Raw genomic sequence first — 69,946 nt, forward strand, 5'->3', positions numbered from 1 at the left:
CCCTGCCTCTTGATGTTCAACCTAATTGGTCATCTGAGCAACTGTTAATTGCTGCTGAAAAGAAAGTAAGAGATTTTAACCCTCTGGGGTCTAAGGTGTTTTTGGGGTCCTTGAGATGTTCTGACATGCCCTGACATTTTTGCTTTTTTCAGTTGCTTATAAACATATTAATGGCAAAAAAAAATTACACACTATTTAGCACAAACAGGGCTACCATGAAATGTGAGCAACAAGAATGTACATGTCTGCATTTTTGAGAGAATAATGTTTATGCGTGGTTATTGAAAAAACTAAAAACTAAAGTTTCTGAAATAAGGCCATAAAACACATTCTAAATATGTGCCAATAAGACTTTTGTCTAAAAGATGTCATCGCCTAGTGTTTTTTCTTCAAAATGAAGTGAAAATCACCCTGCCTTATCATTCACATAACACAATACATTGATTTGAATTTTGCAAAGCACTTTCTGTTTGGAAAGGCCATATGCGGAGTGGGCGTCAACGGTCATGTATATGTAGTGGTTCACACCTGAGGAGACAATGGGGCCCGCATACTTAATTAGCCATTCATTCAGGTGAGTCACTGAGCCACAAGAATGCAAGAGCAACAGTTGGAAGCATCTCAATTCTTTTTTATTTTTCCTCATATTGTGCTTGCAATTTGGCCTATAATATCTAAGGAAAACATGTCTAGTAATTGTGCAGTTAATTCTCATACTGTATTTTCAGTTTTGGAATATTTATGCTCTCCCCAAATTTGTCAATAATAAAACACAATAAAAGTTATTTAAAGAAAAGGCTTATATTTACCTTTTAATAGTTTGTTTACATCTACCTTGTAAATATATTTTTTTATTAAAAAGGTTACAATTACAACAACAATTCAAGTGTAATCTTTCTTTGTAAAAACTTAAGTATACATTTTATCATACATATTTCAAAGTTAAGGATTTGATTGATTATTTGATAACTTTATTTTTGACAAAACATATTATATTTAACATAAGCAAATATTGGCAAACAAAAGCTTATTTGAGGTGGCAGATATTTTACATTAAAAATGTATAATCTATCCAAAACTAATCAACGAAATGTTGTCTTTCATATGTCTGTAACATAGGTCTTTCATTTTTATTATAAGAAATATAAATGTTAATTTGCAGTTTAAATCCAGGAAATTTGTTAATGAAAAAATTATTAAAAGTAAGATACAATTGATACAAAACGAAATTCGTTTTAAAGAAAGGATTTGTACTTTCTGTTTTGAGGTCTCTGTGAAAGTTTAAAAGTCTTTTAGTGATTTTTTTTGAGCGCTCGCGTCCATAATGGAGAACTGTCACGTAATATTGTTTTTTCCTCATAAATGCGAACACGAAAAATAAAAGACAAAAGACTTTTGAGTAAAACTTACTCCGAAATTGTGTTCTCGGCGGAATTCGCTCTTCAAAATGCTGCCGTTCGTCGTCTGAGTTACAATCTTTCTCTGAGGAAAAGGTGCATTCTTCCTCGCCGTCCAGAATCATCTGAAGGGAGTCTTTATTACCGGAGAAGCGTGTCATACTCAAAACGCGATGAACTATCAGTAAGTCTGATGAAGAAACTTTTTATGGCATTGATCAGGGGGCGGGTGCGCTGCATACTAGATCATCTAACGATTTACATGTGAATCGCGCCGGGGGCGGGGCGGCCGCAGCTGATTATAGAGATAATGAGGCAGAAGGAAAAACGGTACCTCTCCTTGCTTTCAAACGGATTACATGAGTTGAAAACATTTGTTTTTTATATAAATTACTTCATTTAAAAGAGGAGATTTCAAGCTTCATAAAGACATATCTCACGTGCCTGTGTGAGAAGTATTCGCTGAGTTATGATTCATTTTCGGACGCGTTTCAGAATGGACTACGCGGACAGAGAGAAGGCAGAACTCGCTTCGTGTTTATTTTTCTTTATTTGGCGAAAAGCACAACACTTTGTTTTTATTGTGAGTGTACACAAAAATAATACACACTTAACAGGATAGATTGATGTATAACACAAGCATATAAGATAAAAATTAATATTTTTATTTTATTATTTTTTTGCACTCATACGGAAAAAAACGAGCCTATCGCGCCGGCGCGATAGCCGACCTCAGGGGGTTAATCAGGATATGGAAGAGGGCCCCTATGTATTGCTGTACCCAGATGGTTCAGAGGTGAAAAACATTCCAGGAACAAACACCCCTTTCAAACTACACCTGTACAAAGAGGCAATTGGAAAGGCTTATCAAAGAATAACACTGTTTCTAAGCACATTTCAAGACTTTTTAGCCAATGGTAAGCATATTTAATTTAATGAAAATCTTACAAAGACATAATGTATAAAACACTATTTACACAAATGGGTTTAAATTAAAGTGAATTTATTACTTTCATTGTTGTTTGAAGACTGCTCTGGGGATTCTTCTAGTGAAGACAGTGAAGTGCAAGTAAAGTCTACCTCTCACAGTCCACATTATGAGAGTGACACTTTGGTGGGTGCATTTAATTGCATGTCTCCTTACATAAATTAAATATAACATTTAATTGTAACTCATTTTAACAAGTGGCTTGTTTTTTTGTTTTTACAGTTATGGGATGTTCCAGATGAAGCAAGCACACCAAATGCAGGAAGCACATCAAACAGGTATTAGGATAGTTAACAAGACATTATTTGGAGGTTAGGAGTGGAGTTGTTCAAATTAATACACAGTAGTTGTTTTTCAGACCCCCTGATGTCTCTCTGCCTTCTTTGGACAAAGTTCATAATTGTTCATACCTTGCAAAGTTACTTTGTTACAACAAATGAAAAAAATGTATTCTCTCTTTATAATGGTCAGTTATAATGTTATTTTAATAATTGTTATATTTCTGACAAATCTAGGAAGCAGGAAAAAATGGAACAAATATCAAAGAACACACACATGGCCAACAAAAGTGCTACACTTAAGCTACTTGTATTACCTCAAAAAGAATTAAAATAAAAAAATGAATTGCTTTACAAGTAGCCTACAATTACTTTTGTATGTCAATGGATGTAAATTCCTGTTAATCTGTCTTTTTTCAGCAATTACACACGTCTCTATGCACTAGGGCAGGGGTGGGCAAACTACGGCCCGCGGGCCACATGCGGCCCGTTAGGCTGTTTAATCCGGCCCGTCGAGTATTTAAAAAATTGTCTTAAGATCGCATTCATTTTGCCTTTTTCTTGCAATACTTTGCGTTTTATATATATATATATATATATATATATATATATATATATATATATATATGCATATATTTGACAATCGGAATATCAGATATTTCATGCCATAGCTAACAAAAAAATGACATAAAAGCAGATCATAATTCATTCAGCGCTGTTGTGGCTGCAGTGTTTCACGTAGCAAGCAATGACGCGTCACCATGGAAACCAAACAGACAGCGCATAGACTAGTTGCACGTTCATGTTTTTTCCTTTTTTGGAAACTCACAGAGAAAAAAATGTTTGGTAACCGCTTGCACACCTGTTTAGTTTTTCCTTTGTCTGCTATTTAGTTTCTTTGCTCCACTGGGTTTGTGGATGTATCCTGACTGATTCCGTTTACCGACCTTTATCGCCCGGCTTTTGACTAACGTTACGCTCCCCTGTCTGCCATGTACAGAACCCGGTTTTGTTCATTAAATGTTCTGATCTGCCTTTGCTTTTTATGTTTTATTTTATTATTCTTAAAATAAATGTGTATATTCATGTATTTCGTTTTTTTCCACAAATGTATGACTTTTGGAAGTGCAAATTTATTGCCATATGCAGTTTTAATAAAGTTGAATTAACATAACCTTCTGTCATTTTTACTCTTCTAAGTGTACACTTGCAGGTGTTTTGTTTCTAATTTACTGTTAGGCCCATTAAATAATAATAAGGATAAACAATATTTTAAAAGCAATAATTATCTAACATCTGACTAATTAAAAATTAACCTCAAAACATAACATGCTAAATCTATAAAAATGTATTGTCAGAATATCGTCTCTCAGTTGTTGAATTTCGCGCAGACGTTGCCACAACGTAAATGTGTTTGCTCAGCCCGATCTCATGAAAGTAAGCGAATACCACGAACTGTATTTGTAGTGCTTATGATACGCAGTTTTCGCATGCATACGCACTTTATGGCGTGTAATAGGCACGCACTCCGCACCCCTAATCCTAACCAAGGGGTTTACAGTGCGTAGCATATGCATGCAAAAACATTTTTGGCATATAAATGGCACGAGAAATAAAATTTGTAGTATAAGCACTTTCATGAGATTTGTTTTGTAATCTGCTACTGGGCCGGCCCTCTGTCAAATTTTGAAACCCAGTGTGGCCCTTGAGCCAAAAAGTTTGCCCACCCCTGCACTAGGGGTTGCACGACTACTGATTTCTGCTAGTCGATTTCTTATCAAAACAATACTTGAGTTACTCGACTACTCGTCATTCATGCTACTGTAAATGAAAAGACATGAAATAGCTAGATCTTATCAATATACATTTATTAATTCATAGCCTAATGCAACAATTACATAAGTAAACTCTCAAAACATTATAATTATGACATTTCATTTTTAAATTTTCATGTAACAGTCTAAAGCCAAATAAATGGCCGTTCTTGCCTTTCATTTCAGACGTCTGCTTCTAGGGGCCGTCACATATCGCGTCTTTTCCGCGCTTAAGGTCGTTATTTCAAATGTAGGTGCGCGCTCATAATGAAAGCAACATGGTGTGCTAGTTTTTCTTCTCATCTCCAGAAATATATCTAGTAGTAAAGCTAATGCAAGGGCTAGAAATCAATTAATCCTTTGCTGAATGATACTTCTTCGTCGTCATCATGGAGAGCGCAGTTTGGTTGCATAGCAACGACAGACGCCACGGGAGTGCAAGCGCTTGTAGGAGACAGCGGCACGGCCACGCGCGCTTTCCACACGTTTTTAGACGCAATATGTGAACGGCCTCTTGCAGAGTTGGCCAATTACAATATTTTTGTCATCCTTGATGAAATACTTCCACAATCGACTACTCGAGCGTCCATTAACCATAAATGAATTAAAAATGGCGAACGTCACCAACAGACACCACACGTCAGATTGTGGTGTCTGTTGGTGACGTTCAACATTTTTTATTCATATATGGTTAATGGACGCTCGAGTAGTCGATTGTTTCCGACAGCGTCAACTAGTGGTTGAAGTAGTCGATCTATCGACTACTCGACTAGTCTATGCACGCCCTACTATGCACCAATAATAATCGAAAGTGACTCGGAAGCATCCGATGATAGCAGACAACATGTTCAAGAAGAAAGGTAATTAATTTATGAATTACTGTCTCAATGTCATGTTCCTAAATTTATTGACTTTTTTTATTTCATTATTATTTTGCTTAACTTAATCAAAACCTCTTTATTTATTACAGCACTGATGTATTAACTTCTGCAGACATTGTGTCAGATCTCTCGTTGAAGATAATAAAAACATCTTGCAGCCGATTCAACATAAATAGAGCTAATGTTTGGGATGGAGCAATTCGTGGATTCAGACGTGCATCATACAACCCATTACACGACATGCTTGTTAAATTCACAGATGACGAAGGCACAACTGAAGATGCAGTGGACACAGGTGGTCCTAAACGTGAGTTTCTAACCCTCCTAATGGACTGTTTAAGGACACGGAGAATCTTTGATGGTCCAGAAAATAGGAGATTTCTCACCTTTAACAGTGCAGGTAAATTATTTACTTAAATCTACTTTTTATCTGCCCTGTTCATAATTGCCTTGTTTTATACTAACTGGACAAAAACAATTTACAATAGCTGCCAGAGAAGATGAATACTTCCTTGCGGGGCAGATGATTGCAGTTTCTATTGTTCACGGTGGTCCAGGTCCTCGCTTCCTCTCAGATATGCTATACAATCACCTCACTGGGAGGGTTGACATTAATGGTACAGTTGAAGATATAACAGATGAGACCATGAAGGCAGCTTTACTTGAGGTACATTAAATTATTTAAGCTCATTTTAAGATTGTGTGTGTGTGTGTGTGTGTGTGTGTGTGTGTGTGTGTGTGTGTGTGTGTGTAAACAATGGTTTAAGGATTAACAGTTACAATATTTTGTTGGTATTTGCTTTTAGAAAAATGTATTAGAATTGAATTGCTCCTTTTGAATGTGTCCTATTTACCAGATATCTAGTGCAGCATCTTTGGATGAATTACACATGCTCATGGATAAGTATACCAGCTTGCTGCAGACTGCTGGTTGTTTCGATTACCCACAAAGTGTAGAAGGCAAAGAAAACATTCTGAAGGATTTCATACAGTGGTACATAATTTACAGAAACCAATACTCAGTACAAAGGTAAGTTGGTTCCTAATTTGAGAGCATATTATCATTATTATTACTTTGTTTTGCTTCCAGATTTAGCGACGGCCTTTCCACCCTGGATGTCATCCATGCCCTGGAACAACATCCAAGTGTATTCAGACCCTACATGTGCTACAGTGTTGAGAAACTAACACCTGAATCACTGGAGGCTGTCTTCAAGGCTCAGCTCAGTGAAGTTGGTAGCACCAGACGACAAGAAGACACAAGGATTTTAGGATACTGGAGAGACTATTTGCTTGACACTGGAGGTAAAGGATTGAACATCATATTTTATTGGTTTTTTGTCCATATTTCATAATATTCCTTTTTTTTTTTTTTTTTTTTCTCAGAACAAGAAACCGGAATCTCCCTCCAGGACATCCTAATGTTCGCCACAGGACTTGATTCACTGCCTCCTTCAACAATTGTCCCTCAGCCCCAACTGACTTTTGAGAGGACTTCTAAATTTCCCATTGCCAGCACATGTGCCAATACAATCAAATTGCCAATGTCCAAAAGCTATGAAGAGTTCAAAAGTGCAATGGACTTTGGTATCCAAAACTCACAGGGTTTTAGATTGCACTGAGTAGAACAAAGTAAAATGTTCTAAAGTGAACTATCCCTTTAGAATTTTCTTTTATTTGGAACAGTTGTTTCTGAACTAACCAGAGTTTAAATGCGGGCCATGTTTTTTAAAGTTATATAGTTCTCCACACCAGTCTCCCAGGTGTGAGGTGTAGTGAGACTGCTTTGAATGCACAGTTCTTCAAAGTTTGCCTGAAGCTGTTCATCTCCACATGTACTAAGAGTAGGTTCAAAGAAAAACTGGTTCAAGTCTTCCTCTGAGACACGAAATCCGCATTCTCTCCCATTAAACCTTTAAGTAAAAGAGGAAAAAGTTTAGTGTGAAAACTAAAGGTACAGCGATAAAGGTTCATTTGTATTTAATTATAAATTCCATCTTTTCCCCAAAATAAAACTGTCTACTAAACCTCGTCAATCCAAAGTTGAATGACTTTCTTTTGTACTGAAACTGTATTGCAATGCCGTGCTCTGGCTCAACAATCTGACATACATGTGCCCTCCTTTCAGCAATTTTCTTTGAAAAGATGGATAAATGTTAAACACACACATATACTTTATATAATATATAGGAAAACATGATTAAAACTGAAAAAATAAATAGAAAAAAACCTCTCTTCGCCTTTGTTCTAAGGATTCAAACTGGCGCCGCTGATGATCCTTTTAACATAATGAACAGATAAATAAAATCATTAGATTTATTAAGTTTATAACATTATTCAAAGTTAATCACAAAGTCCAAAACGAAATCTTATTTTGAGAACATAATATGCTTTAAAGGGGGGGTGAAATGCTATTTCATGCATACTGAGTTTTTCACACTGTTAAAGAGTTGGATTCCCATGCTAAACATGGACAAAGTTTCAAAAATTAAGTTGTACGTTTGAAGGAGTATTTCTGTGCCAAAAATACTCCTTCCGGTTTGTCACAAGTTTCGGAAAGTTTTTTTTCGAGTATGGGCCTGTGTGACGTCAGATGGAGCGGAATTTCCTTATATGGGTCCTAAGGGCTCTTCTTCCGGAAGGGTGCGCGCGCACCCATAGACCAGAGCGAGAGAGTGAAAGCAGTACGCCCATCAAAGCGCTCTGCTCGCTGCAGTCACAGGACTTTGTTTGTTCCCTGCATTTCGACGATGATTGTCTTATAAGGTTCACGGTCGTGCGTTGGAACCGCAGGCGGTGAGTAAAACTCATAGACAAACTGCTTCAAATGTCTGTGTGTTGTTAGCTATCGGCGCGTTAGCACAGCTTTAGCTCCGCCCACACGGCACGCCTCCAGCTGCTCATTTTTTTTCGGAAAAACTCGGTAGAGCCTATCTTTCTTTTATAAATATAATAAAACTAAAGACTTTTTGGAGATATGAAGGATGCAATACTACTCTATAGGTACTCTAGATTAACATGAGATTGACTGAAACTGAGTGTTTCACCCCCCCTTTAATTAAACATTACAGCAAACTACAAATAAATGTACATATTTCACCTGATAGATGATGAGAATGCTGGTTACTTACCCTGCTACTTGTTCCTGCATTACCTAAAATTTCACAAAATGACACTAAATCAGAATACAAAAAGGTCTGAGAAATAATGAATATTTTACACTTTAGAATGAACATTTTAAAAAACAGTCAGTTTGAAAAGAGGTGGTTTGTCTTAAGCAATGTTGTAATAAATAAACGTTTCATGTATATCTGAAGAATCACAAAGTGAGAAAAACTTCATTACTGCTCTCATGTTGTGTGCCAGCCGAACTGGATGTGTTCTGTCAAAAAGGCAGCATCGTCTTTCAAACAACAGTTTTTTTTTTTATTAAATATAATTAGTAACAATACTAATAGCATCCCGGTAAAAGCAATGCAGGATAAGCAAAAAACATTTATTTTTCCACAAAACCAAATACTTTGCTATCCACATTAATTCCAGAGCAGTATTATTTTACTTTACATCAACAATTACCTTGTTTGTGTATATTTATTTTTCATAAGCAATTTTATGAGAACCATCTGAAACAAAGTTGATACTTTATGAGCTCCAGCCCCCTAAGATATGAAAAAGCAACTTGTGAGCAAGAAAACTGTCTTCTGGGAAGCTTCAAAATAGGAATCAGAGGTTGGATCTGTTGTCAGGACTGCCCAGTGACCATTTGAGGGTCTGCTATGTAATCAGGGAACTTAAACCAAAAAGTGTCACTTTCCTTTGTTCCTTGTCAGATTATTGCCGAATGTTACGTGCCTGTTTTCCTGATGTTCCAGTCGTGTCGTGTCGTGTCCTTGACTGACTGCATTATTACAAAGTCTCTGCTTTGTCCAACCTCCAGCTACGTGAGTGGTCCACAGTTTGGCGTTCCCGTGCTCCCTACTGACCAGCCTCTCTCTCTACCTCCGGGAAACCCCACTACCGGTCCTGACCGTGTGTTTCTGTTCCATTATTTGCTGAGAGACTTTCTGTTTCCTTTGACTGAGAATCTCTTTTGTTGGATGAAGTATTGAGAGACTTTCTGTTGGATTTATATGCCTACCGGCCACCTGTGTTGTTTCTCCTGACCTGTTTTCAACTATTAAATATTGTCAGATCTCCTTCTGCTTTTGGGTCCTCTCTCCTTGCACCTGACAAAAAGGGGGTTTCCAGTTGTCCATTTACATGAAGATCCAGGATCTGGTTCCAGCCACATCACTGATAACAGCGGCTGCAAAGAGCTCAGATGAGTCTTTATCTGATCTACATTAGCTCTCTGATTTGACGAGTATCTCAAAGAAAGTGAGAAAAACTTACAGTAGTACTGCTTTGACACTTCACCTCATGACTGCTCTCATGTTGTGTGCCAGCTGAACTGGATGTGTTCTGTCAAGAAAAAATGGCAGCATAGTCTTTCAAACAACTTTTCTTTTTAATTGAATACTAATAGTAATGGCATCCCAGCTAAAGCAATGCATTATCAGCAAAAAAAGAACATGTTTGTTTTTATAGCATAATTAATTTGGGATGTATATTTGGTTGAATACTTTGTTGTTCTTACCTGAAACCTCACATATACCGCTGACCTGCCAAACTGTGGGCATGTTTTTATAGTTGCAGGGCAAACTGAGCTCAGCTCAACAGGTATTACCCTTCTCCTCCTGTCAACTCTGCAGATTTCAATTCCACCCTCTCCTATTATTGGAAAAGCTTCCCTAATTTTCTGATGAAATGCTCGCTCATCCATTGAAAATGGCACAACTAGTTTTTTAATCGTTGTACCTGTTTAAAGAAAAAAAAAAGATGTCAAATATGAATGACAAATAGTGATAATAATGGTCACATAATAACCACATTTAATAATGTCTCGTTAGACGCAACAGAAAGCACTTACGTTATGTTGTGATGAGATGCTCCCCACTATTTTCAATGAAAGAAATCCTAATGATGCTCTGCCTAGCAGCTCTTCTCCTTGTCGTGGCTGAGTCTTCATCGGGAATCTCAGTCTGATAAGAAAGCATTTATTTCATAATGCGTGCGAAGTAGGGGTGTTCCCGACTATGGATTTTCATAGTTGAATCAGAATCGTCATGTCTTGCTTATAGTCGACTAATAGTCGAATCGGGTGTGGGTGTGGGGGCGGGGCTTTAACATTTCAAAGCCGCGATGTACAGAAAATCACAAAGATATAGAAGAAAATGTATAAAAACATTTTGGATCAATAAAACTAAGAAATAACATAAATAACTCCAGAAAGGCCACAGACAGGATTTGCATTTCACATACAAATCAAATTAAATCGGCTAAATTACCTGTGCGAGCAGGCTCTACACTATAACATCGATAAACCGAAATAAATAAATATAATGAAATATCAATAAATAAATGAAATAAATCAGAATCAAGTCACAGATGAGCAAATGTGTGCAAAATGCCTAAAGTACAGGGAACATATATTCAAAACACAAGCCACAAATAGTTAGATTAGATAACCCTGACAGATCAATAAATAAAATAAAAATAAAGAAATTATTAAAATAACGATAGTAGCCATAATTTTCAACTTTGTCTTTTTAACCGCAGAAACAACAATAAATGCTAAACTGTAGTGGCAGTCTTTTTAGCTAAAAATGTTCACACTCACAGCATCTAAAAATCAAATTAGAACCGGCTAAAAAGTTTTGAAATCACTTGTACCCTTACCTGATCGAGAGAACAAATCCAATCTTTCACTCTGTCTGTGTCTGTTGGAGTCTTTTCCAATTGTGCGCGCGGATAAAATAGCCTACATTCTAACGTGAAACTTGTTAACGTTGGCCGTCAGAAGTGCGATCATGGTTTTCCTGATGCTAAATCCAGCCTTGGAGAATATCCTTTCTGACGGTGTACATCCACACTTTATATTTTCTTATCCCAGACATTATTTTAAAGATTTAAATCCTTGCCGCCAAGACGCTCCTCTGTCGGTTACGGATTGAAAGTGAAACTTAAATCTGTCACGCGGACGCGGGGTGTTTGGATTTATTCACGCTCGTTAAAAAATATTTATTAAAAGCTTATTTCTTTGCACATTATATACAGCATTATCATAATAGGCTGAATATTAACGTATTGACAGAAAACCGGTAGTTCTATGTGAAATCAGACATTGAGCGCCCTCATATAGCCAAAGTGGCATGATCCTCGTTTCATAACACCTCTGCGAAGATTCGACCGTAAGATTGGTAGTCGAATCACGCTCCTACAATCAAAGCATCGAATCTTCGACTATTTGGGGTCACCCCTAGTGCGAAGACATGGGTCAGGGTATATTCTATTCCAAAAAAATATTGTAGTTTTAAACACTATTGAATTCAAAACTTTAAATTAAACAAAATACAATATTAGATAGAAAATAAAATATAGATTTTTGCTCATTAAGTTTTAAAATTAAAAAAGGACAGATTAAAGTCGAAAAAAGGCCATTTACAAGTATACAGTATATGGCCAGGCTATATTTAGGCGATATCTAGCTTATAGTGACTTGCACACCTAAATAATTTCTCAATATAGGCTAAACACCTAATTTAGATGCTCTTTCTGCCATGTGTTCTGCCAAAAGTATGTGTCGGTGTGCAACATAAGAGGCTATTGTTTAGAAATGGTTAAATATAAATTGTAAAAGCAATCATTTATTAGAATGCATTTCATCAATCTCATTTGTACTTTTTTATCATCTGCTTACATTTTAAAAACTTTGCCTCTTTATTTCCAAACTTTACACACAATTCAAGAATTGCATGCACAAAATGCAAAATGCCTCACATCTCTTGCAAAATGAAGCACTGCATTCAAAATAACAAACACATCTCAAAAACAAACATTTGTCTTGTGTTGCAAACACCTTTGCCATAATATTGTATTTTTTGGACATATCACACAGTTATTTAAACGTTAAGCTCTTCTTTTATGATGCATCTCTTATGTACAGTTTTTGAACTAAGATTTTTATGGGGTTTTTTTTTCGATTCCTTAGGCAGAGATTTTAAAAACAAGGCTCATTTTGTCAAAACACTACACATAATTCACACATCTATGTTGTGACACAAGTGGCAAAACATCTCAGATAGCTTTTGCATAACTAAACACTTTACAATAATTTGGCTCACACATGGTTCATTCAGTCGGATTCTGTTTGAACCACTTCTTATAAAATCTTCTCAACCATCTTAAACATTTGTAACATTTCTACCTTTCTAATGAAACAGTCTGGGTTTGATTTTTTAAGTGTTATACTATATAAACCAAACATAATTTTGAAAAGGTGATTATTCCAAAGCCTATATATTCCATATTCTAAAGCCATGATTGGATGGTGTAAAGCAATGAATGTTTGCACAGGTGAGGAGTGTGAGGCACTAATGAATGTGGCTTTTTGATTGGTTGTGTTTGAAAAAGGAAATCAAGATACTTCCTGATAGATTTTTGTGTTACATATAGAATTGTGTTGTTTTTTTGCCAAAAGTGTTTATTATGAAATAAAAAAAACCTTAGAATAAGTGTATGGTTTTGCAGATTTGGTGTGTGATTCTGGTGTTTGAGTGTCGGGTTTCAGAAATTGTGTGACAAATAAAGATTTGGTGTGTAATAAGCATTCGAAAAAAAAAAATTGAATTCATTCTATTGACACCTGAACAAGAGCCACTAGAGGGCACTGTTAGTGTTTTCCCGAAATTTAGCTGCTGGAGGCTCTCCAAACGGAAATGCATGTTCATCACTGACTTCAACCGGGTTTGTAAATAAAGACACAATGTATAATACATATTATGCTAATAAAAATGAACCTTTTAAGGGCGAGTGAAGCCATGCCATTGTGGGATGAGGCATGAGGTTGTGGGTTTGTGCACTCATTTCGAAAGGATATAAAACAAATCTAGGGTTAGATTTATTTAGCAATTTCCATTATTTTATACGATCCCACGAGTCCTGAAGAATGCAACTTCAACTGCACTTTGTGGCGTGCATACTGAACACTTTCCCCCCCATACCCACACCACACCACTAATCTTAAACAAGAGTTGTTTGCATATAACATGCATGTAACAAGTAATTTATGTGTATAAATAACACGCCAATTAAACATAAATTAGTGAGACTGATACACAGTAGGGGTCAACAAATATAGAACCACCGCAATGAACAGCACCTGCTAACGTGGTAAGTATACATTTTATGCACCCTCCTATATCATGCCCCTAGCCAGGGGGGTCGGGTGGTTCGAACGACCCAGCCTATACTGCCAAAGGTCCAGAATTTAGGAAGGTTATTGTTAAATAAACAAGTGTTGTTATTTTAAATAACAACGAGATTTAAGGCCATAAAAAGTATTACATACCTTAATTAGTCTAAGAAAAGTCTTAATTATAATTTCAAGGGGTCTTAAATTTTGGGAAGGAAAGAGAAGAATCGCGTTATGGATTAAATGCGCTAGTCATTTAAAGCGCGTCACATGGACCGTTTATCCGTTACCCTAAACAGCGCTGTGAGATCCAGAGTGAAGCACTTTAATTCAGTAAAGAGCACAAGTGACTCGGAGATTTAAACAGATGAAACAACGCTGACAATCAGGAGAAACACTGCGCAACGATACAGTCAGAATAATTTTCCATAGATTTATTTGACTGTAACTCAAACTGCTTGGTATTGCGACTGTAATGGAAAATTTAGATTTTCATTGATTTACAGTGTTGATTTTCATTATCTTCATTATTAAGACATTGAAATGATCTTTGCTGGACTGTACGTAGTCTGCCAACATATGACTAATGTGTGTGTTTTTAAACACTGGGAAACAGGTGAGACATCAGGAGGAGGCAGATTGAAAAGGGGCTCTGACCCCTAGGGTCAGAGGCCGTCCAATTTAGAATTTGTGAGTTTGTAAGAATAAACTCAGCAGGATTAGATCACTAGCAGAGAAACCTTCCCTTGTTTTGATAAGGGCCTGTAAGCAGGAGACCTTGAAAGCAGTATAAAGGCTCCTCTGCCCTCCCTCTCCTGGTCGCACTTGTTTCACAGACTGTACTTTTGACTTCTGTGTGGCAACTGGGCCTTCTTGCAAGAATAAATACTTTTGGAAGACAATTTGACTCAGAAATGTCTCTTACGCAGGTGATGATTGTTTAACGAATATTTTTGCCACAACACGACAGAAATGTACGATATATCTAATTGTATTATATTATTAATGGAGACATGTATTAAATGTAGGATAAATGTAATATAATTACAGTATTTTGTGATAAATCTAGCTTTTGTGCATTTACACTAAAACCACTGTTAGTTAATTGTTATTCAGTGGGATTGAGGTGCTATATATAGGCGTATGTGTGTTTACTGTTTAATATGTATGCTACTGTGGAAGAGCAAGGGTTAATTTTAATAAATCAGTCGAAATTTCACCATATAAAAATTAGGCTGTTAAATTTTTTACAGTTGTTATTTTGATTAACATTATCTGAGCTGTAAATCATGATCGGTTAAATACTAGACATTGACCTATCCCGCTCGTGGGAGGCCAGAAAATTTAGTGGAGGGGTGTAGAATGAGGAAGAACGCATTCTGACCAGGGGCGGTTCTAGACCCTTTTTAGATTTTTTTTTTTTTGTTTGTTCAATTTGCACACTGAACATGGATTGAAGCTCTTATTTTCGAACTCTCAAAGTGCATCAAATTAATTAATTTACTTTAAAAATGTTTTCTCCTAAATTCAGTTTTCTACATAGCTGTTTCAGTGATGCAAATTATCATTCCTTGTTGATGTGCAAAAGTCCAAAGATATCTTTATTGCTAAAGCCTATGCTATTTTTTGTATGTAAATTTTACTTTGTTCTCAAATTATTCTGGGGTTTAATCTAGTTACTTCTCACTGCTGTGTGTGTGCACTTGGATGGGTTAAATGCAGAACACCAATTTCGAGTATGAAATTTCGAGGTCACTATACTTGACAATACGTAACGACTTTTCACTTGGATATTAAGATGCCTTCTTCAAGGCACCAGAGTTTCCAGTCCTGGAAAGCTAATGACAATTTGTTGGTCCAAAGTATAGCGTAATATTCGTACTAATTTGTATTCTGATCTTGTGCTGTTCTCTTGTCTCCTTTGTCTAGATTACACAGTCAAGTGTTTACTTGACCAATGACATGGGGTTTTCAGTTTTCCTAGGTTCATCTGGATTCTTCAGTTGTTTAGACCTCATGAATGGTGGGAGCACCTTCCAGGTGATGGGTGATGATGCATGTGGGCCACTCCCTAGCCCAATCCCATTTCACCCAAACCCTGGACAAAGTCGACCTCGTTTCAGCTTTTCCCGATCTGCCACTGCAACAGCTACACGTGCAGTTAGTTCTGCAGTTAGCCCCAAAATGTATCAAAGGTAAGTGTAAAAACTTTTTAGCAGATAAAAATTGGTCAGCATTGACAAAATGCTGGTGCAGTGAAATGCAGTTTCAAAGTAATGCAGATATAAGTCACTTCTGATAGGTACAGTGTGTTTGTGTGTGTTCCCATAGAACCATTTTCCTTGGACAACTTGAGATGACAAACTGGTGCAGGACAAGGCATTAGTTATTCCTTTCGAGGAGAGTGAGGCCTGTTTGTCAACAATGAAAACAAAAGTAAAAGAAGCCCTTGCTTTGGGTCCTGAAACAAGCATAGTCTTGACTGATAGTCAAGGAAATTTGCTTATCGATACCCCTGGAATTAAAGGTCTGTGCTGTGGGCTGGAGTATTGGAACAAATTCATTCTGAAGTTTGCCCCAGCTCATCAATGATGGCATCATTCTGAATTTTTTTATTTATTTTTATCCCCACTGCCATAGGGTCTGCGTATTGGAAACAGAGCTCCAGACGTATTTTTGCAATAGCAGAGGATACATTTGCAGAGATGGGGAGGAGGAAATGTAGGAAACTAGGGTAGGTTCATGAGTGCTCTCATCAGAATAGCTTCTTATCTTTGAACTTTTTATTTAAATGCATGCAAATAATTGAAAATCTACAGTGGATTTAAAGGGATAGTTTACCCAAAAATGAAAATATGATGTTTATTTGCTTACATTCATGGCATCTGGGATGCCCTGGGGGTAAGCAGATAAACATCATATTTTCATTTTTGGGTGAATTATCCCTTTAAAATTGCACTCTATTTACATTCAAATGATTTTAATTGACCCCACCACCATGTTAGCAGTTTTACTAGATTTATCTTATGTCAAAAGATATGCTGTATTTTCTATCCAAAACCAACACTGTGTCTGGAAATAAAATGGTTTAAATAATCATAGTTTATTACTATTCTCAGTATTTACTAGGACTGACTAGGTTTGGTGGCTCATATTCAGTAAGCATCACAAGTTCACAACATTGTCCTGTGAAGTTATTGAAAACTTTGAGATTCAGACATTACCTTAATTTTAATGTGATCAAAAACAAACAGCATACAACCTAAAATTAAGCAATGTCGAGGCATAGCAGGACCATGGAATATAGAATGGCAGTGTATCGTTAAGATGATGATGGAAATGTACAGGGTGGGCCATTTATATGGATACACCGTAATAACATGGGAATGGTTGGTGATATTAAAGTCCTGTTTGTGGCACATTAGTATTTGTGAGGGGGCAAACTCCTCAAGATGGGTGGTGACCATGGTGGCCATTTAGAAGTCGGCCATCATGGATACAACTTTTGTTTTTTCAATAGGAAGAGGGCCATGGTACACATCAAACTTGTTGGTAATGTCACAAGAAAAACAATGGTGTGCTTGGTTTCAACGTAACTTTATTCGTTCATGAGTTATTTACAAGTTTCTGACAACTTATAAAATGTGTTCAATGTGCTGCCCATTGTGTTGGATTGTCAATGCAACCCTGCAACATTTTATAAGTGGTCAGAAACTTGTAAATAACTCATGAACGAATACAGTTACGTTGAAACCAAGCACACCATTGTTTTTCTTGTGACATTACCAACAAGTTTGATGTGTCACATGGCCCTCTTCCTATTGAAAAAACAAAAGTTGTATCCAAGATGGCCGACTTCTAAATGGCCACCATGGTCACCACCCATCTTGAGGAGTTTGCCCCCTCACATATACTAATGTGCCACAAACAGGACTTTAATATCACCAACCATTCCCATGTTATTACGGTGTATCCATATAAATGGCCCGCCCTGTACTTGCATGTATATGTCACAGTGTCTGGTTTGTGTATTCCTGGTGTCCACTAGAGGTCCTCTTCCCCACGGTGTCATCCACATTCATGAACTGCATTCCCCACAATTCCTGTCTGTCACTGAGTGTTCATTGTGTTCAGCTGTTCCATGTCATCATTGTTCCCAGCTGTTCCCTTTTTCATTGTTAGTTCTGTGTGTGTATATATACCCTGGTTGTTTCAGTGTTTGTCACGGAGTCCTTGTTTGATGTCAGCGCACTTCCATGTTTCCATACCTGTATTGTTTTGTGTTTTTCTGGACTGCCTTTGTTGGATTTTGACCTTTTGCCTGACTTGGATTACGATTACGGATTACCCTAATAAATTGCTATTGGATCTTACCTACCTGTTTGTGTGCGTCCCGTGACAGAAGGACTCCGTCATTTTAAGATCCAGCATTATGGGGTTTCATATCCTTCCCCCCAACACGGAGAAGGAGAGGAGGGGACGAGTCAAGAATTTGATGGTCCTACGCCAGCAGGGCCAGACGGTGGGTTGTCTGGCTCAGACATTTTTGACTCTTTCAGGAGGCATGGGATATAGTGATGCAGCTTTGAAAGACTTTTTTAATTGCTGCCTTGATGATCCCTTGCCAGCCTGGGAAATGAGGGGACTGGAGATATTGGACTTTGAAGGCTTTGTCGGGTATCTTCATTCCCGCAGCAGGTGGGATATTTCAGTTGGGCTTAGATTTCCAGAAGGAGTGGCCGACTCGTCGCCGGTGTCACCAGGCAAGATGGCTTCCACACTGGAGCTTCCAACCGCCATTCCACCACCTCACCCTTCCAAATGTAGGCGGAGGAGGAGGAAGCAGGCATCCACCGTCCCTCAGAACAGGGAGGTTGTCACGTCTGCCGAGCCAGAGCCTGTTCACGTCACGCCTGCCGAGCCTGTGTCTTCGGACAAGATGGCCGCCGCCGAGCCTGTTCACGTCACGCCTGACGAGCCTGTGTCTTCGGACAAGATGGCCGCCGCCGAGCCTGTTCACGTAATGCCTGCCGAGCCTGTGTCCCCGGACAAGATGGCCGCCGTCAAACCTGTTTCTGTTCCTGAGCCTGAGCCCTCAGTGACCGCGACACTGGCCATTATGGCCACAGCCATGTGGTGTGTGTGGGCTACGCACACACTTGAGCCGGTGGCGTCTGTTCCTGAGCCGGAGCCAGTGTCTGTTCCTGAGCCGGAGCCAGTGTCTGTTCCTGAGCCGGAGCCAGTGTCTGTTCCTGAGCCGGAGCCAGTGTCTGTTCCTGAGCCGGAGCCAGTGTCTGTTCCTGAGCCGGAGCCAGTGTCTGTTCCTGAGCCGGAGCCAGTGTCTGTTCCTGAGCCGGAGCCAGTGTCTGTTCCTGAGCTTGTGTCTGTATTTGTGTCTGTGTCTGTTCCTGAGCCTGAGCCTGTGTCTGTGTCTGTGTCTGTGTCTGTGTTTGTGTTTGTGTCTGTGTCTGTGTCTGTGTTTGTGTCTGTTCCTGAACCTGAGCCTGTGGTGCCAGTTCCAGTGCCTGAGCCGGTGGTGCCAGTTCCAGTGCCCGAGCCGGTGGTGCCAGTTCCAGTGCCCGAGCCGGTGGTGCCAGTTCCAGTGCCCGAGCCGGTGGTGCCAGTTCCAGTAGTTCCAGTGCCTGAGCCGGTGGTGCCAGTTCCAGTGCCTGAGCGGGTGGTACCAGTTCCAGTGCCAGTTCCAGTGCCTGAGCCGTTGGTGCCAGTTCCAGTTCCTGAGCCATTGGTGTCTGTTCCAGTTCCTGTGCCGTGGCCGCCCGAGGGGTCTTCACCGCCCTGGCCGCCCGAGGGGTCTTCACCGCCGTGGCCGCCCGAGGGGTCTTCACCGCCGTGGCCGCCCGAGGGGTCTTCACCGCCGTGGCCGCCCGAGGGGTCTTCACCGCCGTGGCCGCCCGAGGGGTCTTCACCGCCGTGGCCGCCCGAGGGGTCTTCACCGCCGTGGCCGCCCGAGGGAAAGTCTCCACCCTGGCCGCCCGATGGACGATCTGCTCCGCCCTGGCCGCCCGATGAATGGTCTGCTCTGCCTTGGCCGCCTGAAGGAAAGTCTCCGCCCTGGCCGCCCGATGGGCCGTCTGCTTCATCCTGGCCGTCCGATGGACTGTCTGTTTCGCCCTGGCAGCTGGCTAAACCGTCATCCTCTGTTCCTGTTCCCCTTCATGGACCTGGCCCCCCATCCCTCCCCCTGATCCTCCACCAGTCCACCTCCCTCCTGGACTTTTTGTTTTGTAGTGTGTTCTTGGAGCGTCTGGTAGCCGCTCCGTAGAGGGGGGGTTATGTCACAGTGTCTGGTTTGTGTATTCCTGGTGTCCACTAGAGGTCCTCTTCCCCACGGTGTCATCCACATTCATGAACTGCATTCCCCACAATTCCTGTCTGTCACTGAGTGTTCATTGTGTTCAGCTGTTCCATGTCATCATTGTTCCCAGCTGTTCCCTTTTTCATTGTTAGTTCTGTGTGTGTATATATACCCTGGTTGTTTCAGTGTTTGTCACGGAGTCCTTGTTTGATGTCAGCGCACTTCCATGTTTCCATACCTGTATTGTTTTGTGTTTTTCTGGACTGCCTTTGTTGGATTTTGACCTTTTGCCTGACTTGGATTACGATTACGGATTACCCTAATAAATTGCTATTGGATCTTACCTACCTGTTTGTGTGCGTCCCGTGACAGTATAGCACAGATATTTGCTCTTTTAAAATGATAGTTCACCCCAAAATGAAAATTGTCATTATTTACTCATCCCTGTGTTATTTTAAACCTGTGAGCGATTTTCTTTTGCAAAACACAAAATAAGATATTTTAGTGACATACAAACCCATACAGTTTTGAAATAAGAAGAGAGTAAATGAAGACAGAATGTTCTTTTTTGTGTGTGAAATATCCCTTTAAAGTACACATTGGTTAAAATTAAGACCTCACATGAGAGCCTTGGTTTCTTTAAACTATTCACAGAAAAAAAATTTTAAACCATTATTGTCACCTGCTAATTATAAAAAAAATTTTCTGTAAAAGGCAAACTTCAAGACATGAGGACTCTGGGCTCTGTGACATAAAAGACAAAATCGAGGAGGTCCTTCTAGCATCGGAGGGCTGTTTACCGGCTGTTTAGAGCTGTGCAAGTGTAGCGAGGGCCTTACTGAACAGCAGAGTGAGGTTCTAAGAACCTCGTTCAAGTGCTGTGTGTGCAGAGGCAAGTAATCACTTGGGCATCACACAGACATGTACAATATGTAGATTAAAAGAACAACCATCTTTTTCATGTAACAACTTGCATAAAATATTCCCTTAAAGGGAACCCTGGGTATTAAAATGAAAATACTGTCATCATATACTCACCCTCATGTTGTTTCAAACCTGTATGAATTTCTTTCTTCTACTGAACACAAAGGAAGATATTTAGAAGAATGTCAGTAACCAGACAGTTTCTGGGTCTCACTGACTTCCATAGTATATATTTTTTTCCTAATATGGAAGTCAATGAGACCCAGAAACTGTCTGGTTACTGACATTCTTCTAAATATCTTCCTTTGTGTTCAGTAGAAGAAAGAAATTCATACAGGTTTAAAACAACACGAGGGTGAGTATATGATGACAGAATTTTCATTTTAAAGTGGAGTATTCCTTTAATTGCAACATATAGATTGCCCTTATTTGTTACATACCTGCACCGTTGGATTTGAATGCAATTGAAATAATAACAAATTGAATAACAAATTGAATAACAACACTACAAATTGATAATAACAAAACAATATTCTTTATTAATACAGGACTTTTGAACAAACAAGAAAATAAATGTCCTAAACTGACTTTAACCTGCTGTTTGCTGGGATAACTCTACATCAATTCCTTTTTAAATGTGTTGATCCTGCCAAGAAACACTTCCTGCTGGTGAGACAAAGTAGTCCCGCATTTGATTGCGTTGCATTTTTGCTGTCGCTGTACAATTGCGATGTGAGGTGTTCTCCATCGGTTGGAAAGCACCCATGCCATGATTCCTCCATTGCCCATCAACCATGTTGTGGTAAGCAGTCTCCCAGTCTGCAAAAACTGGAGGGGCATATGCTTCTGACCTGCGCTCGCAGAGGAAGTTGTGGATGCACAGGGAAGCCATTGTTATCTTCACCACCTTTTCTGGCTCCAAGCATATGGTCGACCTGAACACTCTCAACCGGTTGGCAAGAATGCCAAATGCATTCTCTACCACCCTTCGTGCCCTAGACAAACGATAGTTAAAAACCCTCTGACTGTCCATCTGCCTGAATGGATATGGCTTCATTAGGTCATGCCTTAAGGGATATGCATCATCTCCCACAAACATGTAGGGCATCACTGTGTCAGAATCGGGCAAAGGCTCAGGTGGGGGAAAGCTCAGTCTGCCCTCGTCCTTTCGCGTCATTTCCGGTTTGTTTATCGCGTGATTTTTCGTGACAAAACGAGGTTTGTAGACAAGATAGAATCGTTGGGTGACAGAGTTGTTGTCAACTCGTGTAGTGCGTTACCTCCTGTTGCGGATCAATCACGTTGTGTCGTGTGGTGTGAACAGCTCAACAACTTGAACACTCCTGATTTCACAGAGAGCAAGTCATGTAGTGTGAACCGCACAGTTCAGCCCGACGTTTTAAAGTCATGTAGTGTGAACTAGGCTTAACCCTCTGAGGTCGGCTATCGCGCTGCCGTGATCTGATCGCTTTTTTCCTTATCAGTGCAAAAAAGAATCAAAATTATAATATGAATTTTTATCTTATATGCTTGTGTTATACATCAATCGATCCTGTTAAGTGTGTTTTTTTTGTGTATACTCACAATAAAAACAAACTGTTGTGCTTTTTGCCAAATAAAGAAAAATAAACATGACGCGAGTTCTGCCTCCTCTTTGTCAGTGAAGTCCATTCTGAAACGCGTCCGAAAATGAACTGTAACTCAGCGAATACTTCTCACACAGACACGTGAGATATGTCTTTACGAAGCTTGGATTCTCTTCTTTTAAATGAAGTAATTTATATAAAAAACAAATATTCTCATCTTATGTAATCCGTTTGAAAGCAAGGAGAGGTACCGTTTTTTCGTTCTCCCTTCATTAACTTTAATGAGCTGAGGCAGCCCCGCCCCCGTCGCTATTCACATGGTAACCTGTGAACACCCCCATATCAGCTCGAGAAAACACAAGTTTAATCAGATCATTGTAGATTACTTGTTACACAGTCTCGCAGCGCTGAGGAATAATAATACTGGAAAATGTACCTCAGAAGTGCTGGTATTTCGAGGAGCAAGGATTCGACTGAACTGAGGAATACTGTAGTAAGTTTTTTTCCTTCTCAAGTTAAATCGCGTTTCTGTTATTATGAATGAATGAACGGCAGAGATGCGCACTGTTTACCACAGCTCGCAAAAAGAAAGTTTAAACTTAAATCGCTTTTCTTTGTGTGCATGAATTATAATGTTTTAGCAAACTGTATTACTATACTGAGATGAGTAAAAATCTACTGAAATATGTTGAAATAAAATGTAGGCTATTTGTATAAGCAACGTATTAAACTGCAAATTAACATTTATATGCCCTAATATTTCATAAAAACAACGTTACAGTCAGGCGAAATATGAAAGACAACATTTTGTTGACTAGATTTGGGTACAGTTTTTACTGTAGAATATACTGCCACATCAAATAAGCTTTTGTTTAGCAATTTCTGCTCATATGTTCTATATATATATATATATATATATATATATACTATTTTTGTCAAAAATAAAGTCATCAACTAAGATGTTAGCTTTTCCAATGTTGGCTATATTCAAACTAATGAATACATTGTGATATCGTCCATATAAATCACCACCACATGTATTGAGTTGAAGTTAATCCTTTACTTTCTGTTTGCAGCAGTTACAGCAACAGGCATCAAACATTCTATGCCTCCCACATGGCACATCTTCTTCCACCAACATTTTACCAAGATAAAACCCAACAACTCTAATATACAGATGACACCTAGTGGATACTCCAGGATACTACATCCCCTCCTCCTTAAGCTATCAATTAGTTAACTTTTTTTTTTAATTATTAATACTATAACCACCAATATCACCGACTAAATACTAATAACATTATTTACAAAATATAACACATCAACAACTATCAGTTAGATTGCATTCATTGTTTTGTTTTTTACTGACTTGACTTATGTAACATAGTCTTTCAAATAAGCTGGAGAACGTCTCTCTCTTACAGACCTTCTCAGATTTGTAGGTTGGTTAGTCTCTTTTTCTACAACAGTCAATTCTAGCGATGGTTCTTTCTCAAGGGCAGACATCTCCTTGTCTGCAGGTGCATTGACAACATCCGCATTAGGCAATGCAGAAGTGTCACCATTCTGTTCACTCTCTGTGGGTAGTACAATCTCAAGCATCTCATCTGTACAACGATTTCTTATTTGGTCCACATGTCTTTTCACAGTTTGTCCATGCCCCAGAGCAGTCTTGTATGAAAGAGGTCCTGTACAACATTCCACTACTGCAGGAATTCATTTAGGTCCACCAGCATAGTTCCTCACGTACACTGAATCTCCAACTTCAAAACTTCTGAGTTTGCAACTTTTATCATGGCCTTCTTTTTGTTTCTGCTGTTTTTTCAAAACTTTGGACTTCACATCAGGAATGAGTAAGTCAAATGTGGATCTCAACTTCCGTGACATTAGCATTTGAGCAGGTGATAACCCAGTTGTTGCATGAGGAGTGATTCTATAATTAAATAAGAATCTTGCTACTCTTGTCTCCACGGTGTCACCTTTCATCTTTTTCATCCCCTCCTTGAAAGTTTGAACAGCACGTTCAGCTAGGCCGTTTGAAGAAGGATGATAAGGAGCTGAGGTTACATGTTGAATGCCATTTCTCACCATGAAAGTTTCAAACTCGTTACTGGTAAAACACGTTCCATTGTCTGACACTAACATTTTAGGTAATCCATGTGTACTGAAACACATTCTCAGTTTCTCAATTGTAATTTGGGAAGTGGCCTGCATGACAGGATAAACTTCCAACCACTTGGAATGAGAATCTACCAGAATTAGGAACATTCTTCCCAAAAAGGGCCCTGCGTAGTCTACATGAAGTCTTTCCCAGGGTGAGCCTGGCCACTCCCACGGGTGCAAAGGAGCTTGAGCAGGTGCCTTTCTGAAACTTTGACACACCTCACATTTCTGAACCACTCTCTCTACATCCTGATCCATACCAGGCCACCACATGTACGATCGGGCCAATCCTTTCATTCTGGACATGCCGGAATGAGTCTGATGTAACTGTTTCAATATAGCCGCTCGACCTTGCGATGGTATGACGATTCTCGCTCCCCAAGTCACACATCCATCTTTGACACTCAGAGCATCTCTCCTGTGATGGTACGGTAACACGTGTGGCTCTACTTTCTCAGGCCAACCCTTTAAGATGTACTCATGTACCATGGAGAGTGTTATGTCATGTGATGTCCACTTCTGAATTTGTGCTGCACTTACAGGCGAATCGTCCATTAAGTCCATCATCAGCACTTGATCATTAGTGTCATCAGGTTCTCCCTCCCCTGGCACTGGAAGTCTACTCAGCGCATCAGCATTTTGATGGTACTTTCCTGGCTTGTAAACAATGTTGTACTGATATGCTTGTAACATCACAGCCCACCTTTGCACTCTGGGTGATCCCATTTGAGGAACTGCTTTTGTTTCATTAACCCTCTACTGCATGAATTTTGATGACACATGATAAAAATTATTTTTCATCTTTTCCTGGCTCATTTGGGAACATTTTATTGATTTATTGAAAAATGTCCCTCCCCCAACCCCCCCAACCCAAAATATTTTTTTGTTGCCTGAGGGCAACGTTATGCAACAATGGTAAAGAATCATAGAGAAAATGATCATTATACAATTCTCAGAGAGCAATACAAAAATAAATGATTTCTTGACATTTTTTTATTATTTTTTTAAGTAAAAAGGGAAAAACACTTGAAACACATCAATATACTTGATTTGATACAGACATAGGTTTGTATCATGTAGTGCGTCATGTCATATCATGTACTTCATGTATCCTAATCAACCCCATATACACTACTGTATAATGACAAAAGTATTGGGACCCCTCCAAATCATTGAATTCAGGTGTTCCAATCACTTCCATGGCCACAGTTGTTTAAAATCAAGAACCTAGGCATACAGATGCTTCAACAAACACTCTCAGGAGCTCAGTCAATTCAAGCGCGGTGATAGGTTGCCACCTGTGCAATAAGTCCATTCGTGATATTTCCTCACTACAAAATATTCCACGGTCAACTGTTAGTGGTATTATAACAAAGTGGAAGCAATTGGGAACAACAGCAACTAGGCCACAGAGTGGGGTCAGTACATGCTGAGGCGCACAGAAGTCGCCAACTTTCTGCAGAGTCAATAGCTACAGACCTCCAAACTTTGTAGAGAGCTTCATGGAATGGGTTTCCATGGCTGAGCAGCTGCTTCCAAGCCTTACATCACCAAGTGCAATGTAAAGTGTGGGATGCAGTGGTGTAAAGCACGCCGCCACTGGACTCTGGAGTGACCAATCACGCTTCTCTGACTGGCAATCCAATGGACGAGTCTGGGTTTGGCAGGAAAACGGTACTTGCCTGACTGCATTGTGCCAAGTGTAAAGTTTTGTAGAGGGGGGATTATGGTGTGGGGTTGTTTGGTGGAGGGGGGATTATGGTGTGGGGTTGTTTTTCAGGGGTTGGGCTTTGCCCCTTAGGTCCAGTGAAAGGAACTCCTAATGCTTTAGCATACCAAGACAATTTGGACAATTTCATGCTCCCAACTTTGTGGGAACAGTTTGTAGATGGCCCCTTTCTGTTCTAAAATGACTGTGGATGCTGCACATTAGTGTCACTTTGGTGACTTTGGTCGTTCCTGTGCACCCAGGAACCCTACATCTTCCCTACTTGTAACACATTATTTGCCATTGTGAGGTATTGTCCAAGACATCCTTGAAAAGTACCCCTTATGGCATAACGTTGCCCTGAGGCAACAAAAAGAAAAACTGAATTTGTGAACATGCAAAATAAAAAAAAATTCACAAAACCTGCCAAAAGGCTTCTCTACACCTTCATACACACACACATATTTTTTATGTACAGTTCATGTCATTTTAAATATGATTACTAAAGCAAATAATCTTGCTTTCATCTCACACCATGTGCTCCTGTGACCATGTGTCAGAAAAGGACGTCCCGCCTTCAAATGGTGCTTGATAGTGACTTCCAAACCTTATTGGACTGTTCTTTGATACTTTTTCAAACATTCTAATTGGTTGCAATCATTTAAAGAAAAATGTACTGAACACAGGGCTTAAGAAAACTTTCCGTTGCCTGAGGGCAACGCTATGCAGTAGAGGGTTAAACAAATGGATCAAGGGCTTATGATCAGTGCAAATTGTAAATGCACGACCATACAAATACTTGTGAAATCTATGGATGCCAAAAATCACAGCCAAGCCTTCTTTGTCCAGTTGTGAATAACGTTTCTCCGCAGGCGTTAATGTCCTAGACATGAACCCAAGGGGTTTCTCCACACTCTCTCCTTTTATACGCTGCGAGAGCACTGCACCAACCCCGTAGGGTGAGGCGTCACAAGCCAAAACCAGTTCTGAATCTGATGAGTAATGTGCTAGCACCTCTGCCGATTTTAGTAAAGCTTTAGATTTTTTAAAAGCTTCTTGCTGTGGCTTTTTCCACATCCACTGAACATCTTTTCTCAGCAGCAGATGTAGTGGGGCCAACAGCGTTGCCAGGTTTGGAAGGAACTTGTTATAATAATTAAGCAGTCCCAGGTATGCTTTAAGCTCTGTGACATTCCTTGGTTCTGGTGCTTCTTCAATAGCTTTCACTTTAATTCCCAGAGGATGTAGACCCTGGGCATCTACTCTGTGGCCTAAATATTCCACCTCATCCGCCAGGAACACGCATTTTACTCGTTTCAGTCGCAAACCAGCTTCTTTCAGTCTCGACAGCACTTCATCCAGTATCTTCAAGTGACTTCCTTGGTTTACGCCAGTCACCAATATATCATCCAGATAAACAACTACTCCAGGAATACCCTGCAACAATCCCTCCATTGTTCTCTGGAAGATAGCAGGAGCTGAAGCCACTCCGAAGGGTAGACGATTATATGTGAATAACCCTTTTTGTGTATTCACTGTCAAGTATTTCTTGGAGCTTTCATCCATGATGATTTGTTGGTATGCGTGACTCATGTCCAATTTTGTGAACTGCTTTCCTCCATCCAATAGAGCAAAAAGATCTTCCACCCTGGGTATTGGATACTGTTCCAATGTTGACACTCTATTAACTGTGAGTTTGTAATCACCGCATAATCTTATACTGCCATCTGGTTTCAAGATAGGAACAACAGGAGCTGCCCACTCTGAATACCTAACAGGTGAGATGATCTTGTCCCGTAGCAGTCGATTAATCTCTTCTTCCACCTTTATTTTCAGGGCATATGGCACGGATCTAGGTCTGAAAAACCGTGGTGTGGCATCAGTTGGCACGTGAAGAGTAGCAGTAGTACCCCTTAATGTCCCAAGTTCCTCTTTGAATACTTCCTCATGCTTGGATAGCACCTGTTGCAATGTCATCACCTCCGACTGAACCAGCTTTATCTCACTCCATTGTAGTTGAATTTCTTCAAGCCAGGCTCGGCCTAGTAAGCATGGTCCTGTTCCTTTCACTATGACAAGTGGCATTTTCTTTTCCTGCTGCTGGTATTTTACTTGTACATCAGCCACACCCACTATCTCTACTGGCTCTCCTGTATAAGTTCTCAGTTTGATTTGTGAACGTCTCAATTTGGGAGCTTCTGAATCTTTCCAGATGTCCTTGTACATTCCCTCATTCATAAGACTGACACTACATCCTGTATCAATCTCAAAGTTTACAAGTCTGCCATTAACATGCAACTCAACAGTGAGGGGTTTCACTTTCTTCAATGCCTCAGTTTTTAGACATGCCAAAGTGAATGAAAATAATGAGAGTGATGAATCTGAAGAAACACTTACATTGAATGCTCGATGCGGACGCACTCCTTTTCCACCTTTTCCCGTTGTTGCGTGTCCACTCTGTTGGCTTTTGTTTCGACAGGCTTTGGCGATATGTCCGATTTTCCCGCACACATAACATTTATCCTTCTTAAATCTACATTCATTGGCTTTGTGGTTTTTCCCACTGCATCTGTGACATTCTCTGATTTCTTTCTGTTCACCAGATTCTCCTCTTTTCCAGTAATCTGGTTTCCTCTCTTTAAACATGATGCTGTTACATGCCTGTACACCGGATTTATTTTGTAAATCGAGCACATTTTTGCTTGCGGCTTCAGTGGCCACTGCAATTTTAAAAGCAGTCTCAAATGTCAGATTTGCTTCTGAAAGCAACCGTCTCTGAATTCGATCATCATCTATGCCACAAACAAGCCGATCCCTCAGCATTTGGTCTAAAGTTGCTCCATAATTACAATCTTGTGCTAAGCAACGCAACTCAGCTACATACTCTGTCACAGTCTCTATCAGCTTCTTCGTTCTGGAATTAAATTTAAATCTCTGTACAATCTCACTTGGCTTGGGATTAAAATGATTTTTTAACATCATTATCAGTTGCTGATAAGTCTTTTCACTTGGTTTTGTAGGGCTAAGAAGATTTCGCATCACACTGTAAGTTTGTGGTCCCACAACACTTATGAGAATAGCTCTTTGCTTACCCTCATCTTCGATTCCATTAGCCACGAAAAATTGCTCCACTATTTCCGAATACTCTTCCCATGTTTGAGCTTTTGCATCAAATGCTGCTAGTGAGCCAATAGTTCCTGTAGCCATGGTTAATCTTCTCTTGATCCTTTACAACAGTTATCAGCACTCTGCTCCTTTTCACAATTTTAATCCGTTGTCCCCACAGGCTTTCCGCTTCATCCTCGTCGCCAGAAATGTGATATCGTCCATATAAATCACCACCACATGTATTGAGTTGAAGTTAATCCTTTACTTTCTGTTTGCAGCAGTTACAGCAACAGGCATCAAACATTCAATAGCTGTGTCCCAATGTGAAGTCTGCATCCTCCGAAGTCCGTATTTGAAGGCCGATTGCGTCACAGCGGCACGTCGAAACGTCACAGCGGAGCGACGAAGGATGTCCCAATTCAAAGGCTGCACACTTCGGAGGTCGCATTTGAAGGCCGATTGCGTCACCGCGGCGCTATGAAGGCTGTCCCAATTCAATTCTGCATCCTCCGAAGTCCGTATTCGAAGGCCGGTTGCGTCATCGCGGCGCGACGAAGGCTAAAGCGACGCCAAATGCACCCTTCGTTTCCCCGTGAAAGGAAGGATACATAAATGGACACTTTGCGGACTATCCTACCCCATAATTCATCGCGCGGCGGTGACGACAACATTTTTATAAAAAAAAAAAGACGGCCGAGAGTTCGCTGGTGGACGGCAAATTCACATTTAAATGTAAGTATTATGTTTTCATTTACTCAAATAACTTAGCTAGTGAAACCTGAGTTAAAAGCCACAAGTTTTTCTTTCTTATAAACTTCACCTTAACTCCATCACCATTGCGTGGCTTCATTTGTCAGGTGGTCTGAGGCAAAACTTGTGCTAATAGTTTAATAATTGTTTCAGGGAGCAAGGAGCAGACAGCTCAATTTATTAAACTGCAATTTAAAAAAAAAAAAAAACTAAATAAATTAAATGACATTTTATTGTAATATTTGCACTAGTCTGTCAAACTTGTGTAAATAAGAAATATCACTCACCCTATAAAGCCCACAACAATAGGAAAAGCAGTACCATAGATGAGGCAATGGGGTTTCACTTGTATGTGTTTTTGTAGTGCTGTCATGCAAGCCATGTCTACAAAGGTTTTAACCAAATTTGAGTATTCATGAATATGATTTCTGAATATGAATGATTTTAAAAATACAAAGTAAGAAAGTTGAGATCACATCTTTGCTGAAATGTATTGTGCTGTTGTTGTTAACAAGCCATGGTTAATTTGCTCTGCCTTAGGATTGCACGTGTCCTGGGACAGGTGATGGTGTGAGTGGGAAACCCTCGGCTGAAACTTGGCCCTGGTTTGTCCTCATGGATGAGATGTTGGGACAGAGGCATTGCACCCTCATTGCCTCAATCCCTGAGGACACACCAGGGCCGAGTTCAGCAGTGTGTGACCAAGAAGAGGAGCCAGGGGTAGCAGCACCAGCACCAGCATCAGCAGCACCAGCAGCACGAAGAAGGCGAGACAGAGAGGACGAGTTTTTGGACTTGATTAGAGAAGACATGAGAGAATGGACAGGCTGTTTTCTCTTCTTGAAAGAATGATTGAAAAATATGTATATATATTATATTCTTTAACTTTTTTCACTTATATTTTTTTAAAAGGAAAAAAATTATGCAACTTTAAATGTGTAAATAAAAGAGAATTCATTGCTCTGGACATTGTTTATTTTTGTAATGACAGTCATAATTTCTACATGAAACAAATTCTTCTATAACGTTTTCCCCCCAACTATTTACAACAAACGTTAAACATCTCAAAATCAACATAAACATTTAAATTGTACAGTACATAAAATAAGAAAAATGATGTAGACTTATTCAGCTGAGTGGGAGACACTGGTGTGCTGCTGGACCGGGATGGGCTCCACAATAGAGTCCCTGGTAACGCCTCCTGCTGGTGGACATCATCTGGGACGCTCTCCAGAGTGTTTGACTGCATATTTTCACTATCCACGAAGTTGTCTACCAACAGGTTTGCAGGGCTGACTCATGGAATAAATATTGAGATACTTTATTACACTGAAGTACTTTTAATAACCACTAATACCGCTTTGGTGAAAAACTACTAGTCATATATTTCTAACCCTAGTTAAGCAAAATTATCTTGCATACTCTAATGTACTTAAGGTATCAAGAGTAAAAGTAAAGGAATTCTGGAGGGGAAAAAAACTTGTCAGGGTTTTTATGATGGTTCTGCTTTTATATTACTGCATATGTTGCATTTTACTTCGGAATATTTTTAAGGTTGATACATTTATTTGTGTAGTTTATTGTAAAACAATGCATCATATTGTAAAATAACATAATTTTGTAGTCCTGTGTGGGAAAATCACTTCGAGTAGCCTACCGGACCGGTCTAGCCTATGGAGGATTGTTCTTGTCGCCTAGCAACAGTAGTGACTGACAGCTGCCGATCACGAGCGGGAGTTACATTCGCACTGGACTTTATTCAACTGGGTTTTTATATTCAAATAGGGTTGAAAACCTGTGTAAATATATTTACCAAGGTCCATTTATGTGCATAATAAAAAAAGAATACACTAGCCTACAAAATCGCATCAAGGTAAGATATAAATGAACATTTGAATCTTCGGCTAAGCCGAAAGTACATGACCTGAAACATCCTTAATACCATGTCCTCCAGTAAAATATAAAAATTGACAATTCTGGCTCCATAGCTGTTTACTTAATTTTATCAAATGAATTGTCAGGATGGCAGCATAGGCTACTCTCGCACCGTTGCTTGGCGCCTGGAGCGGTAATCGGGAACACCTGGCTGCGCAATTAGGAAATCCTACGAAGGGTGCATGGTGTGTCGTTCGGAGGACGCATAGGCTGCATCGTTTGAAGTCCGCAGCCTTCGAAGGATGCAGTCTTCACATTGGGACACAGCTTATGCCTCCCACATGGCACATCTTCTTCCACCAACATTTTACCAAGATAAAACCCAACAACTCTAATATACAGATGACACCTAGTGGATACTCCAGGATACTACATACATGATAAAATGTAGGCCTATAATCATTTTTTTACAAAGAAAGAGTACACTTGAAATATTGTTGAAATTGTAATTATTGTTGTAATTGTAACATTTTTAATAAAATAGCAAAACATATTTACAAGATAGATGTAAGCAAAATCTTAAATGGTCAATATAAGTCTTCTTCTAAATATCTTTTGTCCTTGCATTGTGGCTCAGTCAGTTTCACACCTGAATGAATGGCTCATTATGCAGAGTCATTATGCAGAGTGGGTGGGACATTGTATTCTCAGGTGTAAACCACTCCTTGTTCACGCCCCCCTCGCATATTGGCTTTCCACGCAAAAACTGTCTTAACCAATTTAAATCAATGTATTGTTTTACGTGAACGATAAAGCAAGACTATTTTCACATAATTTTTAAGCTAGAATTCAAAGGGACCACATCCATTGGTCAAAAGTCTTGTGGACACATATTTAATATGTGTTTTGTGGTCTTAATTCAGCAACTTTCATTTTAATTTTTTCCCATAACCACGCATAAACATTATTCTCTTAAAAATACAAACATCTACATACAAGTTGCTCGCATATTATGGTAGCTCTGTTTGTGCTATATAGAGTGAATTTACACCTTTGCCATTAACATGTTTATAAATAACTGAAAAAAGCACAAATGTCAAGGCATGTCAGAACATCTCAAGGGCCCCAAAAACACCTTGGTCCCCTGAGGGTTAAATGACCTGGCAACTGAATACCCTCGCCTATCTCGATCCTCTCCATCGCCGCCCATTTCCACTATTTGCATTACTTTTAGACTTGATAAATCAGTAACATGAATTATTACTTTTGTAACTGCTTGTAATTATCAGGTGTCTGTATTGCTTCAACTGCTCTCATGATTCTCTTCCTCACAAAATCGCAGATCGCTGATTCTACAACAAGCCATATCTGCAAAGCTGAAAGCATTACACTATTGGGATGTAATGTTTAATTTAGGGAAACTTTTTAAGAAATTGAAGATACTTGGATGCAAAAGAAACAATATTAACCTGAATATTCACCCGTTCACAAAAAGACAATGCTCTTTAGCATTCAATAGTTCTACATATACTCTGCTATTATTAACTTTAAAGGGGTCATGACATGGTTTTTTCTTTTCTTTTATTGTGTTACCTTAGGTGCAATTATAGTATTACTATAGTTTTTTGGACAAAAAACGTTTAAAATTTAGTGATTTATGACCTTTTCCCACCCTGTTTCTCATGCTCTGATTCAAACAGTCTGTTTTGGGGGTGTTTCCCCTTTAAGAGTTCAGTGTTAACATCCACTGTTATGATTGGATAACGTCAGTGACTATGCATCAATTGTTAACGCCCCATTTTCAAAACGTGCAGATTTTGCGGAGCTGTGTACGGGTGATGCGTGCGAGGCGATGGCGATTGCAATGACGTTTGAGTCGGAATCAGAGGAAATGAACCATCAACACAACTAAGAATGCATCAGCCCGTCCACATAAACACTTATTATAACACTTAATTGAAAATAAACTATATGAGCCACATCAATCAGGATTTCGAAAATTACACAGCACTGAGACTGCGTTGGTGAAAGTCGCTAATGACTTACTAATTGCCTCCGACTCCGGCTCCACGTCCGTTCTCATTCTCTTGGATCTCAGTTCAGCCTTCGACACTATTAACCATGCCCTACTACTCAATCGCCTCAAACATGTATTTGGCTTGTCAGAGACTGTTCTTGACTGGTTCAAGTCCTATTTCACTGACCGCAGTCAATTTGTTTTCATGGGTGGTTATAGGTCCAAAGTTGGTTCTGTTCATACGGGTGTTCCACAAGGGTCAGTCTTGGGTCCTTTACTCTTTAGTATGTACATCTATCCACTTGGTCAATTACTACAATCTCTCAACCTTAACTATCACCTTTATGCTGATGATACACAGATTTATATACATACTAGACCAGGTCAGCAAGTGAACGTTGGGCATCTTTCTAACTGTATTGCTGAGATAAAGACTTGGATGTCCAATAATTTTCTGTCTCTAAACGGCTCAAAAACAGAAGTTTGCTCCTTGGATCTCCACATCAACTGCGAAAGGTTGGGTCTCCTACTCTGTCTGTTGATGGCGTTGCACTGGAGTTTAAGACCAAATTAAAAAATCTGGGTGTCATATTTGACGCCACACTGTCATTTGAGCCTTTTGTCCAGAATACAGTTAAGACATCATTTTATCACCTTAGAAATATAGCCCGGCTACGTCCTATGTTGTCCTTTTCGGTAGCTGAGAAGTTGATAAACTCTCTTGTCTTTTCGCGCATTGACTACTGCAATGGTCTTCTAGCTGGGGTATCTAAATCATCATTGGATAAATTGCAATATCTTCAAAATTCAGCTGCTAGAGTACTTTCTGGGGTCAGGGCCAGGGACCATATAACCCCGGTCTTGGAGTCCCTGCACTGGCTACCTGTTAGGTACCATATTGATTTTAAAATCCTTATGCTGGCCTATAAATCTCTGCACAATCTGGTACCTCAGTATTTGACTGACTTATTAATCCCCTACACACCACGTCGCAATCTGCGCTCCTCTCAGAGTGGTCTTTTGGTTGTTCCGAAGACACGGCTTCATACGTGGGGTGACCGAGCATTTTCTGTCTATGCTCCTAAGCTCTGGAATTCTCTCCCGGCCGACATCAGGGAAGCAAGTCCATTAGTGACTTTTAAATCTCTTCTTAAAACATTTTATTTTAGGATTGCTTTTACATGAACTTGATTTTATGTGTTTATTTGTTTTGTATTTCCATTGTGTTTATTCATTTGCTGTTATGCTTGTCTGTAAAGCGCTTTGAGAAAGCTACTTTTAAAGGCGCTATACAAAATAAATTTATTATTATTATTATTATTATTACATAAAAAAAGTGTGAAACTATTTTGTCAGTTTAACAGCCTACATCTTTTAATAGCCTACGAGGCATGAACATGACGGTTATAAAACAATAAGTAGGCTAAAAAACACAGTGATTAAGTTTTAAATAGCCTACATTACTTACAGTTTGGGTCGTCGTTGTGTAGCCCAGAATAGTCCACGCGGCCTTATCTTGTACAAAAGTTTTTTTTGTACATCATCAAAACAGCATCAGCATCAAACTGCGATTGTTCTCAACTGTCACTCATCCTTGAAATGTGGAGAACACACGCTTAAATTAACACTGCCGTGACTGGGACGTCCGCGAAAAATAAACTGCATCCATCTTCCCCTAACGTCTGGATCTTTCAGCAGCGTATATTATTCAAACATGTTGTTTGTCCACAGCCAGGAACAGCACATCTGCATGTCCTGACATCGCAATCTTCTTGTAAACAGACCCACTCGCTGCACGTCGACTGAACACATGTGAAGCGCGTGACAGATGCGATGATAAAATGAGGCGTAGTTATCTTGCTTGAAGTGTAGTTGTCTATGCTGGAGGCAGTCATATGCAAACGACTGCTACGTCACTTCGTACCGTGACGTCACTTCATACCATGGATCCAGAACGAGCTGTATTTAGAGCTTGATTAAATAAATGATTCGTTTATAATGGGGAGGACGTCTTAAGCTATGAAACTTGCAGGACGTTTTAATGGTGCAAAGACCTCTTATATGCCAAAAGATCAAGGCAAATTTGGTTTCTTATGTCATGACCCCTTTAATGTGATTACTGATGAAATTATACCATACATATGAACTAAAACCACCAATATGTGGCAGCAAGTCTTTGCTTGGAACTATTTCTGTTGGCGATATTGACAATATTGTGCCTAAAAATTGCTAATTAATATTAACTCTTTGTTTATTGAACTGATGTATAAAATAGTTTTTCTCATCTGGTGGGTTGCAAGACCTTTTTGAGTGGGTCGTGGAGTGTGTAGTCAAATAACAACAACAAACAACATAATTGTATTTTTCTGATGCAAGACTTTTATTTTGAAAGATTTGCTGTTGACTAAAGCATGTCTGAGAAAAATGCATTGTCTTGATTCAGTATCTGCGGTCATATGAGATATTTGTCAGTCTATATGTCAGTATCATTATCGGAAAAACACACTTTCCTGTCCTGTCAGACAGTGCTCGTTGTTCACACTCTTCAAATACATGCAACTTACTAACTTTAACAAAAACTGTTTTGGGACTGCTATTTAATAGCCTTACCTTATATGCCACAGTTTATTCATCAGTATAAGTCATACTCTCACAACTTATGTGTATGTTATGTAATGTAGGATGGTACTTTTTAGATTAAATTCCTAAAAAAAATGAAAATAAATAAATGGTAGAGGCTTAATGACCATGGGAGTGTCATGGCGAAACCAGTTGGGAATCACTGTACAATTAATATCACATTTGCAATAGTGCTGATATTCGGGAAAACAGCACTTTTGCATGTGTGATATTTCTTAACTATGTTATGTTATTATTAAAAAATCTAATAAAAAACGGGAGCAATTCAAATCTTGAATTATTTCTGCACAATGATATTTTAAGCCAACGCCAGAAGACTGGCTTGGTTGTTGTTAAGCTTAATGGAAGGGCTATTGCCTAAAGCCGGGTGCACACTGTGTGATTTATAATCGTCCTTTACGATTGTTGCTTGTCAGACTGTACAAACATGATCATCGCTGTGAGCCATTTCACACTGTAAAATCTCAGTTGTCATTATTGTCAGACTGTACACGTTAAAAACGGACGCACACAAGAAAACTTGTCCAGAGTTTTACATCATCAATCAATAACACGTTCGGTGATGTGATCTGCATTACACTGATTTCGGACAAAAGAGCTCGATCTTTATACTGCTCACCCAGGGGAAAGGACTACATCACCATAGGAACACATACATTACCAGAGGAAAATATGGTTTCCATTAACGTTGGAATGTATATCCTTATGCTTTGCTTGTGGAAAACACTGCATACACATTTCAGTCTCTCCAGCACACACTCAAAGTCTCCCAAAGTCTCTCCCACATCTTCACAAAATATTAATGATTACAAATGATTATGAATTTATATAAAAAGAATAAAACAGATACATAATACTACTGATTATGAATATGAATAAAAAGTAATAATAATACTAAAAACAATATTAAATGATGAGATTTGAGTCTTCGGTGGCTATAAAGAAGTCTCTAACGTTAATTTTGGTCATGGCTTTTCTTGAAAAACTGGACAAAAGCCAGGAACCGAGTCAGTGGAAAAGATGATCTTGAACCGGATCTGGATATATAATCCAGTTTAACACTCATTATTTCAATCAGTTTGTAATTTTACAGATACATTGTGGCATTTTCACAGTAAGATAGAAGCTTAACTAATATTTTGATTCTGAGGTATCAATATATGAAAAGGAGTACCGCCTACATATGATTGAAATTAGAGGGTGTCTACCGCAACCGCTCAATATTTGAAACCATAATAAGAGGTCAGGTGTGGATACTGAAGTTATCACGAAGTGGTCATATTCAGCTGCGGTGTCAAAGTTGCCTTAATTTCACACAGATACACATTTTCTGATGCAAGATTAAAGGTTTACTTTAACTGTGAAACTCTTTCCACACTGATGACGTATAAAACTCTTGTGAGAATCCTCATGTTGGTTTCTTTACATGTTAATCATTTTCAAAACATATGAATGGCTTCCCTCATTTGTGTTTTCTCATGTGAGTCTTAAGATTTCCTTTTTGTGAGAAGCTCTTCCCACACAGTTTGCAGGTGAAAGGCTTCTCTCCAGTGTGAAGTTTCATGTGAACAAAGAGGCTAGTGTTATATGTGAAACTCTTTCCACACTGTTGACATGTGAACGGCTTCTCTCCAGTGTGACTGTTCATGTGACACTTAAGGTTTTGTTCTGTTGTGAACCTCTTTCTACACTTGCCACATTTGAACGGCCTCTCTCCAGTGTGGATTCTCATGTGGACTGTAAGATTTTGTTTTAGCGTGAAACTCTTCCCACACTGTTGGCAGGTGAAAGGCTTTTCTCTAGTATGAACTCTCATGTGTTTTTCAAGGTTTGCTTTTTGATAGAAACTCTTTCCACACTGTTGGCATGTATAAGGCTTCACTCCAGTGTGAAGTCTCATGTGAATGCTGAGGCTACCGATATGAGCAAAACTCTTTCCACACTGATGACATGTGAACGGTTTCTCTCCAGTGTGACTTTCCATGTGACACCAAAGGCTTTGTTCTGTTGTGAAGCTCTTTCCACACTGTAGGCAGATGAAAGGCTTTTCTTCTGTGTGATTTTTCATGTGAGTCTTAAGATTTCCTTTTTGTGTGAAGCTCTTCCCACACTGTTGGCAGGTGTACGGCTTCTCTCCAGTGTGAACTCTCATGTGAACGCAGAGGTTACTGATATGAGCAAAACTCTTTCCACACTGATTACATGTGAACGGTTTCTCTCCAGTGTGACTGTTCATGTGACACTTAAAGTTTAGTTCTACTGTGAAGCTCTTTCCACACTGATCACATGTGAACAGGTTCTCTCCAGTGTGGATTCTCATGTGGTAATCAAGAGTTTTTTTATGTTTAAAACTCTTTCCACACTGATTGCAATGGTAAGGCTTCTCTCCAGTGTGGATTCTCATGTGGTAATCAAGAGTTTTTTTATGTTTAAAACTTTTTCCACACTGACGGCACGTGAAAAGCTTCTCTCCAGTCATTAAATCATGATGTTTCTCAAATTGATTTTCCTCTTCAATTTCATTCAGTTGTTGACTCTCCTCTTTCAGCACCATCAGTTCTAAAATGAAAACAAAAAAACAAAAAACAATTTAACTCCCGTTTAATGGCACAAAGCAACAGAAATAAAAACCACAATAAAGCACCAAGATAAAAACCAACAACTTGTATGCTAGATCCGATATACACTAAGCTACTGAAAGAGTAATCTCACAATCTCTTCTCAATATTAACTCTTCACTTTCTTTAGAACATAAAAAAGCTGTAGTGCATGAAAGCTGGAAGTTATCAAACCCCTCATTCACTTGACCCAGAATAATTGGTTTACTATAGATCAATCCCAAAATGTTAGAATGAAATATTGTTTTTCTGCAAAACTGAGCATAGTTGAGTGGACAATATTTTATTCTAACATCTTTTGACAACAGAGACCACAACATTCTCTGATAGATTGATAATTATGTGGACAAGAATTAACATGGTTTAGGTCCAATCTGTCAGATTTCTACTACTTGTATATTAAAAGATGTCTCATCAAACCAAGTATGGTGTGCCACAAGGCTCAGTATTAGGTCCTCAGCTTTTCTCATTGTTTATGCTTCCCCTAAGGGACATTGTCATTCACTGTTATGACAACAATACTCAGTTTTACACTGCTAACTTAGAGTAGTGAAGTTTTGTCTGGTTATATTAATGATAATCATATAAATGATGGGATGACTAAGGTGTTAGATCTTAGCAAATGTACTGTTATCTGGGTGTCTAGAGATATAAACATATAATGTAAGACTTGTTAAGACCTTTTTAATACCACCTTAAATGACATTTAAGACCAAACCTGCAATGGAAACCATATAATCAAAAATGTTCATTTTACTCAACAAGAAACTGCAATTTTTCCATATATACAGTGGTTCAGAAAACCACCTAAATATTTTAAGGATTTATCAATTAAAGTTTTTTTCAAAGAGCAAGATTCTGCATTGGATGGCTTCTTGATGAGTTGAGTGGTAAATAAAATCAACACAGAAAATGCTTAATGTAGTATTTGTGTGAAACAGGATATCTTGCTAAGATAGCCATGTCACAATTATTCAACCCATATATAATATTGTTGTTTAAAGTTTTCTGAAAGTTTATGGCCTAAAGTGGAGTTGAAACAAAATTAAGCCTTTGGGAACTCTATAATGATCCTTCATTTGCTTCAGCTGTGAAGTCGACTAAAATATGCCAGGAGGAATTTGGATTAGACTACAGAGTTTTGGGAGACAGTTCTATGGACTGACCAAACCAAACTGGAACTGTTTGGACCAGTGGTATGTCTGGCATGTGAAAGGCCAGGCTTATGACCAGAGGAATATCATCCCCACGGTCAAGCATGGAGGTGGGTCACTGATGACATCGGGCTGTTTTTCTGCGGCAGGAACTGGCAATATTGATCGTATAGTTGGCATCATGGATTCCCAGAAATACCAGACCATTTTAAAGAGGAACGAGATGCCTTCTGTTGACAAATTAAACCTGGGTGATCATAGGACTTTCCAGCAAGACAATGATCCCAAGCACACCTCCAAGTCAACCAAAGCTTGGTTTAGTAAAAGATCCTGGAACGTCCTAGAATGGCCTTCTCAGTCACCAGAGAAGCTCGGCCACTCGGGAGGAGCTCAGAGTAGAGCCGCTGCTCCTCCACATCGAGAGGGGCCAGATGAGGTGACTCGGGCATCTGTTCCGGATGCCTCCTGGACGCCTTACCGGGAAGGTGTTCTGGGTGCGTCCCACTGGGAGGAGGCCCCGGGGAAGACCTCAGACACGCTGGAGGGACTATGTCTCCCAGCTGGCCTGGGAACGCCTCGGTGTCTCCCCAGAAGAGCTGGAGGAAGTGTCGTGGGAGAGGGGAGTCTGCTTAGACTGCTGCCCCCGCGACCCGGCCCTGGATAAGTGGAAGAAGATGGTATCGTATGGTATGGTATATAAAACCCTCATTTATATAGTGCTTTTAACAATACAGACTGTTTCAAAGCAGCTTTACAATGATAATAGGTAATTCAATTAATTAATCACACACAACTCCAACATACAAGATAGTCTTTGGCTTGGGAAGGACCTTTTCAGAGAGAATGTTTAACAACCTGAGGAAGAGATCATTTTCTAGTAACTTAGATGAGCCCACCAGTAACAGCAACAAGACTGCTGGTGAGCTACTACCATGAAGATCTGGAGAAGGTTGTGGAGGAACACCTGAGGTCTACTGAGGTTATGTACATCCAACAAGTACAATGTGGATCCCGGTCTGGCCACTTACAAGCAGGGAGAAATGTGGGGGAGTGGTGATGAAAACAGGGAGGTATCCAGCCCTCAACCAAGTGGTGAAAGCAGCACTCTCAATCGTCCAAGGTCCTGTAGTGGAGTCATCATTGAGCTTGATGTACAGTACAATCGACACCAGACGAACAAACACGTCAACCTTCAATGCTATTCAGACTGTGAAATATCAGCTACAGTCGAGAAAGAAGTCAGCAGTAGAGATGTTTGGACCGCAGACTCTGCCGAAACATCCGATCTGCAGGAACACCGACAACGCCCAGTGGCAGAGGAATCGTTTGCATGGTTCTTGCCTCTTGACACTTTTTCGTAAACTTTTTGTGTGGCCCAAACCCCTCCTCAAGGGACAACGGACGAGAAGCACACATCTTTAAAATTAGAACACATTATTTTCTATGAGTGTTCACACACCGGCCATTCTGCGTCGGTCCGCAGAGCCCCGCTACCTTTCGACCTTGTTCAAAATCCTGCTGCACTGCATAAACTGAGGAAGTCCGGTGTCCGATACCTCAAGTTGTCCTAGACGTGACCCTGCGCTTCTCATCTGGTGTGCGCCCCCCTTCAGACCCCCGAGGGTTAACCCTCTGAGGTCGACAAACGCACGGGCGCTTTTTGCTGGATTTTCTCCACATTGTAGCACTATAAACTTAAATTACTCCGTCATGTATGGTCATACAGAAAAAAGAAATATAAAAAAAGAATCTGTGATATTTCTCCTTTTGTATGTGTCCACTTACAATCAAATCAAAACATTGTGCTTTTGTAAAATAAAGAAAATAAACAGGGTGTGCGTTCTGCCTCTCCGTCGCGGTGAACTTTTTTTTCTTGAGCACGTCTATAAACTGAAACAAAACTCAGCGAATACTTGTCACACATTTATGAGCCATATACCTTTATAAACATTTAAGTGTGTACTTTTAAATGATCGGATTCAAAACGAAAACAAATATTCTCTGTTTAAGTAATTTGTATAAAACCAACAAGATGTCCAGCTTCTCAAACGCTTGCTCATTACAGTTAATTTGGCCACGCCCACTCGCGCAAAAGATATTCACATGCAAATCTCCACATGGAACGCGGACTCTCATTACCTCAACAACAAAACACTTCAGTTCACTTTTCGTCGAGTTTGAAAGACGCGCCGTGAGGTTACATTGGAATTACCTCAGAAGAAGAAGAACGCGATTTGAAGACAATAAAGATGTAAGGTAAGAAATTCTTACATATTAGTTTGTTATTGTTGCATAAATGTCACGTTGCAGTTGAACTGTTGCTAGATATATGGGGAATATTATAATATTTAGACCCGTGTTTACTGTTACTGTGTTTGTGGATATCTGCTCAAACGTAGATATGTATATGGTAACCATAATGTTTTATATTTGAGCGCGATCACGTTTGAATCTATCATATTTTGCTGCGCGATCGCGTTTGAATGTATTATATTTTGCTGCGCGATTGCATTTGAATGTACTGTATCATATTTTGGATGAAAGCAAAACGCACCAAACGGCTTCATGTTTTTATTATTATCTCATTTCATATCATCATAACGGATGGAAACATTTGAAGTAACATGATAATCAATATATTTTTCTCTAGCTTAGTTGTTACTGAAATCTTTTGGAAGATTTATACTGCTATAGGTTATTTATTGTATTTTATTTTATTTATTATTATTATTTTATCCAGCACTGCGCATATACCTTATGCCTACAAGGCACAACAAACCTGGTGTTCATTATATTATATATTGTTGGAAACATTTGTGTGTGTGTGTGTGTGTGTGTGTGTGTGTGTGTGTGTGTATTCTGTGAATTTTAAAAAGGAATTTTAAAAAGCAATTTTAACCAGAAAAATTGAATATTTATTTCCAAAATCGTGCAGGCCTTTCTCTTGATATCAGTATGTTCAATTTTTTTTTTTCAGGGCCCAGATGCCACTGAGGACTTCAACATTCACATGAGTCTCTGTACGTGAACACGGTAAAGGGAAAATCTTGGAAATGAAAGGTATGTACAATGTTTTTAGGAATGGCACAAAGGTCTCTGTCTTTGAAGTGCTTTTTTGGCATTTGTTGTGTGTATCTTTGGACTATGTTGTGTTGTAAATAAATCCAAACAATTTAAAAGCCATTCTTTTTTAAATCTCCTCATTTACAGTATTGTGCTTGGTAGCTCAGAATGACAGGGCCTGATAGCTCCTAATAGAGCCGTTAGGGGAGGTTCTTTGTCTTTCTCAGGTGAGAAAAGCTTACATATTAATGAGCTCCCGCATAAAGCTTTTTTACACAAAACACGCCGTAAAATGTTTAAATCAATATATTGTCTTATCTGAATGAGCAGTCAGGGTGATTTTCACATAGTTTTGTAGCAAATATTCTAGGCTACGTCATACAATTTTCAAAAGTCTTGTGAAGAAATGATCAGTATGGGTTTCATGACCTTATTTCAGTGAGAATTTTTTTTTTGTATTTTCACAAACCACGCATAAATGTCATTATCTCAAAACTTTTACATACATGCTGCTGATATATTATTGTAGCAGAGTTTGTGCTGAATACAGTGTAATTAGACTTTAGCCATGAAAATGTCACAAGTAACAGAAATAACCAGAAATGTCAGAGCATGTCAGAACACCTCCAGGGCCCAGAAAACAGCTCAGACCTCAGAGGGTTAAGGTGAAGCTGCTTTGAAACTATTTCTATTGTATAAAGTACTATATAAATAAAGCTGACTTGACTTGTTACTGTACTGGTGTTCAGGACAATAAAGTTATCAAAAGTTATAACTGGCTGTCATGTCGTTCTTCATAATAAACTTATCGTTTCACCTATTAAACAACATAAAACAAACGTGTTTTTCTCCCTCTGAATTTTATGAGGCTCTGAATAATGTATATGGTTAGCTTCCATGTGCATTGCACTAAAACATTATTTATGATAAATAAATGTGTCTGTAACATACCACTGCATACGTAAGTGATAGAAATGAATGGTTTCAATTATGTAGCATTTATTGGGTTTAACACACAATAGTTGCTTAGGCTACATCTGTATTACTTTTACTTATGTCATAATAACGAACGAAGTCGGATCTTCTCAGGTTGAAGGCAGTGTTAGTATTTGTCTGGTCATGTGATCTCAACATGTCTGTTCACATGAGGCGACCGGCTCCATGTCAAATAAAACCACTTTAATTAGGACACTCTTCAAAAATATAATTTATTTCTGTAGAGCTGGACATTTCAATAAGGATCAAATGACTGAGTTCAACTTTGAGAATGAAACTAACCTGTTTGTGTCTCAGTATCTTCATGTTGGACTCTGAATGTTTCTTCAATCTCCACATCTTCACTCTCCTCTTTAATAAACGCCATCTTTATAATAGTGTGTAACGTGGATCTCAGTCGCTTCACCAGGAGTTTTTCTGTGTGTTTGGACACTCTGTCCTGTTTAAGAGGAGAATAGTTAACAGAAAGAAAAACACTCAAAACTAAATCTCTGAGTGTGTGTCAGATCAGATCTAGTTCAGTAGTTCAGTTCACTGGTAAGAGAGTCAGTCAGAGAGAGAGTTAGGGTGTATTCACACACCAGGAAAGTCCGACAGTTCACTTGCTTTGGTCCGGACCAAATAGAATGTTGATTTTTTTTTGTTTGGTACGGTTCGCTTTCACACTGCTCTTTTTGCAAGTGAACCAAAATGTGTAAACAAAACCACACGTGTGCTAAGGTCGTCCATTCATTGGACAGGAATTCTCAAGCAGGGAAAAGCAGGAAGTGCACAAACAGGCTCAGCATGGAGATATTTTGTTATGTAATATTTGTTATTTTACTGATTTGGTGTTATTCTCTACAAACGCAATATGAAGAAACTAATGAGCATCATATGATACAATGTCATCTATACGATGTTGTAATTAGGATTTAGAGAAGACGACGATGTGCTGCAAGACGGTTCCAGCGGAGAGAACAAACTTTTAAACCATTTAAGCGCAATAAGACAAAAGAGAACGCTCTGTCTGTGAATGTCCTGATGCACACGCGACGCGCAGAAAGACGCGCAACAGTATCGCGTGCACAGACAGCGCGCCGGAATTCTCTTTCTCTTTCACGCTTGAACGAACAATAAGACACCATTATGCCAAAATGTCCGTTTTTTTAAGTATCCTCATAAGAGCAGTCAAATAAAAAGGTGCAGTTTTCTGCAATTGGGTCGGTTCATGTTCACACATGTTAAACGAACCGTACCAGAGTTCAATTGGAACCGTACCGAGACTCTTCAGCTGGGTCTCGGTTCGATTGTTTGGTCCGCACCCGAGTTCGATTGCTGTATTCACACCTGCCCAAAAGGTCCGCACCAAGGGGGGAAACGAACTAGAGTTCGATTCAATCGGACCAAACAAGGCAGGTGTGAATACACCCTTAATGGACGTTTAAGAGGAGAATAGTTAACAGAAAGAAAAACACTTTCAGATTTCAAAACACACAGATTTGACATTTCTACTCAAAACTAGCACTACAAATTAAAAGGAACAGAGAATATACAGCACTGATTCTTGGGAATTTGGATAAAACATGTCCCACGAAGAAAAGTGCTAATTCTGTTGGAAATGAATAACATTTTCATGAATAAAAAGAATCAAGGTTATAATCAGGGGGTCCTTTGCACATGTGTAAGGTTATTTTATAGGTTTATTTTTAATTTGTATTAATTTATTGATTATATGCTGGCCCATTGCCTACAAAATCAGTTGTCCTCGGATAGGAGATAATCATTTCAACTTGATTAAAAAAACAAAACGTAATAATTAAATTGAATAATATCTTTACCACATGAAACAGTACATAGTAATATTGTTCAAAACTCACTGTTTGTAGTTTTTAATACATATTACAATTATTTTGTGGTTGCTCAAAATGTGTCCCACATATTCGTCACCACCGTCAGATATTTATAAAAAGTAATAAAATCAGGCAACTACAAGGTCAACTTAATTCCTGGGGACCCCATTTTCAAAACTTCAACTCTTCTGCATGCTTCAAGATCACTCAAGCTCCTGTGAGTTTGCTAATTTCTCTTAGACTTGTTCATATTTTTGGACACTGCTACTGTCACAACCATAACATGTCAACACCGTCTCTTTTGTACAAAAAAAATATTAGATTAGATTATGACATAAATGTCAGAAAAATTTAAGAAGAGATCTGAAGTAGCTAGCAACAGAGGGAAACAAGATGGCTAATGTGAACAACTCATGCATATCATGTGAAAGAGTAGGGTTTTGTCACCACCGTCATATGTCACCACCGTCAGGTTTTCTGTATGACGGTGGTGACGTACAGTCTGATGGTGGTGACAAAAACCTCCAAATGGTCCTCAGTGAAGGCTAGAATATATTTGTTGATCACAATAAATACCAATATGACCTGTAATGCTTCATTAACCAGTTTTATATTTGTATTTATATAATTCCCCCTATTTTTCTTCCATACAGGCCTACACCGCATGCTACTATTAAGCAATATAGCGCGAGTGAGAGTGAGGATGTTCGTAGATATCCATGAACATCCTCACGAACACGAGTTTCTCTGAAACGCCTTTGGAGACTGCTTATGGTAGAGAAATGAACATTAAATTCACGGGAAACAGCTCTGCTGGACATTCCTGCAGTCAGCATGCCAATTGCACGCTCCCTCAAAACTTGCGACATCTTTTGGAATGTGCTGTGTGATAAAACTGCACATTTTACAGTGGCCTTTTATTGTGGCCAGCCTAAGGCATACCTGTGCAATAATCATGCTGTCTAATCAGCATCTTGATATGCCACACCTGTGAGGTGGATGGATTATCTCGGCAAAGGAGAAGTGCTCACTAACACAGATTTAGACAGATTTGTGAACAATATTTGAGAGAAATAGGCTTTTTGTGTACATAGAAAAAGTCTAAGATCTTTGAGTTCAGCTCATGAAAAATGGGGGCAAAAACAAAAGTGTTGCGTTTATAATTTTGTTCAGTGTAATTAGACCGGACCTAACTGTGGTATAACCATTGGTAACCTTCCCTCTCTCTCAATTCACTATTATGCCATGTTCATTTGGCTTACGTCATTTGGGATGCACATTGTGCACCTACTACCTACCTACATATAGCACATACAATATCCCTTGTAGGCTATGCATCTGCAATGACTAAAGCCAAATGAAAATGGCATGACAACATTTAACCAAATCTAACATTCACTGTAATTCCCCCCCAATTTCATAGTCATTACTTTAGGTCAACTTTGACTTTATGTATTTTAGAAAGTTATGGCTAGGTAGCAGCTATCTGTGGAGGAGAAGAAACAGGGAATATCAAAAGAAGCGGAGAGAGATAATACACAGTTAGGCAGAGTTAAAGCAGAACTCGGCAACTCTAGTAATTTCTTCGCTGATCTTCACTTTTGTTTTTCGCGTGTTTTCTCAAAGAGCTTCTCCCACAGCTGTGGGCCGTATATTTCACAACACAGTCGTAAAAAAAACTCACTTGAGGCACCCTCCTCCCCCTTTCTACCGCTGCTCATGTGCATATGTTATTATCGTAGCCGGCCAACTTTGTCGTGTGGAGCTATGTCATCCGAGGTGGGTAATACATCATACACAGTATCATATGGCGTGTGTTTGTCGAATTGCCACAAAGCACTTCGTGTTTCTCGCTTCTCGTTCTCGCTTCTCACAAGACTTCCAATTTCTATCTTGCCGGGACGGTAGTCCCCAAGTTGTTTTCCGCATGTGAACACTGGGGGGAGCGGGGAAAGTCACCAATATCACCAGAACAGGTTGTTTAACCATCCAAATGGTTTCTAGACAGTTTTAATAAGTTAAAAAAGTTGCCAAGTTCTCCTTTAAAGGAGGAATACCTCAGAACGGAAAGGCAAAGATGGAAGAAGAGGGTGGAGGAAGGGAAGCTAAAAAAATAGCAATGACTTGAATGAAAGGGAAAAGAGAAGTCAGAGAAAGGCTTGGAAACATAGACAAAAAGTATCAAGAGAACGTAAGAGAAATGGCTCAGATCACCTAGAAACTCCCCCAAACAGTCCGGTGGATCAGGCCATACACGATCCAGCTCAGAGTAGGCAGGCTAAATATTTATCACAGTGCTCAGGATTGTTATTTTTTGGACCAAATAGTTAAATAAAGTTGTTAAGCAAGAAGCCATTGACTTGAGTTGTATAAATTTTAGAATTGTATGTTGTAATGAGGCTACTGTCACCACCGTCAGATTAGTGTCACCACCCTCAGTTCTAAAGTCACCACCGTCAGAGGGAGTTTTATTTGTTTTAAATGAACATGCTTATATTAAAGTAATGGTATCTTTTAATACAAAAATATGTTTGTTAAATAAAAAAACATAACTTTTTCTATTTAGGCTTAAAGTAAACGTTGTTTTAAGATATGGGCAGATAAAGGAATTACACTGTTAGAGCATTGTTTTGACGGTGATGTTTTAATGTCGTTTGAACAGTTAAAGAATCGATATAATTTGAGTAATAAAGAATTCTTTAGTTATCTACAATTAAGAGATTGTTTAAGAGTCAAAGCAAAAACTTATCCTAAATTGCCAGATTTGACATTTATTGAGCAACTCTGTTACTCCGATAAACCACTATATAAAACTATCTCTAGAATATATGAAGCTCTCATCTCAAATCAGCCTTTAGATGACCCAGATAAACCCAGAAAGAGATGGGAGCAGGATTTGGGGGTAAGAATAGATGCAGACCTGTGGGGTCAATTATGTAAAGATGGGGTCACATCAACCTTGAATTCTAGGTATAGATTAATTCAGTTTAATTTTTTACACCAGCTTTACTATACTCCATCTAGATTACATACATTTAATAACAGTATTTCACCCCTCTGCTTCAGATGTGGTACAGAAGAAGGGACATTTTTGCATTCCACCTGGTTGTGTCCTAAAGTTAAGGTGTTCTGGGTACAAGTATGTAATAGTATATCACAGATTCATGGAATTGACTTTCCAATGGATCCAGAGGTATGTTTACTAGGCAATTTCACCAATTCTAATCTCCGAAACAGACAAGCTATTAAGCTTACTGAAATGTTGTTAATAATAGCTAAAAAATGTATTGCTTTGAAATGGAAAGCAGACACTGATGTGCCTATTGGAATGTGGTTGTCGGAGATTTGCAGCTGTGTACCCTTAGAGATCACATATTCAATGAGAAACCAGGGTGAATTATTTTATAAAATCTGGAAACCCTTTTTGAATTATATAAATATACCACATGTCTTGATTTCATAGTTAATTTTCTAACTGTCTTTCATTGTATCTCCATTTGTAATTTTTTATTTGTATTTTTTTTATTTTTTATTTTTATTTTTTTTATTTTTGTGGTTTTTGTTGTTACTGCTGCTTCATTAGTGTTTTGTTGGATGTTTGTTATTGTATTTGAAAAAAGTTAAATAAAATTAAAAAAAAAAAAAAAAGTAAACGTTGTATGATGTTAGATATCTTTTAAAGGAGTACACGTGAAACAGTATAAAACATGAACAAAAGTGAATATTTAACACTTAACAGCAAATATGTGTACTAAGAATGCCAGATAATGATTTAAAAACTCTAAATACATATTAGACCAAATAAATATAAAATTATTTGCTTTTTATTGTGTCTGACGGTGTTGACAAAAAGTAATAGCTGGAAAAACGGCTATTTTATGAAAAAAAATACTAAATGAGGAGGTTGCACCGATACATTGCTGAACAGCCTAGACCTTGGTCTATAATAATATACCTTCAGATTTTGTAATTTTACTAACTTTTTATTTTCAAAATTAAAATCTGTTTTATCCAAATTCCCAAGAATCAGTGACAGGCAATTCATATTTAGGCATTTATAATTCACATGTATGTATTGATTTGTAGACTATATTTAATTGATTACACTGTCATGAAAACATTGTGAGTTGATTTGTAGAAGTTGTCATTCCACATGGGTTTGTTGTACTTTTTGCATTTACATGCTGTGAATCAAGTGCTTCCAAACTCTACATTATTTGATTCAATTAAATCTCATTTGGTTTTGAAAATCTCTTTCTCTATCATAACTTGCCAGAGAGCAAACAGCGTGTTTATGATGACCTAATTCACAATATAGGGAGCTTAGGAACTTTTACTTTTACTCATTTGTGGATGTGCTTCACTAATAAAAAAACGGTTCATTAATTTTATTAGATACATTATAATTTTACATGAAAAATAATTAATTTCAAAGTTCTCTATATAATTGTACTGACGGGTTGTATTGATTTAAACACTTTATGATTAAAAGCACAAACCTTTCTTCAGCAGAATCACAGATGCAGGAGCGGCGCAGCCTTATGACATCATGTCGCCCCACCAAAATAAAAGTCCCGTTAACATTAAATAGAAATTCACATACAGAAAACACATTCAAATGATAAGATAAAGGATTCATTCAAAGAATAAATTGCTGATTTGTGATATTATCAATCATGAATAAAGTCAAGTATCTTGATCTTCATATTATAAAGGATTGGGAAAACGTTTGTATTTAAAAACTAGGTTTTTGGTTGCAGAGTGCTCAACTATTTAATTGAACTAAAACAGAATCCTTATCATAATATAAATATCCACCCGCTCACGGTTAAAATTCACTCAGTGTTCACCCGCTACCCTGTCCACAATATATCCACCCTGTTCACTGTTACAACAACACTATGATAAATGAGGGCTTGAGACGAAGAACCATATAAGTCCATATTTGAAAATTTTGAATAATACATTTTTTTTCTCTGAATATTATATTAATTTACTTTTTTTTTACTTGAAGATGGACAACAAAAGCTTCCCAATTCTAATGAGATAAGATTTTTTAGTATCGATCTTAAAAATAAAAAGTTAGAGTAATTTACATTTCTGGAATGTGGAAGAACAGTATATGTCCAGTTAATGTGGAATAACAGTATAAGTCCAATTCATCATATCACTTTAAACCACTGGAGATTTGATTCCTTTATCTTAGTTTTATTACAGTAACAGAACCTTAAAAAATATTAAGCATTTCTTTCTTTCAATTTCTTTTATTTTTTGCCAACGTAAATCACAGAACAAAAACGCGGACAATACGGTACGAACAATGAACAATACATAGGCCTACTTATAGTACAAAAAAATAAACATCAGTACAAACAATAAACCGTACATACAATAAACAATACATACAAACAATAAACAACAGTAATAACAGTAAACAATACATATTTACAATGCAGACATAAATCATCATCATTCCATGCTATAGTTCCATATGCTAGTTTACATATACATCTTCCTTTTTTTGTTCCTTTAACTTTTATAATACATTTCATAAATAATCACCCCATTCATTCATTTACTAAATAAATAAATACCTATATATTCCTATTATACAACATAAGATAAGGCATACAAGATAAGCTACAACTACTTTTATGATTAATTTCACACAATATACACAATATATCCCACCTTATCCTGCACATGACCTACACATACCAGGCTACTCTTCACATTCTAATGTCCCATAAAATGCTTGGGCCTCCGCTGGCATGTAGGCTAGCATTTTCATATGGTCACGGTGCTTCTCCTTCTTGACGGGCAGAGGGTCCTCGTAAGCACGAGCATATGTGGTGGAGAACAAGGGAGCTGGAGGTGGTTGATTCTTCCTCTGTTTGGTGATCAGCCAGTTCTTCCATCCCTCGTAGAGGCTGTGGCTCCCTTTTGTGTGGACACACCATGGATCAGCAGCTGAAATCATGATTCAACAAGAAATTCAATAAAGATTCTTCCTTCACGCACATATCCCCAACACTGTTAATCTCAGAAAACCAGTTTAGTTTTAGTTTAGTTCTTTGGTTTTTTACCTGTCACTTTCAACCACATCATGGATGTGATTAGGAGGCCAGGTGGACGCTTTAATGTTGCATCAGGGAGCTGCCTGAAGTCCGCACATTTCATCTCAGTTACTTTAAATGGCTGCTGCTGCCTGGCTCCACGGATCATCTCGGCAACATCGCTGGGGGTGTGGAGTGTGGACACCTTACGCCTCTTGTCCAGCGTGGCAAATGAACGGTCACAGGGAAGGAAGGAGTGACCAGACACCATAAACTTCTGCTCTATCTGAATGAAGTACCTTCTAGATACGAGCAGGGCCATGAGGTTTAGGACTCGCCAGTTGTTGTTCTGCCCACAGCATCGGTCACTATAGATGATGAGCTTCCGTTCCTTTGTCTGGACTAGGGGAGCGAAAGATGTTTCTGCCTCCCTTCATCCGTGAGTAGTGGTTCGGTTGGCGTGGGAAGCTAAGTATATGCTCTCTTATCCCCTCTCTCACTGCAGGATGAATGCTATGAGGCCTAAAAAATAAACAACACAACTCATGAACACGGGAAATATAATAAACTATGCTGGTCTGTTTTGCAAAATTGCATTGTTTCTTAAATTATAGGATTTTGTTTTTCACATACAGTCATTAAAGGGATACTTCAGGATTTAGCATTAAGCTTTGTATCAGTAGAAAACCTGTAGTATTTTCGTTGAACGCGTCTTCTCAACACTCACTTACAAACATTTTTCACCTATCGTGCGTCTACTCTACACCCGTACCACTTAAAAGACGGATTATATCTAAGACGCTTGTCAGAAATTAGTATTAATTGATAGCATCACTGGTAGTGTCGTTGCTAACGTACTGTCCATCTGTTAAAATGGCGAATATATCAGATGTATGTAGTCTACCTTTTGGTGCAGGTGAGGACACATTTGAGCTGCACGCGGTACAGTCTGAGCTGGAAGCTGTTGAGAAACAGATCCACGACCTTTTAGTGAGACAGGCCGAGCTGAGAGACCGGCGTTTGGCTCTTGAAACATCACGCGCTGATGCTCACAAATCAGAGATTAATGTTACTAACCCGCTGACTCCGACCTCGTCTACTCCGTGCGCTTCTCAGCATCGGTCCCGAGCGCCAAGGTCGCGATCAGCTATGGTCTCGTTCACTCCGGCTCCAACACGCCACCACGAAGCCTGGATATTTCCGCAGCGGAAGACGCGAGTCAGGTCTAGACCAAGACCCTCTCTGACCCTCCCGGTTTTCGAGTTATCCACACAAAACCGCTTCTCCGCTCTTCGCGAAACAGAACGCGATGCTGTGATCATCGGTGATTCCATTGTTCGGCACGTCCATGCTACATCAGGTAAAAATAAGGTTCACAGTCACTGCTTTCCTGGTGCTCGTGTTTCTGAAATCGCTGCTCGCGTTCCCGAGATTCTGAACGACAACGAGCGCGTCGGAACTTTGGTATTGCACGCGGGAGTGAACGACATCAGGCTGCGCCAGACGGAAGTTCTGAAGAAAGACTTCAGGAATCTGATCGATACGGTACGCAGCACATCGCCTGATATAACGATCATTGTGTCAGGACCGCTTCCCACGTACCGTCTAGGACATGACAAGTTTAGTAGATTATTCGCGCTAAATGAATGGTTAATGTCATGGTGCAATGAGCAGAAACTGCTCTTTGTAAATAATTGGAATCTGTTTTGGGAGCGTCCTAGGCTTTACCGTGCTGATGGCTTACACCCAAACAGATTCGGATCGGATCTTCTGTCAGATAACATCTCCAAAATGTTAAATACCTTTTGACTAGTAACCAAAAGTCCAAATCCAATAGTCTCTGCTGCACCAAATTAACTGATATAAATACTAGTGTAGAACATTGCATAGAAACTGTGTCTATTCCTCGTTTAGTGCGATCAAATAATAAATCTACTGCAGGATCTAGGAAAAATCTAATTGTTATTAAAACAGAAAATGTTGCTATTAGTAAACAAAAACAATTTCTAAAGCTAGGTCTTTTAAACATTAGATCACTCACACCTAAGGCAGTTATTGTAAATGAAATAGTCACAGATAATAACTTCGATGTACTTTGCCTTACTGAAACCTGGCTTAAACCAAATGATTATTTCGGTCTAAATGAGTCTACTCCATCAGGATACTCCTATAAGCACGAGCCCCGTCTGATTGGTCGTGGCGGCGGTATTGCAACTATCTATAGAGATATTCTCAATGTTACTCAGAAAACGGGTTATAAGTTTATTTAATTTGAAGTACTTGTACTAAATGTTACGCTCTTAGATGATAGAAAAACATCCCTATTATCTTTAGCCTTGGCTACCGTATATAGACCACCAAGGCCTTACGCTGATTTCCTAAAAGAATTTGCAAATTTTCTCTCAGATCTATTGGTCAATGTCGATAAAATATTAATTGTTGGAGATTTTAACATACACGTAGATAATCAAAATGATACGTTAGGGGCTGCGTTTATAGACTTATTAAACTCCTTTGGGGTTAAGCAAAACGTTACCGGACCAACTCATCGTTTTAATCATACACTCGATTTAATTATATCACATGGAACCGATCCAACCGATATAGATATCATTCCGCAAAGTGATGATGTAACTGACCATTACATGGTAACTTGCATATTACGTACCCCGGTAATATATCATGCTGCGCCGCGTTATTGATTAGGCAGAACAATCCTTCCATCCACCATAGATAATTTTTCAAATTGCTTATCGGATCTGTCTCAGCTGCTGCCTGAACCTAAACAAACAGATGAACTAGACGAACTAACCAGCACTATGAGCACCATTCTCTCTGGAAAATTGGATATTGTTGCACCTATGAGACTAAAAAAGGTCAGAGAGAAAATTAAAGCACCATGGTACAACAACACTACTCGTGTTCTAAAGAGAGAAACCCGCAATATAGAGCGTAAATGGAAACAAACTAATTTAGAGGTTTTTAGAATCGCTTGGAAAGACAGTACGTCACGTTATAAAAAGGCCCTAAAAGCGGCCAGGGCTGAGCACCTCCGCAAACTAATAGAAAATAACCAAAACAATCCTAGGTTCTTATTTAACACCGTGGCTAGACTAAAAAATAAACAAGCGTCACCTGAACAAAATATTCCGTTACAGTTTAGTAGTAATGATTTCATGAATTTTTTCACTGAGAAAATAGAAAACATCAGATCCACAATTGTAAACGTTCAATCTTCAATCGCGCCTTATAATTCAGCCTCGATTCTCACCCCGCAAGAACAATTACAGTGCTTTACAACTATAGAACAAAAAGAGTTAAATAAACTTATCATTTCCTCTAAAACAACAACATGTTTATTAGATCCCATACCAACTAAACTATTGAAAGAAGTGTTACCTATAGTGGAAGAGCATCTCCTTAATATTATTAACTCGTCTTTATCTTTAGGTCATGTTCCAAGAACATTTAAATTGGCAGTTATAAAACCTCTCATTAAGAAACCACAATTAGACCCAAATAACCTAGCAAATTATAGACCCATTTCAAATCTTCCTTTTATGTCCAAAATATTAGAAAAAGTTGTGTCTGCCCAACTGGGCTCTTTCTTGCAAGAAAATGACATCTATGAAAAGTTTCAGTCTGGGTTCAGGCCGCATCATAGCACTGAAACTGCGCTTGTTAAAATCACAAATGATTTACTCTTAGCATCTGACCAAGGCTGTATCTCAATACTAGTTTTACTTGATCTTAGTGCTGCGTTCGATACTATAGATCACACAATACTCTTAGATCGACTACAAAACTATACCGGTGTTCAAGGACAAGCATTAAGCTGGTTCAGATCATACCTATCTGACCGCTACCATTTTGTCTATTTAAACGGAGAAAAATCGATCATAACTCCAGTAAACTATGGAGTGCCGCAAGGATCAGTGTTAGGCCCTCTATTATTCTCAATATATATGCTGCCACTTGGAAATATTATAAGGAAACATGGAATTAGTTTCCATTGTTATGCTGATGACACTCAACTATATATTTCATCACGGCCGGATGAAAACGCTAAATTATCCAAATTGACAGAGTGTGTTAAAGATATAAAAGATTGGATGACGCACAATTTTCTTTTATTAAATCCAGATAAGACAGAGGTAATACTTATCGGTTCAAAAAACCACCCGCAAAACCTCTCACAATACAACTTTAACATAGTAGGGTGTCCTGTTACTTTATCCTCTACAGTAAAAGACCTGGGTGTTATATTAGATTGTAACTTGTCTTTTGAAAATCATATTTCATATGTTACAAAAACAGCCTTTTTTCACCTTAGAAATATTGCTAAGTTATGTAACATGCTATCAGTTTCTGATGCAGAAAAGTTAGTTCATGCATTCATGACCTCGAGACTAGATTACTGTAATGCTTTATTAGCTGGTTGTCCTGCATCCTCAATAAACAAGCTACAGTTAGTCCAAAATGCCGCCGCTAGAGTTCTAACTAGATCAAGAAAGTTTGACCATATAACACCAATTTTATCATCACTACATTGGTTACCTATAAAGTTCCGTATTAATTACAAGGTATTGCTACTGACTTATAAAGCCCTAAACGGCTTAGCTCCAGTCTATTTAACCGATCTTCTATTGCCCTATAATCCATCGCGCTCTTTAAGATCACTAAATTCGAGGCTTTTGGTCATACCTAGGATATCCAGATCCACCAAAGGAGGGAGATCATTTTCACATTTAGCTCCAAAACTCTGGAATAGCCTTCCTGATACTGTTCGTTGCTCAGATTCGCTCTCCCAGTTTAAAACTAGATTAAAGACGCATCTCTTCAGCCAGGCATTCATATAATATTTTAATCTTACAGTTAAATCCGGTCTCTACTTCATAAACGCCAGAGGAGAACTGGCCCCCGACTGAGCCTGGGTTCTCCCAAGGTTTTTTTTTTCTCCATTAGGTCACCTGATGGAGTTTTTCGGTTCCTTGCCACTGTTGCCTTTGGCTTGCTCAGTTGGGGATACTTAAATTGATTAATCGATTCAACAGTGCTATTGATCTGCATTACCAAACGTGGATGTTTTACACCAGAAACAAACACTGATGTACTATTTTATTTAATACTGTGAAGTAGAGCTTAGATCGGGCCCAACAAATCAAGCCCGACCCAACCCGAGCCCGAGCACGTTGTGTCCGAGCCCGGCCCGGCCCGACACATTCACTGTAATTATGAGCCCGAGCCCGATTTAAACCCGACCATTTTTAATATGTGGGCCGTTATAACCAGGGGCGGCGCCAGAATATTTTTTAACGCAGGTGCTGCTGTGCTAGATCATTTAAGCTACAGGGGGGAGCTGCGCAGTTATATATATTATATAAATACTATTAATAAATGAGCAAAAATTGCCCACTCAATATTAAATATTCAGTTATTTTAATTATCACAATTAAAGTTTTAATTGTATTAAATTGAACAAGCACAACATTCAGCATTCAATCAAATATTCTTAAAGATTAATAATGTTACTACAACATATTGTTATTTCAACATAATATGTGTGTGAGCAACAAGCAAGATTTGTAAATTCGGTGACAGCGTGTGTATGCCTCGTTTCCACTGAGCAGTACGGTACGGTACGGGACAGTACGGTACGGTTCGGGTCTGTTAACCATGATCTGGCTAGCGTTTCCACTGCCAACAGTACCCTTACTTGATAGGCGTGGTGTTTCGATCGACGTCATTTTCGCGCGAAGAAGAACATAGTAAACTACAATGGATGACATGCAGCAGATCTTGTTCTTGCTCCTCGACATGTTTGTCACAAGAAGACAAGCGCCGACATTAGGCTTTTCTCAATATCAAGTACGCAAAGTTTGTACTTGCCATGTGCGACTCCTACATGCAAATGGTACAGCGCGTTCTTAAAAGCGTCGCTGATACACCGGTTATCTCGGTTACTCTGTCTGTACATTTTAAGCAACAATAAAACGAAATATGTTATAAAACACCACTCTGCCTCTTTTCGTTTTCATTTAAATAAATTAAACATTATAGGGACACAAATGTGGTTCATGCGCAACGCATATTGATTATTCACTGCACGTTATACGTTATAACGAAACGAAATATAAACACAACCCTAACGTTACCTCTTTTCGTTTAAAAAAATAAATAAAATAAACATATTCCAGGCAATATATGCATTTGTACAAATGTTGCAATAAACATCAGTGATAATCTTGTAATAAAAAATGACAAGAAACCATATTTCTTTTTGTAAAATTTCAGTTTTATCAATAATAGCCTATATAAAAGTTTAAGTAAAGTACAAGAAGCTATACAATAAGAAATAAAGCAAACAATTCAGTCAAATATCCAAATGCAGCGCTCTAACATTACAAGTAGTTAAACACAAATAACATTAATATAAAACTAAACTTAGCCCTCAGCCAAAACGATCGACAGGGAACTCATTATATACTCACGAGACCAAAGATCGCCCGTTAGGTCTACACAAAACGAATTATATCTTATGTTTAACCACTACCGTCGGAGTCTGCGACGAACGCCGAGGCAAGGCTCATCCAGCCGGGAAACATGAGCGCCGAGCGCCCGCTGAACGCATGGATCTCACAACCGGGGAAAAAAAAATCATCTTTATAAATAAACCACAGATTTGAGCTTTAAACAACTACATTCTCGCCTGAAAAACTCTTAAAATTACATTTCGTGATACAGTAACAGTAGTATTATATTAAACTGTATATTAAAAAATGGCGCTTCTTATGTTGTCATTCCTCTTGTAGCACGCGCAAGTGACGATTCTCTGTCAACCAATCAACGTCCTGCAGTGAGTCTAGCTCCACCTTTTAGTACCGTTCCACTGTGCTAGGTACCCCAATGGAAGGGTACCTAAAAAGTGGTACGGTACGGTTCGGCATTTTGGTACCATTCACAACTTTTGATAGTGGAAACGCAAATAAACGCGTACCGTTCCGTACCGTACCGTACCGCTCAGTGGAAACGAGGCACCGCTTAGTGACCGCGATGCGCCGGCGACTGCATGTCATGATTATATTGTCTGCTATAGGCCTATTGCTTTTTATGTATTAAATCCAGGCAATTGGAATGTATTAAAATTAAGATACAATTTATACATAACGAAATTCACTTTAAAGAAAAGCTTTCTTCAAAACGAAACTTAACAAACTTGAAACTAAATGTGCTTATTTAATGGCTAAAACACTCTCTTTTTGTACAAATTGCAGCACATTCATTTAATTCTGAATTTTGCAGATGTAAAGGAAAGGCATTTGTTTGTGCATAGTAAACATATCTGTAACATTTATCAAGTTAATGTGCGTGCATTTATTAATTATCTTAGAAATAATGCGACAAGGAAGAAGCATGTAAACTGCATTGTTTGTTTATTCAGAAATAATTGAATAATTGAAAAGTAACAAGAGGACATTGAGGCCTGAGGCTGACTACTATCATAATTTCTGCCATGGCAAGACTGCTTCATGTGTCTGTTCATCGCCGAAGTCCCCGGTTTTTTTTACTGTCATAGGCGAGCAGCGTGCCGCATTTAATGCACGAGACAAAGCCAACACATATTGTCACTCCGCACGACTAGTTTAAAGTGTTTCCATACCTCCGATTTTCCTCCAAACTTGCTCAAAGTTAATTCTCCTGTTTTAATTTTTTTCTTTGCTTCTTCAAGCTCCATGTTGCACTTAAGCAGCAGAATAGTAGCCTGTATGGAACGCCGTTGGGGACAATACCTATTATATGCAACGCGTGAAATTTGGACGCATTAACACGCACAGTTTGCACGCGTCTTTTTGGTCCGTGTAAACGCGAACGTTTTGTACGTCTAAACGCGAAGTTTTTTGTCATGTTATTTAAAGACACGATCGTTTGTATCGCCTTAACGCAACATTTATGGCCGTGTATTTTTTGTTACGTGTTTCTAGACGAACGTTTTCGTCGTGTAAACATGACATTTTTGAACGTGTAATATTTCTGAGTCTTATTTGATGTGCGACATGGGTGGGAGACGCCTGAAAAAAGTTTTTATTTTTTACTTCAAATATTAGGCATAAAAAATATTGAGTTGTGTTGTACTGACTCTTGCATTTCCCACAATATATGTGGTCTTTTAGATTTTGTATTTGAAATTGGATTTATTCACCAATTTGTTGCATTTGTGCCTAAAATTGTCATATGGTGTGACATAAAAGTTATTCTATATAAAATGAAAATGGGATATACTCTCCCTAAGTAACTACCTTCAACATACATTTTTTTCATTACTATCTTAAGATTTAACATTTCTTTTGTGCAGATTAATTAGATTTTGTATTGTTTTTCTAAATCAGCATGCAAAGTAAGTCATCTCTCCTCAGCCTTTCCAGATATTTTAGATGAATTATGTTAAACCCGGTTATAAATCTATGAAAATGCTTGTGACTCTTGCTGATACTATTTCTCTTGTGTTCCGTTGACTTTTTTATGATTTATGATTAAGAAAGTATTTTTACTGGCACAATTCTGAATGTCACACCAAATTATATAGTGTCACGCTATATGAGGAACTGCAACACTCCACGATTTGTCAATGTAAAAAACCTGTTTTTTATTTGCATTCATCATTCAATTAATTCAATTCAGTTAACATTAATCAAAAAAACATACTAACATTGTTTTAAAACTTTTAAAATTACAATAAACTCATAAAAATTAGTAAATCAAACACCATCTCACTTCAAGAACATTAAATTAAGTATAAAACTGAAAAGAAATACATTAATTGTATAGGTAATTTAATGTTCACTATTAAACATTCACTATTATTATTGAATATGTTTTGAATAGTTATTTATTTATCATTAAAAAAGGTGTATGTAATATTGTGTGACAAATATATCATATGGTGTGACAGAAAAACACTCACACCGTATGATACAGTGTCACACCATCTGACGTTTTGTTCAGTCAAGCTAATCGCTTGTTTAACTAAAAACAGCTAGCTTATACTTAGCATGTAAATTGCCACATGGCAGGAATGATTTTTAAGAATTAATAAGTTAAATTTGTATAAAAGTGTTTAATTTTTTTGTAAATAATGTCACACCATAAGACACAAAACATTGACCACTAGTGAGCATATCAGATACAGAGCTTTTTAATTAAAAATGAAAATGCCAGAACTCAACTCTTGACCTTGCAAACCACTCCAGAGATGACACTGTAACTTCCTGGTTGAGTGTGGACCTCTTCATCATAATGATGTCCAAATTATTGCCCGTTAAAAATATAGATTGCAGTGTCACACCATTTGACGCATATTTTACGGACAAAATGTATTTGTCCAGAACTTGCTTTAAAATCATACACAGACATCAACACTTTCTGTGTCTGTTGAAATGGCCTAATTCTGTTACTTAAACTGTAAATCTATCAATTATTTATACTTTGCTGATATATATTGTCATATTAGTAAGGTCACACATATCCCGGACAGTCACACCACATGACAATTTTGATGTTTAGATAAAAATTTGAAGTAGAGGTCTTTATACACCTACTACAGCTATGGTATGCTGTAATAATATCTTGTCAGAGGAACAACATGAAGATATATATTTTTAACAAATACCCATTTTTAATAGGTTATGACATCATGGATGGGTAGAATTGCATGTCATGTCTCCCACCCACATACAATTTTTTTCTGTTTTAGTTAAACTGGTGATAATTTAGAGTCAATGATTAAATACATTCAATTACTGCATGAATTTAACATTATATTCTTTTGTAACGTTAAAGGAATTTGTCCTGTAGGTAAAGTAAACGACCATATTTCCCTTCTGGTTAATACATTCGAGGTGTCTATTTGGACCACTGCAAATAGCCTACTTGTTGGCAGAACTAATTACACTAGGCCAGTCTACCCTATATGTGGAAAAAGTCACCTCTTTAGTCAGCGGTTGTGGCGTAACGTGTAAAGGGAGACCGGGGTTCTATTCCCACTGACAGCGCTTTTTTTAATATAACTTTACAGTTATTAAACACATTTGTTTTCAATAAAAATGATTTGAATTAAAATTTGAATTGAGACTATTTTAAATTTTAAAGGTGCATTCCACCCATTTGAACATTGTTTTTTATTTAAAGTGGGTCATATATGTAGTCGAAATGTAAAATAAATTTTGAATTTGGTGCCTTCGTGACCGAGGAAAGACAAAAAATAATTTCAGGACGCATTTGTATGAAAGACAACAACTCCCACAATGCACTACATTGCACAGCTCCGCAAGCCACTCCCACTAATCCAGAAAGCACATATCTGCCTATAAGAGAAATCACTCTTCCGTCTACAAGGATAGCTACCACCAGAGCTTGAAATTCATTTCACATTCACACAAAATGTCTAGTTAGTTGGCGAACTCATTAGTGCATTACTCCTCGTTTGTATTTCTTTCGAAAAGGTGAATTATTGCATGGTACCTGGATGTTCAGTCAGAACATATGCGGTGCGAAACTAGGATAGTTCTCAACACAAACGTCCGTGTCCTCGTCTGATTCAGAGATTTCGTCCAGGAGAAATTGTCATCGTTGAAATTCTTTGCCGCAGACGGACTCTATCTCTGTGTTCGTAGTTGCATCTTACAGTCTATTAGTTGCATAGTGAGATCACCGGCGCCACCAGTCCGCCCTAACTCGAGCCAGTCCGGGCTCCTCGTCCGCGGCAGGCAGGTCTTCTGCCTCGGCTGCTCTTCGCTATAATGCGGCTTGTAAAGGTAGCCACAAACACCTGATTCAAGCATCAGACTTCCGAAATCACCTTCTTCTATATCATATTGAGCACTCTCCTCCGCTATTGTCATAACTGTACATCTGTCTCCACAGCACCTGTTAGCTTAGCTTCAAACAAGATGGAGGATGTTGCTTTCAGTTTCAGAGAGTAAAGTCCCACCCACTGATCTGTAATAGGTCTGTAGCGTGAGCGGGTCCCGTCCCCTGGGAAAGATGAGGAACGTGTCTGTAGTCTCAACAGAAATCCCCCCCTCTTACACTTCCTCCTAGAATGACGCAAAATGACGATTTTTGCATCATTGTAGGAGGAAGTGTAAAAGGTAAATAACAGATTTCTCCCGTCTCAGGGGAAAATGAGAGAGTGTTGCACGACCATTCAATAGTATGATTGGGTTTCTAACAATGCAAAGCTTAATGCAAATGGGTGGAGTGTCCCTTTAAAATACAGAGTTTTGGTCGCGCGAACACCCCCCAAAGTGATTCTGTATACAAAGTGGCACACATACATTCAAGTCACATGGTTATCTCAATTTTTGTTTTTTTTTGGACTTATACAGTTGTTTGTCGCATGAACACAAATGACATAATTTAGATATATTTTTAAGATGGAAAAATGCGGTTTTACAGATACTAGACACGTGACTTTCAAATCAAAGATTGGTATCAAAGAGCACACCCAGGTTCCTAACCGACGACGAAGACTTAACAGAGCAGCCATCAAGTGTTAGAAAGTATTCTAGGTTATTACGTGAGGAAGTTTTTTGTCCAATAATTAGAAACTCTGTTTTTTCAGAATTTAGAAGTAGGAAATTACGAGTCATCCAATTTTTTATATCAGCTATGCATTCTGTTAATTTAGTGAATTGATAAGTTTCGTTAGGTTTTGAAGAAATATAGAGCTGAGTATCATCGGCATAACAGTGAAAACTAATGCCATGTTTCCTAATGATATCTCCTAATGGTAGCATGTACAGAGTGAACAGCAGCGGTCCTAGTACTGAGCCTTGTGGTACGCCATACTGAACTTGTGATCGATGAGACATCTCATCACTTACTGCTACAAACTGATAACGGTCAGATAAGTATGATTTAAACCATGCTAGTGCAATTCCACTAATGCCAACATAGTTTTGTAGTCTATTTAAAAGAATGTTGTGGTCGATAGTGTCAAATGCAGCACTAAGATCAAGTAACACTAATAGAGAGATACAACCACGATCAGATGATAAGAGCAAATCATTTGTGACTCTAACGAGAGCAGTCTCAGTACTATGGTACGGTCTAAACCCTGACTGGAAATCCTCGCAGATATCATTTCTTTCTAAAAAGGAACTTTTAGTAAATTCTTCCTCTCCTATAGCAACGAATGAATCAAATTTTTCCTCAGGGAGACTACAATGCACTGCCTGATGTGATACTGTAGTAGACGGTTGCATAGTTATAATTTTGTCCCTGATATTATCAATCTTATAAGTGAAGAAGTTCATAAAGTCATTACTGCTGTGCTGCTTGGAAACTTCTGTGTTTGAAGCTTTATTTTTCGTTAGTTTAGCCACTGTTTCAAATAAATACCTAGGATTATGTTTATTTTCTTCTAATAGGGTTGAAAAATAAGCAGATCTAGCAGCTTTTAAATCCTCTCCGTATGCAATCGATCTCTCTTTCCATGAAATGCGAAATACCTCTAGTTTTGTTTTCTTCCAGTTTCGTTCCATTTTTCTGGCTGCTCTCTTAAGGGCCTGAGTGTGCTCGTTGTACCACGGCATTGGATTATTTTCTTTAATCTTCTTTAAGCGCAAAGGAGCAACTGTGTCTAAAGTGCTGGAAAAGAGATAGTTAAAAGTTTCTGTTGCAATATCAAGTTCTTCTAAGCTATCCGTGATGCTAAGATGATGAAACTGATCAGGAAGATTATTAATAAAGCAATCTTTTGTGGCAGAAGTGATAGGTCTAACATATTTGAAACACGGAGTCGGCTTTGAAGCCTTGGCTAAATGTAATTTACACGAGACTAGATAATGATCTGAGATGTCATCACTCTGCTGCAGAATTTCAACGGCATCAACATCTATTCCATGTGATAATATTAGATCTAGAGTATTATTACGATGATGAGTAGGTCCTGACACGTGTTGTCTAACTCCAATTGAGTTTACAATCTCTTTAAATGCCAAACCCAATGCATCTTTTTCATTATCGATGTGTATATTAAAATCTCCAACAATTAGTACTTTATCTGCAGCCAATACTAACTCTGATAGAAAGTCCGCAAATTCTTTGATAAAATCTTTATGGTGCCCTGGTGGCCTGTATACAGTAGCTAGCACAAATCTCAAACGTGATTTATAATTTATACTATGTATTTTTACATTAAGCACTAACACTTCAAAATAATTATATTTAAAACTTGATTTCTTAGTGGTTTTGAAAATATTACTATAAATTACAGCAACTCCACCCCCTTTGCATTTAAGACGAGGTTCATGTTTATAACAGTAATCTTGCGGGGTGGACTCATTTAAAGTAATGTAATCGTTTGGTTTTAGCCAGGTTTCTGTCAAACACAGCACAATGAGTGCTTTTGAAGTAAGCGATCGAATATTCAGCAACCCAAGCTTTAGCATTTGCTCATCTGTATTATAGCTGTTTTTTATTTGTTGAACATCAATTAAATTTTTAACCTTAGATGGGTTTAAACGTTTTTTGGATTTCCAAATTCAGGGAACAGACACAGTCTCTATATGATGATAGCTAGGTGAAAGAGGCTCTATGTGATGGGAATTATCTGACCTGGGTGACGCGAGGCCGCTAGCAGATGGTCGGTTAAGCCAGTCTGTCTGCTTCCTGGCCTGGTGCCTAGGCTGTGTTTCGGACCAGCTCCAGTTTACGCGCCGGCGACTCCTGATTATATTGCCTGCTATAGCCTATTTAACCTCTTATTTATTAAATTCAAGAAATTGGTTGATGAAACATTGATTAAAATTAAGATACAATTAATACAAAACGAAATTCACTTTAAAAGACAAGCTTTCTACAAAAAAAAACTTAATGAAGTGGTCAAAATCATGTCTGCCCACTCCATTTGTCTCCCGATATTTTCGGGATCATCTTATCTTATTCATGCTTTTCACTTTTCATATAATCAACATGAAATTTAAAAAAATATATATTATTTTATTCAAACATGAATACGAAACTAAATCATTTTTTAATGACTGGGTTACAACACATAGGCCTATTAGCCTACAGAGAAATTTAATGTCGGTGCGTCTTGCCGGTGAGCATGTGAGGGGAGAGATACAATTTTCAAACAATCATATTATTTTGCTCGATATGCCAATTCTTAATATTTGGTGTTTTAAATGCCTGTTTGAGATTTCTGTGAAAGTTTTAATTGTAGTGCCGCTTTCAGAGCTATTTACACAAATATATCCTTCTCAGTATGAGTTATGAAGGAAGAGAACAGCATCGACAGTCTGCGTAGCCTATGCACATTGCACATCTGCGCACGCATGTACTTTCTCGCACGTGCTGGTCACCACAACACAGCAAGCAGGCAAAGCACACGGCACTAAAACTATATATAGCCTATATCGTTTTTCTTAGTTACAAACCCGAACCGCACACATTTCGGGACCCATCGGGCTCGGGTCGGATAGCAGACCTCTAATCCCATCCCTAACTCATGGGCAAAAGCACCATACCTCGCTTTGTAGCCGTGTGGATGTGTAGACGCTTCGCCTATACCCATTCTCTCCTTTGCAATTACTGCACTCTAGAAGCAGACTGCTACAAAATCCACTTTTGTAGCAGAATCCACTTTTGTAGCAGAATCCACTGGATCAATGTTAATAAACAGATCTGATTCATTACATTCATTACAATTCAGCGCAATTCAATGTCATTGAAACCCCCCCGGACTGCTACAAATTCCACTGGATCAATGTTAAAGCTCCAGTATGCGACTTTGGTATTTGACCACAAGGGGGCGCAGTTTCCAACAATAACAAAGGCGAAGCTTGATGACGCTATGAAGGAGGTGACGATGGGAGATGTCGTTTTTTTAATGCGTTTTCACCATCTAGCGATGTATCTACATGGAATTAATGAATCATGATCACGGATGAGGTAATTTATTTGTTTTTGTATTACCTGTATGTCTGATCGTATTATTTTATTTCATCATAATTAATGAACTGCAAGGAACGTGAAATGTTATGCTATATTATCCCGTTACAACTTACAGCTATTTGTCAAATGATTTGTTTGGTTAATGTTGTGCAGTTTTACGTTTTTATGGTTAATGCCGTGTTGTGTAACGTGTTCAAACCAATATCTAAAAGTAAATTTGAACGAACATTTGCAAGTAATGACTAAATATATTTTTTTAACATCATATCCGATTGTATTTAATTGTACTGCCATAAGCTCGGTCACCACACGTGATAAAAAGCCTTACCAAAGTACAAAGAGCAATATAACTTTGTTTATAAGTGCTATTATTGACAGTTGCATTGCATGTCTTACCTGTCTATCAATACACTCGCGAGACCAGAGTCTCGGTCAAGTCCAAGATTGACGCGCAGCTCTCTCCATCTCGAAAACGCCTGGCCGATATTTATCTGGGTTTTATTCCTCCGTTTGTCACACAGTCTGCGTGTATCCGAATATGGACGCTTTCGTTTTGTTGGCACTTCAATACTCGCCAAAGAGTTTGTGATCCATAACAGCTATAACCATACAGTCTATGGCTATAACGCTATAACCACCACTTCCGCATTTGACCATGCGATATTCCGGTGTGGTGGGTCATATTTTTTATTTTATTCTTTTTTTATTCTTTGTCAGACGTCTTTATTGTTTATTGTGATAAGAAAAAAAACCTCAAGAAAAGTTGTTGTTAAAAAAAAAAAAAAAAAAAAAAAAAAAAAAATCCGGTATATTGCGTCAAAAAGGGATATTGCGTCACTGAGGAGTGACATTTCTTTTCCGGGACGGCCAGTTATTTAAAATCGGAATTTCTCTGAAATAAAAAAATCTTTGGAGACTTTTGAGATATTGTAAGTACACAACTGGAGGAAATATATCACACTGTGCAAGTTATTTTTGGAAATTTTATTACAAAATTCCTACATATTGGAGCTTTAATAAACAGATCTGATTCAAGTTTAAGTTTATTAATTTATAATAACGTGAACAATCCCTTTTAATAAAAAGAGCAGCTTTAGCCTCTACGACTAATTTCCAGCTGTACTCCCCGGCCAGTTGTTAAAAGGCATACATCAAATTAAAAAACAATACAATTATATTTACAGCAGGGATAAGCAAGATGGAATAAGACATACAAACGTGTGGCACACAATTGAGACAAGCACAAACAAACAAGCAGAAATTGCAAGGGCATATAAGCAGTTCATGCATTAAAACAGTACAAGGCGACATACAAGATAATAACACATACAAGACCTAACATTGAAGCAGGCAGCAAAAATCAAATGGCAGCAGCATGACCAATGACCATGTCACATCAAATACACATCACAACTGTCAGATTAATGTGTGCAGTTATAATTGTCGGACAGCCAGGTTTTAAGGTGTGTAGTAAAGGTGGAATACGTATGTATGTCTTTGATTATAGTGGGCAGTGAGTTCCAGTTTTGTATTGCCGTAACAGCAATTGCAACAGAAAATTGCTTTTCCTGAATGGAATTAGCAGGTCACCTCATATGGTGCTTCTGGTGATCTGACTGCTATTATTACGTCGGATTACAAATGAATTAAAAGGAGCAGGAGCGGTATTATGCAAAATTTTGTAGACCAGACAGATGTTTTTATATTTGATGACATCTTCCCAGCTTAGCAGTTTATGGTTATTAAGAATAATGCAATGATGTGAACTGTTAGGCTTTTTTTTTAGTTAGTTTTTTTATAAAGAATTGCTATAAAGAATTACAAAGAATTGCTAATGGCTTTAGAGATAAACTGTTCATTTGTCCCAAGCAAATTCATTACATTCATTACAATTCAGCGCAATCCCCCCCCCCCCCCCCCCCGGTTTCCTAATGGCAGCTTACGGTCAGCTTACTGCTTCCTGATGGTTTTTCAGCTAATCCATCTGATTGTTTTCCCTTCACACATCTTGCAAAGCGCAATTGCTGCTTTTTTTTTCTTGAAAGTTGCGGTGTTACCGGCATTTTCGGAGGTCCCGTGGTGAGGTAGACACAGAAGTGTCAGAGTACGCCACGTGATGCGTCTGAGCAAATCACGTTAGCAGAAACCAGCTGTAGCCAATGAGATTTCGTCATTAGCTTTAAATCCCCCTTTGGACATTCACGATTGGTTACTGATAGAAAGGAAATGCCCATATTTCGGTTACATGGCATTGTGCAGGAGACTCTGAGCTTTACAACGATGCCGGTCATGACAGACTTAAGTAAACAGACGGAGCTCGGCGCGTCGCGTTGGAATGCTAACTTCCTGGTATAATCGGGAGAAACTTACTGCCGCAAGTAAACAAAATGTTGAAAATATACATTAAGATGTTTATTTTATTACGTTTTCTTTATAGGAGGTTGAAAGAACACATATTGAAGGAGTAAACTAGCCCAAAATCTCAAAACTGACACTGCATGAAAAATCTATTTTTTTGCCTGCCGTGTCTC

The 69,946-nt window shown here is 38.5% G+C and overlaps 2 protein-coding genes across 2 annotated transcripts; both read right to left on the reverse strand.

The window, feature by feature from the left end:
• Positions 1 to 36,464: 36,464 nt before the first annotated feature.
• LOC308689843 (uncharacterized protein) lies at positions 36,465 to 50,960 on the reverse strand. Its single transcript, XM_081363882.1, has 3 exons — positions 50,901 to 50,960; positions 44,852 to 45,008; positions 36,465 to 39,297 (listed from the first exon to the last, which is right to left on the reverse strand). Exons 2-3 carry the CDS (start codon positions 44,934 to 44,936, stop codon positions 38,201 to 38,203), a joined length of 1,182 nt encoding a protein of 393 aa, XP_081220008.1. The 5' UTR covers positions 44,937 to 45,008; positions 50,901 to 50,960; the 3' UTR covers positions 36,465 to 38,200.
• A 714-nt stretch (positions 50,961 to 51,674) lies between these two features.
• Positions 51,675 to 52,979, reverse strand: LOC308689924 (uncharacterized protein). Its single transcript, XM_081364043.1, has 2 exons — positions 52,488 to 52,979; positions 51,675 to 52,371 (listed from the first exon to the last, which is right to left on the reverse strand). The coding sequence occupies exons 1-2, from the start codon at positions 52,777 to 52,779 to the stop codon at positions 52,124 to 52,126; spliced, it is 540 nt and encodes a 179-aa protein (XP_081220169.1). The 5' UTR covers positions 52,780 to 52,979; the 3' UTR covers positions 51,675 to 52,123.
• Positions 52,980 to 69,946: the final 16,967 nt, after the last annotated feature.

Source organism: Scardinius erythrophthalmus, assembly GCF_964197995.2.
Source record: "Scardinius erythrophthalmus genome assembly, chromosome: 4".
Classification (NCBI taxonomy): domain Eukaryota; kingdom Metazoa; phylum Chordata; class Actinopteri; order Cypriniformes; family Leuciscidae; genus Scardinius; species Scardinius erythrophthalmus.

Excerpts from the sequence above, each read along its gene's own strand:
- LOC308689843 (XM_081363882.1), bottom strand. The coding sequence starts at position 44,936 with ATGGCGTTTATTAAAGAGGAGAGTGAAGATGTGGAGATTGAAGAAACA. Across the intron at positions 39,298-44,851 it reads AGATACTGAGACACAAACAG|AACTGATGGTGCTGAAAGAG; the intron begins GTTAGTTTCATT and ends TTTTCATTTTAG.
- LOC308689924 (XM_081364043.1), bottom strand. The coding sequence starts at position 52,779 with ATGGCCCTGCTCGTATCTAGAAGGTACTTCATTCAGATAGAGCAGAAG. Across the intron at positions 52,372-52,487 it reads GATGTGGTTGAAAGTGACAG|CTGCTGATCCATGGTGTGTC; the intron begins GTAAAAAACCAA and ends TCATGATTTCAG.